The 66,380-nt window shown below is 32.2% G+C and overlaps 2 protein-coding genes across 4 annotated transcripts; one reads left to right on the forward strand and one right to left on the reverse strand.

Annotated features, from left to right (window-relative positions):
- The first annotated feature begins 223 nt into the window (after window positions 1–223).
- Window positions 224–37,802, forward strand: LOC139500967 (multifunctional procollagen lysine hydroxylase and glycosyltransferase LH3-like). 3 transcript variants are annotated; one of them, XM_071289900.1, is made up of 20 exons: window positions 224–759; window positions 3,238–3,326; window positions 8,367–8,503; window positions 9,840–9,954; window positions 11,102–11,153; window positions 11,581–11,693; window positions 18,616–18,679; window positions 20,153–20,250; window positions 21,777–21,878; window positions 22,512–22,643; window positions 23,328–23,449; window positions 24,148–24,249; window positions 25,715–25,840; window positions 26,411–26,546; window positions 28,233–28,346; window positions 28,880–28,948; window positions 30,774–30,878; window positions 31,452–31,598; window positions 32,314–32,442; window positions 33,990–37,802. In XM_071289900.1, exons 1-20 carry the CDS (start codon window positions 690–692, stop codon window positions 34,143–34,145), a joined length of 2,178 nt encoding a protein of 725 aa, XP_071146001.1. In that variant the 5' UTR covers window positions 224–689; the 3' UTR covers window positions 34,146–37,802. The 3 variants fall into 3 exon arrangements, with proteins under 3 accessions (XP_071146001.1, XP_071146003.1, XP_071146002.1); XM_071289902.1 differs by lacking the exons at window positions 224–759; window positions 3,238–3,326; window positions 8,367–8,503 and adding an exon at window positions 9,028–9,045; XM_071289901.1 differs by lacking the exons at window positions 224–759; window positions 3,238–3,326; window positions 8,367–8,503 and adding an exon at window positions 9,252–9,269.
- A 7,067-nt stretch (window positions 37,803–44,869) lies between these two features.
- On the reverse strand, window positions 44,870–59,927 carry LOC139500968 (thiamine pyrophosphokinase 1-like). The gene is made up of 8 exons (XM_071289903.1): window positions 59,816–59,927; window positions 59,191–59,238; window positions 53,452–53,529; window positions 52,181–52,323; window positions 48,305–48,394; window positions 46,717–46,863; window positions 45,819–45,930; window positions 44,870–45,071 (listed from the first exon to the last, which is right to left on the reverse strand). Exons 2-8 carry the CDS (start codon window positions 59,234–59,236, stop codon window positions 44,926–44,928), a joined length of 762 nt encoding a protein of 253 aa, XP_071146004.1. The 5' UTR covers window positions 59,237–59,238; window positions 59,816–59,927; the 3' UTR covers window positions 44,870–44,925.
- Window positions 59,928–66,380: the final 6,453 nt, after the last annotated feature.

A 66,380-nucleotide genomic window follows, 5' to 3' on the forward strand; every position in this document is an offset into this window, starting at 1 on the left:
TAATTTTGTAAAGTTTAATGAATCAAATTTCATTGGAATTTCTTTGTTTTGACCAAGGTATATATCGCTTAAAATTCTTGTACGTGACTTGATCCATGTTCTACAGAGAGTCAGACCCTACAGAGATTAAGCGCACGGTTAGAGGCCATGTAATTTTATCTCTATTACCTGAGACTACTATAATACACAATGTGTTATAGTAGTCTCAGCTATTACAAAAGATATTGATAAGATGGCCTGATAAGATGAAACCATAAACTACGTTGAAAAGCTCATATTCTTCCAACCATTAACTAACTTGTTAATATTTAACTTAAAAAATGTAAATTTTAACATTTGTTTACTATGATTTCTATCCACAATTTCAAAGAAAAAACTTATTATAAAATCCGAATCGTCACCGTTAACATTTTGCAATTAGTAAATGACTATCGGAAGGTTTCGGATCTTATCATTAAAGATTTTGAAAACTCTAGAAAACTCTAGAAACTTACGAACGGATATCAATCAAAACATTTGTTCTGCACAGTTTAGATGCGGAGATATCAGGTTTCAAATAGCAAGAGACTTTTCAAGAAGTGCGTGTGCTCTTTGCCACGTATTCCAAGTGACGTTCTCAGAGAAGCTGCATACTGAATTAATTTTAACATCAGACATCCGGTTGAAGAAGTAACACTAAAAGAGACAAAATGAACTTTTTAGTCTGCTTTTGTTTAATCGGACTTTTGTCTTCTGTTGTAATTAAATGTTCTGGTGTCGGTAAGCAAATTTTAATTATGTCGAATGTTGGATAATTTTATTAATGCATGAAATTTGTTTATTACTGGATCATACACTTTTGTAAATTATACATTTCCACATTAAACTGTTAAACAAGACCTGTCAAAAAGAAGCTTGATAAAAAAAATCTTTCTGTATTTATCCCCCTTTACATTTCTCCAGCTTTAGATTCATTTCCATTGAGAAGTGTTATTCAAGATTGCAATTTATTATTTAATTTATTGTCATCCTATTTTTAAGGCACAGTCAGACAATATTTATGAAATATACAAACGTTCAAATGAAAACCATGAACATTTTTATAAGGCAGTGGCTATTTGACCGGCACCTACAAAATAGAAAAAATGCTATTTTGCCGGCTCTGATTAAATTATACCTTACTGGAATTAAATTGATTGATTGATTGTTGTTTGCTTTACCCCGCATAATAGCATGTATATAATATAACTGATTTATAATGGCCCACAAATAAATTATTGTCTTGTCATTTAAAAAAAAATATCATATGAACATTGATGAACATGATGAAAAGTCAGCTCACAGACAGCCTCAGACAAACAGTATTGATATACCTGATTAGTAGTTATGTAACAGTGGTTTGATTCCGCCAGTGTACTTTATCTGGAGGATGAAAATCCCTAGTGTTTTTTATCCACCAACAAAAATTCACTAGGGTTTTTCATTCGGGTCCAGTGTGAAATATCCACCACTCTTGATAAGATTCTAAAATTCGTTTTTTGAAAGGGAAATATATAAAAAATGGGGCTTGTTATTTTTTAGGGGTACAAGTACACACCCGTGATATCGGGGGTCCGTGACTGAATTAAAGTATATAACTTTGCCTAAGCCTTATTTTAGTAATTAGTATTGTCATCTGATAAAGTCATGTCGATTATAAGATACAAAGTTTTCTCTGCTTTCAAATCTTTCTGTTTGAACCCGTCGACCTGGAACTTATCAATTATTGGTAATATTAATTATTTGGAAAACAAAAGGTCCTGGCTATCCAGGAATGGAGTATTTTTGGATCAACAGCATTGTCCTATATTAGTTATCTTAGAAAGTCTTGCTGATTGCTGAATAGAATTACAATAGGGAACAATTTGACAATGATTGAATTTAGTAGTGTCAGACCTTTGATTATGACCCGTGTATATAGCAAAATACTAAAAACACCGTTTGGTGGTGCGCCTGTCAAATGCGGAACGTACAGATAAGGTAATAGCTAACAGGTGAATATACTATTGGTATCGGTATCGGATTCCACCCGGAACTTGTTAATTATTGGCAATATTAATTATGTTGAAAACAAAAGGGTCTGGAGTGGTGTAATTTTTAATCTACACCATTGTCCTATATTAGTTATATATAGAGTTAAATTCTTTGATTTGTCGTTTTTACCCGATGACGGCTGACAAATTGAACCTCGTAAGTTTAGTATTATAGATTTGAATTAACTAAAACTTGCATAGCTTTGCATTCATCCATGAAATTTTCACTCAAATGTTTTGAACCAGGAATGATACCACTAGTGATTTTGAACCAGGAATTATTAAATTTGTAAATCTGTAACTGGAATGATATCGCACTTAAGTTACTTTGAGCCGGGATTAGTATTTAAGATTCATACATTGATGAAGTGTTTTAGTACTCACTTTGAACACATGATAACACATTATATATATCATGTATATAATGCTTTATTTACGAATTAAATTTTTATAATTTTTCTCTTTAAATCCATCAAATCATATGGTTTTAAATTTTTACTAATTGTAATATTCATATATACTGGATTGCCAAATTTTTTCTGTACATTTGCGTTTTGGTAGACTTCGATTAAAATCATGTCTTCTATGCCAATATCTATTAATCAAACTGGTTCCTTCAAAACTATTCTAATTTTAACCTATTAATTTATGTAAAAATTAAACTGGTCTAATATAAACAAAACAATGATATCAAGATCAATGCTTTCAATCTATTTACAACCAATATTCTTTAGTGAAAGACAGTTACCCGGAATGAAAACAGGGTGGAATGAAATTATGCTTACGGTACATTACCAGTAATACTTTTAAAACATATTTTGTAATTCAATTGGAACAGATTCAAAACATTTTTTTAATTTTAAGCCATATTTGGCTCAACTTTTCCAAAGTTTTGCCTTTATTGGCTTTAAATATATAACATTTTGTTTCATTCTACCTTTTTTAATTTGAACACAATTGATGAGTGTTATGTATTCATATGTGTTTGGTTAAACAAATTAAAAATCTGGTATTCTTTGATAAAGGTCATATGCTATTCTTTTATCATGTTTAAAAATGGTCTCATGCTTGCACTACTGACAAAAAGAATTTTCACCATATAACGCTACAATGTGTGCAAGTTGTACACAATATCATGTTAATGGATAGTTTCATTACTTTATCTACTATATGACTTTTTTTAAAGAGTTACTGGCAGTTACAATAGCTACTGATGAAACTGATGGCTTTACAAGATATGCTGAATCAGCAGACAGATATGGAATTAAACATAAGGTAATGAATGCACATGTATACACATTATTTAGTAAGAAAGAAGAACATCTAATTAACAAGACAACATCTTAAAAAGTTATTTAATTTTAAGGATGTGGTCCAACATCCTTGCATTCCATAAGTCTTTGAGGGAGATCAATTTTCATGATTTTGTCTTTGAACTATAACGAAAGAATATGGTACATGGAAATGATGTATCCATAAAAACACATGAAGAAAAACTTACTAAACATACTATACATGCTATAAGATAAACTTACTAAACATACTATACATGCTATAAGATAAACTTACTAAACATACTATACATGCTATAAGATAAACTTACTAAACATACTATACATGCTATAAGATAAACTTACTAAACATACTATACATGCTATAAGATAAACTTACTAAACATACTATACATGCTATAAGATAAACTTACTAAACATACTATACATGCTATAAGATAAACTTACTAAACATACTATACATGCTATAAGATAAACTTACTAAACATACTATACATGCTATAAGATAAACTTACTAAACATACTATACATGCTATAAGATGGTCTGTTAAAAAATGTATAAAGAGCAAATGTCTGAGCTGGAGATTTATACATTTTTAGTAGACATTTGAACATTCAATAATGTATTATTAAAAAGATTGGCCAATGTGTTCTCAATTCTCAAGCAGATTTCCAGGATTGTAGGTACAATCTGAGCCTTACTATACATTTTTTTTTAGTTTGACATGTCCCTCAGGCATTGTCAGGAAAAGTGGAAGTTCCGCATTACCATGATTACCCCACACAGGCATATAACTGGTCAACTTACATTTAGAAAACTGACATGAATGTAATACTACTTTTTAAGTATGCGTCATACATGAAAAGCATACATGTTTTTACAATGTATATGTCATAAGATGTAAAAAAAAAATTCCCTTCCATCATGTTCTTGTGCTAGATTAAAAATTAGAGGCAATCAATACATGAATTGGAGATCTCCAGATTTAATATTTTTGAATTTGTCACTTTTGAATGTTTGATTTTGGGTTCAATCTTTTTGTCTGCAAAAATGCCAAAAAGGCTCATTTTAAGACCTTGTAATTGATATATGAGCCAAAGACCTTTGACAAAGATGCAAATGTGTGTTAAATATCTTTTTTGGGTACCACCTTGCTTATATATGTATTGATTTGACCATAACCAGAATAGGCATTTTACAATGTAGGTTAAATGTCAAAATACATGTCAATTTTGACATATTTATGATGTAAGAGCAATCACAGGATTCCTTTCTGCCCTAAAGTGTCAGGATAATATTAGACTGTCTTTATATTCATGATATTAGGACAATATTAGGTCAAAAAGATTAAGTGGGCTGATAGATCCTGGTTTTTGAAAAAAAAACATGTTTTTAAATCAGAAAGATCAATGAAGATTGTAATCAAGTTTTCTAATATATTTATTAATCTTTACTAGAATCAAAAGAGCAGTTTTTATACGCCCGTCGTCTTTTAGACGGGACGTATTATGGTATACCGTTGTCTGTCCTTCCGTCCGTCCGTCGTCCACACTTCGGACAATAACTCAAAAACACTTTCACCAATTTCCATGAAACTTAAGTGAATTGTTTATATCTATTGACGTAAGCTCCCTTTCGTTTTTTTTTAATTTCAGATTTTAAGTTTTGGATTTATGGGGCTTTATTCATAAAAAAGGGGGGATTTTCAACACTTCGGACAATAACTCAAAAAGGCTTTCACCAATGTCCATGAAACTTTGGTGAATTGTTTATATCTATGGATGTAAGCTCCCTTTCAATTTTTATAAATTTCAGATTTTAAGTTTTGGATTTATGGGGCTTTTTTCATTAAAAAAAGGGGGATTTTCAACACTTCGGACAATAACTCAAAAAGGCTTTCACCAATGTCCATGAAACTTTGGTGAATTGTTTATATCTATTGATGTAAGCTCCCTTTCAATTTTTATAAATTTCAGATTTTAAGTTTTTGATTTATGGGGCTTTATTCATAAAAAAAGGGGGATTTTCAACACTTCGGACAATAACTCAAAAAGGCTTTCACCAATGTCCATGAAACTTTGGTGAATTGTTTATATCTATTGATGTAAGCTCCCTTTCAATTTTTACAAATTTCAGATTTTAAGTTTTGGATTTATGGGGCTTTATTCATAAAAAAAAGGGGGATTTTCAACACTTCGGACAATAACTCAAAAAGGCTTTCACCAATGTCCATGAAACTTTGGTGAATTGTTTATATCTATTTATGTACATGTAAGCTCCCTTTCAATTTTTATAAATTTCAGATTTTACATTTCCGTGTTATGAATTTTTATGCTTAAAAAAGGGGGGATTTTCCAATTTTTGGACTATAACTAACACTTTCACAAAATTTTATGTAACTTTGATAAATTGTTTATATCTATTGACATAAGCTCCCTTTGCATTTTTATAAATTTTAGATTTTACGTTTTCTTAAGTAATGAATTTTTATACTTAAAAAAGGGGGATTTTATGAAACTTTGGTGAATATATTAATGTAACATCCCTTTTGATTTGTATATATATTTCTAGTTGATCATATAAATTCATTTAAAGCATAAAAGACAAGTTAAAAGAGCAACGGGCGTATCATGCGCTAAAGCGCAGCCCTTTATTTTATTATTCTATATATATACCACAGTATCTGATATTTAATAAGAATGCCATAAGATTGTATTAGGCTGAAAAAACAATAATGGATAAGAAAAAGAAGGCAGATTTGCCCATTAATGTTCCACAAATGATATTATTATGATACTTATGTGATGGCAACAGGTTTCGTTCATGCAATATAATTTGATGAAAAGTGAAGTGAAAAATAATTTCCACAATTTTCCGACTGATTGTTTTAACATTTTCAGGTGACTTTTACAATTGGTCATAAACTAATGTTATGAACATTGTATTAATTCTGTATTACAATGCTAAATTGATTTAAATTGAATTATCTACGACTGATCAAAAGATGTTTGTCTTAATAAGGAGTATTTAATACATGTAAATATACCAGCTGTTGTTTTATACATAGTAATAAATGTGTTACAGTTTCTAAATTATTTGATAAAAGTAAAAATTTGTAGTTTTGTATAATACGTGTCGATGTAAATACATATAATATGGTTATTCACTTGATTGACTCAGATTTATTTGGTTACTTAATTTTTAAGAGCCTACTTAAATAGCAGATCATGTATTCCCTTAACCCTATTGTACTTTTATCATAGTAGTAATTTCCTTAGTCAAATATGCAAACTGTTTCATGACTGAAATTTTTGTTTGACATTCCATTCAAGTTTGTGTCCATCTTACACATTTTAAAGATCACTTGGTGCTAAAATAAAGTTTGAAAAAGTTTTAAAACATGCATATAAAAAAAGAAAATGTAGTAAGGTTGCCAACGAGACAAATATTCATAAAGACACAAGGACAAACATGACAAAGTCACAAAGATATGACCAATTACTAATCATCTTACAGCCTTTAACAATGAGCAAAGTACATTCCATTTAATAAGATATTAAAGGCCTAGGAAGACAAAATGTGAAACAATTCAAGGGAAAAAAACAACAGCTAACAACATGACATTGACTACAAAGACTGATATATTTTGAAAAAGAACTGTGGACGAATGACAGTCGTTCAAGTGTTTTTCTCTGATATTCTATTTTTTTCCTAGCATTATTGCATGTACATTTGTATCATGATTAAGGTTAGTTGTCTCATATCTTACTTGTCATTCCCTAAACTGTATCTCTCCTGCAATGAAGGGAGCCATTTTGTTTAAATTATGTTTCTGTTTGCCATAGTTTTGTTTTATCTTGTGACACTGTCTTATGATAACTGGCATGATGGTGTATTACCATATAGCCGACCGTGCAAGGGCTGTATTAGAGCCAGTCAAGGTCTTTAAAAACTTCCATTTGTTGTATTACCATATAATATTGTGTGTAAGATATCATCATGACCTTAATGTAACCTTGATCTTAAGTTTTACCCCAAGGTTAAACTATGTTCCTTTTTTTTGTGTTGGCATTTTCGTTTCTAGAATATAATTATTTCATACTTTGCATAAACTTTTGATATTTGGCACATGTGTGTAGCCCTTAAGCTGATGTGTCTTGTAAATGGAACATGACTTCAATGGACTTCAGACAAGTGTCAGAAAAAAAAAATGATTATTATATTACATGTATTACATTTGCACTAGCCCAAAACCATAAACAAATTTGCTTGCAATGGTAAAACCTCCTCAATGCAACGATTGGTTTACCTTTAGTGGACATGGACAAAACCATTAAATTGTGTTAAAGACTTTAAAAAAAATTAAACAGATCCCTACCAGGCCAATGATGCCCACCCCAAACCAACTTTTTTTCTCATTTACCTTCTAAGAAACATTTTATGCCTTCCCATAGGTTCCGACTGTGGGAGATATGATCCATCACCTTTTATTGTAAAACAGCTTATAAAATATTATTCCCACCTATCAATCTGATTCTGCATGACAAACCCACTAAGTTAGGAATATATTTTTTTCACTAGGAGTCATACCTTCTCCCTGTAAATTCTTGCTTGTTAAAAGAAAACTATTCTGATCTCCACCACTGAACCTTATACATTATAAACTGGGTTCATGCATCAACAAACATATACAAAAAATTCTATCCGCGAAAATAAACACCCCGTGAAATTTACCCGCTGTATGGTATCAGTATTTGTAGTTGCAATTTTAAATATGAGAATGTGTTTTTTACTGAATTTATTTCTATAAAAAGGGGGGGGGGGTAGTTTAGTCCTTTAATATAGCTTCACCTACTTAAGTCTGTGCTTGGTTACTGTATTATAATTATCTGATACAAAATTCAGTAAATGTAAATTGAAGAAATGATATAATTTTGCCTGTTGGACAACCAACTGCCCAATTGCCCACCAGAGACCATATTACTTAGATAGTAGTAGCTAACATTATTTTATTTTCTGTAGACATTTGGAATGGGACAGGAATGGAGAGGGGGAGATATTGCCAGGTTTTCTGGAGGAGGACACAAAGTTAACATTCTGAAAGAGAACCTATCACAGTATGAAGGAAGAACAGATCTGATTATAATGTTCACAGACAGGTATATATATATAGAACTCAATACAAGGACTAGGGTTCACCCTAATTATAATGTTCACAGACAGGTATAGAACTCAATACAGGGACTAGGGTTCACCCTAATTATAATGTTCACAGACAGGTATAGAACTCAATACAGGGACTAGGGTTCACTAATTATAATGTTCACAGACAGGTATAGAACTCAATACAGGGACTAGGGTTCACTAATTATAATGTTCACAGACAGGTATAGAACTCAATACAGGGACTAGGGTTCACCCTAATTATAATGTTCACAGACAGGTATATAAATCAATACAGGGACTAGGGTTCACCCTAATTATAATGTTCACAGACAGGTATAGAACTCAATACTATAATGTTCACAGACAGGTATAGAACTCAATACAGGGACTAGGGTTCACCCTAATCATAATGTTCACAGACAGGTATAGAACTCAATACAGGGACTAGGGTTCACCCTAATCATAATGTTCACAGACAGGTATAGAACTCAATACAGGGACTAGGGTTCACCCTAATCATAATGTTCACAGACAGGTATAGAACTCAATACAGGGACTAGGGTTCACCCTAATTATAATGTTCACAGACAGGTATAGAACTCAATACAGGGACTAGGGTTCACCCTAATTATAATGTTCACAGACAGGTATAGAACTCAATACAGGGACTAGGGTTCACCCTAATTATAATGTTCACAGACAGGTATAGAACTCAATACAGGGACTAGGGTTCACCCTAATTATAATGTTCACAGACAGGTATAGAACTCAATACAGGGACTAGGGTTCACAGACAGGTATAGAACTCAATACAGGGACTAGGGTTCACTAATCATAAATTCATAATGTTCGCAGACAGGTATAGAACTCAGTACAGGGACTAGGGTTCACAGACAGGTATAGAACTGTATACAAGGACTAGGGTTCACCCAGCATTTAGGATGTGGGGTATCACTTTGTCCAACTCTCTGTCAAATTCTACATCACTAAAGCTTTGTCTATTTTCGATGACATTTATATGTAGCATGTGTAGCTTTTATACTTCCAGAAATACAGACAATTAAAAATTGGTATAAAATGTGTAAAATGTATCTTAAAAAGCAGCTAAAAATAAGCATTTTCACTTCCAATTACTATTTCTTGAAAATCTGTCCATATATTGAAAGTAATAACTGCTGTCAGTATGTCTTTTGAAATGAACAATTATGTTATAGAATATCTTTAAGATTTTAATAATTTGCATATTAAATAAAATTCTATAAGGCATGTAAGGGTAAATGTTTGTTTTTGTATTTGATGTTTAACGCTCAAAATTTATATATTTCACAGCTATGATGTGGTATTCACTGCAGGACCAGATGAAATACTGGAAAAGTTTAAGAAATTTGATTCCAATGTGATATTTTCTGCTGAAGGATTCTGCTGGCCAGATGCAAACTTAAAAGTATGATTTTAACAAAGTCTTATGGTCTATATTAAATTTAATGTACTTTCCCTATATGTAAGGTTTTAAAAGTAAACTATATAAACACAGTTTATCGCTATTTTGTGCATTTTTCCTTTGATCTATTTTTGTGATAATTTTCATATCATGCTTCTCGCTTGAGATGGAAAAATTATTGCTAGAAACTAAGGAGGCCACGTGGCGTTGCTAACGAAATTGACATGAAATTGACAATGTCATCATAGGTAAAATAGCGATAAACAGATTATCATTGGTCATCTCAACTCGATTGCTTTTCTCACTTTCGCTGTACCAGCTCAAGCGAGAAAATCAATCTCGTTGAGATGATCAACGATAATCTATAATTACAGCTGCTTATAACATGTATAACATCATGAACATGTATAAAAAGTTTGTGTATTGATTTTTTTTTAAATTTTTTTTGCTTTTGTGGTAATAAATTCTGTTGTTTGATTTCTGTCTCATTGATATTTAAATCAAATATATATAATAGAAATATAAATATTTGTGGGATGAACAAAAGAAGGTTTGGTATTCATGAGTCAATGATACAGCAACCCAAAGAGACAAAATATTAAAAGGCATCTAAAAATGATTTTCAAACATGCAGTGGTCTATACAATATATTGAGTGTAAAAATATCTGTCAGTCTGAAAAGTTAATTTTCATATCTGATTGCTGATTCATCATTGGTTGTCTTAAAACATATCTTAATAATCTGAATAATCAGTCTCCCCTGTAATCGACATACCACTTTCCAGGGCCTGATTATTGTTTAAATGATAAAACAGGAAGGTTAACAACTGAATTATGGGGTTTATGTTTGGATGTTTTTTGCCATAAAATTTGCCAGGGGTAAACTATTCTGGGACCTCAAACATCCTTCTTCATATCTCAGTCAGAAGACTTTTTAAAGGTGTTTAAAAGAACACACAATGACATTAATTTGTTCAGAAAAAGCACTTATTTTATCTGGTTTTAGTATTTTTTGGTTAGATAAAGATTGTTTGGATAGATAAATAGATATGGAAAGATTGAGTCTTGAACCCTTTTTAAATTCTTCAATTTAGTATTTGATCTTTTCAAGCATCTTCAGATCTGTAAGGTTTTTTTTATCTTTTTACAGGAACAATACCCAGAAGTAAAACCTCATGAATGTAGATTCTTGAATAGTGGTGGTATGTATAGTGTGACTCTTATTTAAATGTCTAAATAACAAATTCATAGAACAGCAATTTATTTGACAAATTCCCCATTCCCATTCTCAATTATATCTCAAAAATGTTGCTAGAATGCCTCGGAAAAGACAACATTTGAAAAACAGTTACATGAATTATTTTTTCATTTTAATTTTCAGTTACAGTTACATTTAAAAATTTCAAAAAGTTGTATAAAAAAAGTTATGAATATATGTGACATACACGGATGTTTTGATGGAGAGTTGTCTCATTGGCACTCACACCACATCTTCCTATATCTATGGAGTGCATTTACTGTTCTATGACCCTAAATATTGTTTATTTTTAACATTTAATGTTGCATGAGTGCAACACATCTAAATATTGCACACTAACTGTAAGTTATGATCTTCTTGAAATATTGCAGGTTTCATGGGTTATGCTAAAGACATTGTCGAGATGGTAAATTATAAAACTATTAATGACATGGATGATGATCAGCTGTATTATACCAAGATGTTCCTGGATAAAACCACAAGAGTAAGTTTTTCTTAGACCCTTACTGATGATAAACCCTTCTGTCTGTCTGTCTGTCTGTCTGTCTGTCTGTCTGTCTGTCTATTTGTCATTCTGGCAAATCATTTTTTCACACTGTTTTTCTTTGTGCTTGAAGATATTGATTTGATATTTAGTATATTATTTAATCATGACAGTTTACAGATCAAGTTCAAATTTTGTTCCAGTCTTAACAATTTTTGTGCAGAGTTATGGTCCTTGAACTTAGAAAATTTACACAAATAATCAGTTTTCATCATTATTTTTTGTTATGTTTGGAGATATTGATTAGATATTTGGTATATAGTTTTATCATGAAAAGTTACAGGTCAAGTTTGAATTTTTCCAGATTATTTTGTGCCGCGTTATGGTCTAAGGAAAATTCACTCAAATAATCAATTTTCCATTTTTTTCTCATCAAATATGCACCAGTTTTAAGTATTAAGTAAGTAGTTCAAGTGGAAGAATCTAATTGTGTAACTATAAATGACATAAGCTTTGACAAATGTTACTGTAATGGTATGATTAGCATGATTAGGCATTGCATAAATTGGATTTGAACCAAAAGAGAATTAAATTAAAAGAATAAATAATGCAAGATACAGGGTTTCTCTGGGTCAATTATTTTTTTCGCCACCTCTTTCGTCAAAACAATATATTTTTCGCCAAGTAACATAAATATATTTTTCGTTTAAAATTTACCTTTTTTTTACAACCCCCCACCCCCCTCTCCCTTAAATAAGATGATTTTGCCCCATTGTGCCTATGATTATTCTCTCAAACTTGTTTTAGAGTCTACATTTTTATGAATAAACACTAAACTTTTACTTTATAACAACAGGATTTTTTTAACTTAAAAGGGGAAAATATTTATTGTATTTTAAACAACTTTTCTAAATGAGGGGGCCACTATACTTTTATTAAGAAAAAAGATGTAAGTCCTGGAATATAACAAAATTAATGGACATGTTTTGATCATACAATACCAGTATAGTTCGTAGGGAAAGTTTCTTTGAAAGAAAAATACTGATGTGCCCTTTTGTACTAAGAAGTGGTTTTTACAACAAAAGAAAAGCTTTTATCACATGAAATTGATCCTGCATTTCATGTGTATTCATTACATTGAAGGGTAACTCTCATTCCAGGGATTGTTCCCAACCTTTTTGATAGATTTCTTCATAACGACAGTTTTCTTTTCTTGACCATCCTTAATGAAAAAGTTGAGACGTAAAACTATGCTTGAAACATGTGTGTCACTCAAACGACTTTAAAGTAGTCTCCCTAGTCAATTACCTATATTAAAGTCAAAGGATAATTAAAAAGTTTGAAATCAGAGATTTTTCTTGCTTTTGAACATTTTTCGTCACAACAACAGCTTTCTTTTCTAAACTATCTTTAATAGGAGAGGAGACGTTAAAAGTTTGCTTCAAACATGTTCATGGCAAAGTGGTAAATAAATTCTGTATGTGACATTTAAATAAATAGCGATAAAATGCAATCAGCTGATTATTGATTTTCTGTCCAAATCTTAATGAGGTCAAGGTGAATTCCGAGTATTGTCTGATCATGTAAAGTCCGAGAAACTCGAAAAAAAAAGTAAATAAACAAGATGGAGGAAGATAAATCGTTATATTTATTGTTTTCGCCAAATTCTTTTGCATATGACGAATTTTTATCGCCACAATTATTATTTTTTTGCAAATTGCGAAAATGGCGACCACCAGCGGAAACCCTGGCAAGATATACCATTATACCATTGTAAAGAAAAAAATATATAAAATAGTGCAACAAGTGAACCTGCACTTCTCTTGTAAGTCTCACCACTTCTATCAATCAGTTTCAATAAGACAAATCACTTCTCCCTTTGATTTTGGGCTAGTATGAGACTTGAAGAAACATAAAATATATATGTAAGAAACTATGTAAAAAAAAACAATTTAATAAAAAAAAAAAAAAAAAAAGTATTGTAAATTCAGAAGTTATTGTAATGTTTTTATCATTGCTAAAAATGAAAAAATGAAACAGGGTTATAATCACAATAATTTTACCTGGCATTTTGAAATGTTTTATATGAATAAAACTGGCTTTTTCTCAATATCACAAAAATTAGAAATGCATTTAAGTCTGAAATGACATAATTGCAATAATAAATGCATGCAATCATTTCTGAATTTACAGTACTAAGTAATTCACAACAACCCAATGAACCATGATTTACAAAACAAAAATGTTGGGCTGCTATATTTTTATACCCCTCTCAACAGAGTCAAGGGTGAATAGAAATCCTCATGTCTGTTAAATATCTGTAATCATACACTACAAAACCCTTTGTTGATGTGGGAGTGTTATGGAGACATCTGAGGGCCTGTATATGTACATGTGGTATTGTATAAGTGACTGTCAATTCATCATCTCACGACGACAGTGTTCCTAACAACGTTTACTGTTATCATTATTACTAGTACGTCTGAGAGTCTTTGACCAGTACCACATAATCATAGTTGGCAGGGGTCCCAACTAACCTACCAAAAACAGCCTTTGTAAAGACTACTTCATACCAAAATAATAAAGAAACCCAAAACAACATAATATTCACTGAGCCAACCATGCGAGGGCTTAATAGCCAGTCAAGGACGTAAAACACTCACCATTACCAAGTCTTATTTTGATTGTTAGTGAAATGAAAAAATTTTGATTGTTAGTGAAATGAAAAATGATGTTTTCCACTTATAAATGTAAAATGCCTTTTTTATGCCCCACCTACGATAGTAGAGGGGCATTATGTTTTCTGGTCTGTGCCTCCGTTCGTCTGTCCGTTCGTCCGTCTGTGCGTCTGTACGCTTCAGGTTAAAGTTTTTGGTCGAGGTAGTTTTTGATGAAGTTAAAGTTACATCAACTTGAAACTTAGTACACATGTTCCCTATGATATGATCTTTCTAATTTTAATGCCAAATTATACTTTTGACCCCAATTTCATGGTCCACTGAACATAGAAAATGATAGTGCAAAGTTCAGGTTAAAGTTTTTGGTCAAGGTAGTTTTTGATGAAGTTAAAGTTACATCAACTTGAAACTTAGTACACATGTTCCCTATGATATGATCTTTCTAATTTTAATGCCAAATTATACTTTTGAACCAAATTTCATGGTCCACTGAACATAGAAAATGATAGTGCAAAGTTCAGGTTAAAGTTTTTGGTCAAGGTACCCGTACAGAAATTGCTAACAAAAGCACATAAGTTTCACATGTGAAGCACATGAGATGCAAGTAAGAATTGTATGCAAATCAGGTTGCTCATATGTGCAGTTTGGTAGTTCATATGTGCCCACAAAAATCTAACATAATGCTCACATGTGCAATTCAAACCTCAGGTGAGCTTTTATCATCCATGTTAGTTTTATGGTTAGTTTTGTATTTTGAAAAGTTTTTCCATTCTTCTAACCATTCAGAACTAACCTACATCATTGCTCATATGAGCTTTTTCAAAATGACATGCCCAGTCATGTACTTCCTGTAAATTCAAATTCATGAAAAGCATGCAATAAATGGAGGTAGATGGATATGGAAAATGTTAAGTCCTATATTGTGCTATTTGAAGAAAGGTATTGTTGAAATGTGATAAAACCAGTGTGGCTGTGGTTAATTATTTGTAAGTTATCATTTCTATTTCATATTTCATTATTTTCATCATTGTGTCAGATTTTTTTTAATCAAAGACATTCATTGTGTACTAAACTTGCAAGTCCCTCTATTAGTTTTTATACGACCGCAAAATTTGAAAAATTTTTCGTCGTATATTGCTATCACGTTGGCGTCGTCGTCGTCGTCGTCCGAATACTTTTAGTTTTCGCACTCTAACTTTGGTAAAAGTGAATAGAAATCAATGAAATTTTAACACAAGGTTTATGACCACAAAAGGAAGGTTGGGATTGATTTTGGGAGTTTTGGTCCCAACATTTTAGGAATTAGGGGCCAAAAAGGGCCCAAATAAGCATTTTCTTGGTTTTCGCACTATAACTTTAGTTTAAGTGAATAGAAATCTATGAAATTTTGATACAAGGTTTATGACCACAAAAGGAAGGTTGGGATTGATTTTGGGAGTTTTGGTTCCAACAGTTTAGGAATTACGGGCCAAAAAAGGGCCCAAATAAGCATTATTCTTGGTTTTCGCACAATTACTTTGGTATAAGAAAATAGAAATCAATGAAATTTTAACACAAGGTTTATGACCACTAAAGGAAGGTTGGGATTGATTTTTGGAGTTGAGGTCACAACAGTTTATGAATTAGGGGCCAAAAAGGGGCCCAACCAAATAAGCATTATTTTTTGTTTTTGCACCATAACTTTAGTATAAGTAAATAGAAATCTATGAAATTTAAACACAAGGTTTATGACCATAAAGGGAAGGTTGGGTTTGATTTTGGGAGTTTTGGTCCCAACATTTTAGGAATTAGGGGCCAAAAAGGGCCCAAATAAGCATTTTCTTGGTTTTCGCACTATAACATTAGTTTAAGTTAATAGAAATCTATGAAATTTTGACACAAGGTTTATGACCACAAAAGAACGGTTGGGATTGATTTTTGGAGTTTTTGTTTCAACAGTTTTGGAATTAGGGGCCAAAAAAGGGCCCAAATAAGCATTATTCTTGGTTTTCGCACAATAACTTTAGTTTAAGTAAATAGAAATCAATGAAATTTAAACACAATGTTAATGACTACAAAAGGAAGGTTGGTATTGATTTTGGGAGTTTAGGTATTAACAGTTTAGGAATTAGGGGCCAAAAAGGGACCCAAATAAGCATTATTCTTGGTTTTCGCACCATAACGTTAAATAGAAATCTATGAAATTTAAACACAAGGTTTATGACCATAAAAGGAAGGTTGGTATTGATTTTGGGAGTTTTGGTTCCAACATAATAAGGGGCTCAAAATTGAATAATTGGGGTTCTTTGATATGCCGAATCTAACTGTCATGACTGTGTATGTAGATTCTTAACTTTTGGTCCCGTTTTCAAATTGGTCTACATTAAGGTCCAAAGGGTCCAAAATTAAACTTAGTCTGATTTGGGTTCTTTGATATGCTGAATCTAAAAATGTACTTAGATTCTTGATTATTGGCCCAGTTTTCAAGTTGGTCCAAATCGGGGTCCAAAATTAAACTTTGTTTGATTTCATCAAAAATTGAATAAATGGGGTTCTTTGATATACCAAATCTAACTGTGTATGTAGATTCTTCATTTTTGGTCCTGTTTTCAAATTGGTCTACACTAAAGTCCAAAGGGTCCAAAATTAAACTTAGTCTGATTTTAACAAAAATTGAAATCTTGGGGTTCTTTGATATGCTGAATCCAAAAATGTACTTAGATCTTTTATTATGGGCCCAGTTTTCAAGTTGGTCCAAATCAGGATCTAAAATTATTATATTAAGTATTGTGCAATAGCAAGTCTTTTCAATTGCACAGTATTGCGCAATGGCAAGAAATATCTAATTGCACAATATTGTGAAATAGCAATTTTTTTTTAATTAGAGTTATCTTTCTTTGTCCAGAATAGTAAGCAAGAAATATCTAATTGCAAAATATTGTGCAATAGCAAGATTTTTTTTTAATTGGAGTTATCTTTCTTTGTCCAGAATCAACTTAAATCTTTGTTATATACAATATACAATGTATATTCACTTTTTACTACCAACTGATAAATTAAAATAATCTTTACCATTCAGTGATAACAAGCAGTTTTTTTACATCTTAATATTTTATGATGTATTTAAATGAGTAGTTATTGTTGCAAATTCCATTAGAAATTTTAATTGAGATTAGTTTTGGAATAAGGGAAAGGGGGATGTGATTAAAAAAATTGGGTTCAATTTTTCTCATTTGAAATTTCATAAATAAAAAAGAAAATTTCTTCAAACATTTTTTTGAGAGGATTAATATTCAACAGCATAGTGAATTGCTCTAAGAGAAAACAAAAATTTTAAGTTCATTAGAACACATTCATTCTGTGTCAGAAACCTATGCTGTGTCAACTATTTAACCACAATCCAAATTTAGAGCTGAATCCAGCTTGAATGTTGTGTCCATACTTGCCCCAACCGTTCAGGGTTCAACCTCTGCGGTCGTATAAAGCTACGCCCTGCGGAGCATCTGGTTTAATGTAATGTTATGTTTTTAGTCATGATCATGATTATTGTTTAAATAAAAAAAAAAAAAAATGATATGAAAATCATAATTAACTGACAACTCTTTTAACATGATGTATTAGTTATTTTATTTTCAACTGAATTATTTAAGATTTTCATTTAAATTTGAAAAATATTCTTTTTTTAAAGCAGCCATTTTGTTTTGGTCAACTATAATATTCACGTGTGCAAAATGTGAGCAACTGCTCATATGAGCAATCTAATAAAATGCACATGTGAAACAAAAGCTCATATGAGCAGTTGCACGTGAGGCTTTTAACATGCAAATTAGGTTAGTTTCATATGTGCAATTTTTTTGCTCACAAAATGCTCACCTAATTTGCATGTTAAAAAACTCGTGTCCAATCATGTTAGTTTCTAACGTGAGCATCTTATGTGCAACTTATGTGCAACATGTTAGCACTTTTTGGTAAGGGTAGTTTTTGATGAAGTTAAAGTTACATCAACTTGAAACTTAGTACACATGTTCCCTATGATATGATCTTTCTAATTTTAATTCCAAATTAAAGTTTTGACCTCAATTTCACGGTCCACTGAACATAGAAAATGATAGTGGGAGTGGGGCATCCGTGTACTATGGACACATTCTTGTTTATAATTGAAATTTACTCCCAGTTGCTGTGTTTGCATGTATCTATGATCACAAGATCTGTCTTTGTAATATCAGCTTTTGTACATATTAACCATATCACATTGTTTTTATCAGGAGAAATGGAGGATGAAGTTGGACACAAAATCTGAAATATTCCAGAATCTGAATGGTGCTTTGGGTAAGTATTAACCCTTTCGCTGATGAGTCCCGGTTTACCGGGATTCACGCTTCAGACAACTGACGATGAGTCCCGTTTTACCGGGATCGGAATACATCTTTTATGTTTCCTGCTCAAAACAGTGCAAACATGAGTTATCTTTCTTTGATAAATACCCGGATGAAAGTGTAAACATGGCGCTTCCGTTTGTTGAAAACCGTGTCAAAATCAGACGAAATTTACGGAATTTACGAGAATTTGAAATGAGGGAACGTTTTTTTTAAAAGAATATGGAAGAATTGAAGCCAAACAAGTATACTCTTTTGACGTAAAATGTCGTTTTATGTACAAAACACTTGGAATGGACATCGTTCAGTGTGAGGAATTTGTACAGCCTCATAAAAATTTTCAAAATTTTGCCGTTTTGGGTTTAAAAATTACGATTTGGGGTCTAAAAGCAGAATTTTGAGAGTTTCACCTAGATAATGCCGAAAATTTGAAAATTTGAATATTTTATGAAGAAAAAATTATCAAAACATGAACAAAACTGTAAACATGGTGTTAGTGAATGAAATAAATACACAAATAACTACAAACAAGTTTTTATTGACATTTATTATGAAGATCTCCCACTTGAGTAATAGTAGCCAGGGAAGCCATCGTCTCAGAGTAGCTTCTCTCTGGGCAGCAATCGGTGAAAGGGTTAATGTTAAAGAAATAAGTTTTGAATTTTTATGCCCCACCTACGATAGTAGAGGGGCATTATGTTTTCTGGTCTGTGCGTCCGTTCGTTCGTCCGTTCGTTCATCCGTCCGTCCGTCTGTCCCGCTCCAGGTTAAAGTTTTTGGTCAAGGTAGTTTTTGATGAAGTTGAAGTCCAATCAACTTCAAACTTTGTACACATGTTCCCTATGATATGATCTTTCTAATTTTAATGCCAAATTAGAGTTTTTACCCCAATTTCACGGTCCACTGAACATGGAAAATGATAGTGCGAGTGGGGCATTCGTGTACTGAGGACACATTCTTGTTTTTTTAAGTGACAACATTAACCTGCTCCTAAACTACTTCCAGTATTCAGTAAATCTAAGAAATTTGAATTATTACATTGTTTGTGATAAAATACCTTATTTCAAAGTAATATAAAAACCGATAATTTCTCATTTGAACTTAATCCAATAATTTCATGCCTCTGATGTCTTTAACAACAATCGGACATGGTAAAAATTTTAATAGTTTATTCTTTGATGGATGAAAAGATTCCAGCCTATTCTTTTTTATTAGAATTGGATATTTATAGAATTAAACAACTAAATTAAAAATTCAAACAAACTTTTCAAAAATTTATACAGAAACAAAAAGGATTGCAAATAATCATCAGGATAATGATAACAGGCTTTGGACATGCAATGTAGATCAATGTATCATATTAAATGATTAATGATTATCTAATTCCTAAAATTATAATCAGTTATTTATTCCACTGTATTTTTAGGTGATACCACTCTGAAGTCGAAAGGGGACCACAGTTATTTGTACAACATGAAAACAGGAACATCACCCCTTATCATCCATGGGAATGGTCCAATCAAGGTATGTAGAGCACTTTTGCAAAAGCCTATTAAATAAAAATTTATAAGATTTTAGTTTTGGCCTATTAACATGATTAACATAATGAGAAAAAGGATTTCAGTTTCTTTTTAATGCTATTTATGCAATTATCAGGTGTCTAGAAATAACTAACTAACATGTGCTATGTGGAAAAAGGTTTTGAATAATTCTAGTGCAGTGTTAAGGGGAGATAACTTTCTAACTTAAACATGACTTGGAATATTATTATATTATCAAAGTTTAATGAAGAACGAAATATGTGAAAATGTTTTATTTTATATTTATTATATTAAACTAAGTAACTGTGAATTAAGAATGTTTTTCCAACTGAAGTTACCCTCATATATGGTAAGTAAAATATACTATACTAAAAGTGCTTTACTGATAATGATAATCAAGAAACATCAGAAATTCTGAAGTAAGATGTATTTAATAATAAAAAAAATTATTCATAAAAGATTTTAGTTTTATGAATTGAAAAAGTTCATTTGGCAAAATGTTTGGCAAAGATCATGTAGATGTAATGCATTTTGCAGACAGTATAGTGTATATTTTTTTCAGATTTTTTTTCTAATGGTATTAGGTTGAATTAATATTTGTTGTTAAAACTTTTAAGCAATAAATACTCATACTTATATTTTACTATTGCTTTATTTTATGACCCATTTGTCTTGTCTGTGGAAAGAATGATATTTCCATAGCTTGGAAATATGTTTTTAATATTTTTCCTACTTTTTAGAGACTCTAAAAAAATAGAGGGTTATTTTTACTAGTAATTTACTTAATATTTTTTTCTTAGAAAAAAAAAATGGTTTACCCTTTTGCATAAATGGAAGGTTTTGAATCTTTTCTTTTATTTGTTTCCTATTATTGAGGAAACTTGAGGGTCTAAATAATGCATACCTGAAACAAGGTATCTAGAAAGAAAGAAAGTAAAACATTTCAAAAGAAAATAAATAGAAATGTTGGAATAAAAGAAGGTTGAAGGAATAGAACCTGGTTGAGGAAGAGCAAGCTAAAGGGCTCTCATTTCAAAAGTGTTCATCTTACAACAGCAAATTTTAAAGAGAGGGAGTAAAAACAAGAATGATAGTATTGAGTGATATAGGATGTGACTGCCAGCATAGAATCAGAGACTAAACTGGTCAAATTTTCTACAAAGCACCTTATGGCAGAATGGAAATACAAACATTTGACAAAATAAAAAAAAGTGTTTTTAACAAACATTTCATGATAGAAATATTTATTGCGTAACTTACATTATTGTAAAATCGAATAAATTATAAACACCTGCATGACAATTTTCAAGCTTTCACATACAGTTTATATAGAGTAAAATAAAACAATAACAAGTTGTGCCACCATGGCCTACATTCATTTATGAAGCCAATTTTGTCATGGTTTGAGTCTGTTAAATGTCACCTTTTATCGATTTACAGACGCTCTTATATTTTAATTTGTTTTCCATATTAAATTTGTTGTGAAACCTAAGAATGTTGATTTTGCAGTCGGAGTTTAATAGAATAGCCAATTATCTTGTTGATGGGTGGACTACCAGTGCTGGATGTTTGTCATGCAAAAGAAAAACTATCAGTTTGGAAGGATTAAAGGTAGAAAAATTTTATAATATTTAAAAACAGTCGATGTTTGTTGCACAAGATGCATATTTTAACACTGGATAATGTCTCTTCAGTCATACTCCATGCTATATTTGTCAATTCAAAGCTTATAACAAGCAAGACAATCTCTGAAGAGCTAATATACCTGAAAAGATATAAAATAATAGCCAATCTGGAAAAGGAATCAGAGCTATGCATAAGGGAGATATAGATATAACCATGATAAACACATTGTATTGTCAACCTTGTATGTGAAAGTAGAATTAATGTTTTACATTTCAATCCATTTGCATTGTCTAATGTTTACCTAGATGATTAAGTATGATATAATGAAACAAGTCTTGATACATGAGGGTTTTCATCTTTGTCTTTTTCTTGGGAGATTAAGCCTCATATTTTTATAAAACTCTGAATCTTATTTATTGTAATTTGATGATTATTTTATCTTATGTTTCTTTAGCCTTTGGTATTTCATTTGATACGTAATTATCTCAGGTAAAATGTGTTCTACAGACATAATTTTCACCATTGTTGGTCATCAAAGCTGTTGACAAACCGCAAGTTTTACATGCCATTTTAATAATTATACAAACAAATTGACTGGCCTATTTACATGTATTACAGGAAGATGAGTACCCTGATGTCCAGTTATCTATCTTTATTGATCAACCTACTCCATTCTTACCTGAGGCATTGGAAGATGTGGTAAACCAGGATTATCCAAAGAAGAGAATTAATCTATTCCTTCAGAATCAGGTAAAAAAATCAACAATCCAAAGCAGAGAGAGCAACAATCGATTCATTCAAAGATTAATTAATGAAAACTATGAAAGATCACTGTGAAAAATAATGAGTAGGAATATTTTCGGGGTACCTAGTTTAAATGAGTTATTGCTGTTGAGTGATCATTTTAAGTCTGTTTGTGTTTGGACAAAACTAGCGTAATAGAGAGAAATCGTAAAGAGAAAAACTTGTCACCGATAGAAAAGAAATCGTAAACAGAAAAACTTGTCACCGATAGAAGAGAAATCGTAAACAGAAAAACTTGTCACTGATAGAAGAGAAATCGTAAACAGAAAAACTTGTCACCGATAGAAGATCAATCCTAATAAATAAGAGATTATAGCCATGGATTATATTCTTTAGATTTAAGAAGATGTGGTATGAGTGCCAATGAGACAACTCTTCATCCAAGTCACAATTTGTAAAGGTAAACCATTATAGGTCAAAGTGCAGTCTCTCAACACGGAGCCTTGGCTCACACAGAACGTACTATCGTAGAAAGTGGCTGTTGTTGAATAGTTATACAGGAGAACTTGTTTTTCATGTGTGATGGTAAAATTTCATTGTTCATATTTCTAAATGTCAAATTAATCTATTTACATCATATTTAGGTTTAAAATGGTGAATCAAAGTGAAAAATCCTAATTCTATTTATAGGCTGTGTACCACAAGAAAGATGTTGCGACATTCTTAGAAGTCTATGGTGATAAGTATAAATCTGTGACGGTAGTTAATCCCGAGGACAACATGAATACCATAGCTGGCAGGAACTGGGCTCTGTAAGTGATCAAGTCATATATTCTACTACTAATTAGAGTTAAAGCATGTATGTTAACTTTCAATTTGTTTATATGATAGTACCAATATTATTGCTGAATTTGTTAAAACCACACAATTAAATAATCATTAAAACAACTACAGGTCACTGTACTACCTTCATCAAATAGCAAAAATCCATACCCTATATGGTAAGCTATAAAAGGCACAGGTATGACAATGTATGTGAAACAATTAATAAAAGAAGACTTTAATGACATAAAAGTGGAAACCGTTCTGAGAGAGTGCAACTAAAGACACCCCTTTACTGTAGACTCCTAGTTTAAGACAAGCAAATAACTGTGGTAAATCGAGAGGAAACCAATTACCTCCAAGAAGTTCAGCTCTGCATTTTTTGTCAAGAAAAATGGATGATTGAAGAATAAATCAAATGTTTTGTCAAACATGAATAGATCTACAGTATTTTAAAAAGAAATAACCACATTAGGTAGATTACCAAAAGGATAAATATGTTAGAGCTAAAACAAATTTGCTTCATAAGAAATGAGACTCTGTAATGGTTGATGAATATGTATTTTTGTCTTTAGGGAGATGTGTTTGAAGACCAAGTGCCACTGTTCCTTTGTGTCAATACTTGTTTAAGATATATATGTGATGTGTGACTTTGCATGGTTAATGAATTATGTTTTTTTGTCTTTAGGGAGATGTGTTTGAAGACCAAGTGTCAGTATTTGTTTTCTGTGGATGGTCATGCTCATATTACAGAACCTAGTCTGTTAAAGAGCCTGATAGAACAGAATAGGTAAATATGTTTTGAAAATTAATTTCTTAGTGCAATCTTTTATTGAAATTGCCATGTTTTGTATTTGGATAGACACATTACTTGTACCTTATACCTGGTTTCATCTATTAAAATAATTACATAGTAATGATGATGAGTGATTGGTGTATCACCTGTTACATATATATGGTACAATTTGGGCTATACTACTTTTGTTGCTTCTGTCTTAGACATTATGTAAAATCAAGCATTCGTAATCCTGAGTATCTCAGAAACAATCGCTTACCTTTAAATACAAGGCATCAATGATAATAAATCATTTTCTTTTTAACTAAAATATTATAGGATTAAACACATTTTTTCTAGAGGTTATTGATGTGTAAACCGGGGCGATTAACTCGCAAACTGAATAAAAGTCTGAAGGACTTTTATGTTGAGTTTGTGAGTAAGAGCCCCAGTTTACACATCAATAACCTCTAGAAAAAATGTGTTTAATCCTTATAATTTTTCAGCCAAACATTTTTTGTTGTTGATGGCTATTATATATATTTACCAATTAAAAGCAAAATGGCAAGTCGTAACTAAGGAGTACGCCGCCATCTTGACTTTCTAAAAACCATAAATGTCCGATAAATACAACGGAATCTTAAATGAAATAGCACCTACCTCAAAAACTTCATTTTAATTAAATTTTATCCGAATTTGAAGCGTACACGTAACGAAATAATCTTTCTCTTGAAAATTTCCATTTGCATGACGTCATGTTTTGCCATGACGTAAATTCGCCAAATCCCGTATGAAATTTCGCGGAATTTTATTAAATTTAAGTTTTGTACATTTTCGAAGCTTTAGTGCAATAAATTTAATTCTTTTTTTGTTATATATATGCACTAGAATAGTCACAACTGTTATGCAATTGTTTTTTAATCTCAATTTGCTGAAAATCCCGGGATCACTGCAAGCTTGTGTATCGCGCATGAATAGATTTCAAAAGTAGTTTCGGAAACATGGTTTATCGAAGTGTAAACTTAGAGAAAAATTCTAATTGACCAATCCAATTCAAGTATTTATAGATATGCAAATCATATAAGAATTATTCAAAGTCAAAAACTACAATGTATGAACATTGTAGGAAGTTATACAAAATAAAAGATGTAGAGATATTTATAGTTTATAACTTAAATAGTACTTTTATATCAATACTTATAGAAAAGGAACAGTTTGGATTATTCATTGTTCTTAATGAAACTTATATTGATAAAACCACCATATTTTTATGGCCCTGCCACTAAGTGGTCGGGGACATATAGTTTTACCCTTGTTTCTTTTAATTTTGTTGTTGTTGATCTTTTTGGTGTTGACACTACAGTTTAAACATACATTGTTACAAGACACAATTACATTATATAAATGACATTAATATTATATGACAAAGAAATAATAAGAATTTAAGGGTTTGTTTGACAATGATTGTTATATATTTCAGAACTGTGATAGCACCAATGGTTTGCAGACCACAACAGTATTGGTCTAATTTCTGGGGATCTGTTAGTGACATTGGTTATTATGCCAGATCAGCTGATTACATGGACATAGTTGCATATAAAAAAGAGTAAGATAAATTATCAGTTGGAGAAACTGCAGTTTATTTTAATGTTTAATTTTAAAGTAGTTTGTATTGATGGTTATTGTAGAGGCACATATCCCCATAAAATGAATAAATTGAATAACAAATTCAATTAAAGTTCGAAGTGTATAAAATAGTGATGTCCATATAATGTGGTTAATCTAATTTTTGTGGGGACCAATTTTTGTGATGGAGGAAAAAAATCATTTAAACGGAAACCAAAATGTGATTCCAAAACTAATTTTGCTTAAAACCCTTCAGAAAATGTGTATTTCGTTGAAAACTTTTAAAAATTATTTATAATATCCACAAAGTTTAACACACCAAACACAGTTATAACAATGAATCCAGGATATACTGGCAAATTTTGTAAAATGTTTTAAAGAGTACTTATAAGAACAATTGGTGATTGACTTTCCCTATCCTGGATTTGAGCTATTTAATTTACGTTTTATGATGATTCCAGGTAAATATTTTATAGATAAATGAATAATTCATGGTATAGATTTGGACAATCAAGTTTAAGATTATGATTTTATTATCTGTTAATTTCAGGGGCTTGTGGAATGTTCCTTACATGAACAGTGTTTATTTAGTCCATGGATCTCTGATGGGAAAACTAAAAGATGCTTTTACCAGACAAACTGTTAGAGATGCAGACATGCATTTTGCGGAAAATCTTAGGGAAAAGGTAAAAACATGAATGGTTAATTTTCAGGTAGTTTGAAGTAAAAAAAAATGTACTCCTATATATGAGGCTTGGGATTTATAAATAAATCATGCAATATTAGTATGTCATATGAAAATGAAGTATGTGGTACTGAAAAGCTTTAGATAGTCTGCCTTATTAACTTTTTATCAACCTATGAAATAACAGTGATAATCCGATTTCATTTACGCACACAGTCACATGATGTTGCCAGAAGACATGGTTGAGACTAACAACATAAAGTATAGTTTATTTTACCTTAACCATACATCAAAAAAAACATCAATTAATCAGATAAAATAGTGATCAAATCATTAGATTGGAAAATTCTAATATTAGTTCAAATCATTCTATCATGTCTATAGCTAGTTGCCAAATTGGGTCTTCAGAAAAAAATAGCCACATGCCTAGAAAAAAGTAAAAACACAAAAATACTGAACTCCGAGGAAAATTCAAAAAGGAAAATCAAAAATCAAAAGGCAAAATCAAAAGTCCAAACACATCAAACAAATGGATAACAACTGTCATATTCCTGACTTGGTACAGGCATTTTCTAATGTAGAAAATGGTGGATTGAACCTGGTTTTATAGCTAGCTAAACCTCTCACTTGTATGACAGTCGCGTCTAATTCCATTACATTGTCAACGATGCATGAACAAAACAAACATACTCAAAGAGTAAAAATGTCAAAAATAGGGGTACAACAGTCAATATTGTGTTATCTAAATATGAAAATGTCAATTTATAGTGTAAAACCTTCATGTTGAAATGGTCATTATTTTAAAAATCTGCTATTTTATAAATAATTTTATGCATTTTATTGGGTATTTAGGAGATAACTGTATTGTATTTTAAGCTTGGTCTTTGTTCAACGTAGATTTTACTGTCCCAAATTGAGTTTACCTAGCGACGAGGAGCAGAGATAGGTAAACGGATATTTGCTACAGTAAAATCAAGTTTTACAAAGGCCAAGCTTAAACTACAATACAGTTATCTCCATTTTAATGCCACATATTAAAATAAAAGTCATTTAATAAATATTTTGGCTAAAAATGGAATGAATGAAAAAGTCTGCGAAACTATTGCATGTCTTTAGCATCTAAACAATGTGACCTCATATGTATACTCTTAAAATCAAACATGAATACTAAACATATTTTTACTTTTTGTACGCTTCAAAATGGTTTCAATATAGACAAAAAGAAGATTTTGAGGCTCAAAATGTGACTATCTTGGGTTTTTTTGAGAAATTACATACCCCAAAAAAAATGGGAATTCAAAATGGTGGCTTTCTTAGTTACTGACTGGTAGAACGTGTAATCTAACCCCTCAAAATATTTGTCAACCTCAAATGAAAATTATCGCTACAAACTAATTGCATTAGAATTTTATATATTTTGAAATGAGCTGGTAATTCTATTGATTTACAGGGTAATTCTTTTTATTTACAGGGTAATTCTATGTAATTTAAATGGTATTTCTATGCATTTTAAAATGTATTTCTTTGATTTTTTTTCCAGATATTTCTATGTACATGATGTGTTTTATCTAGTATTTTTTATGTATTTCATACAGTATTTCTAGTATTTTATTGGATATTTCTAAGTACATGATTGTTTTATTGGGTATTTTTATGTATTTTATATAGTATTTCTATGTATTTTCAGGGTATTTTTATGTATGTGACAAATACAAAATATTTTGGTCATTTGGTGAACTTTGATGAATACCCTACAAGACATTTACATAATGACATGTATGAGATTTTACGCAATCCTTATGTAAGTATGATTAATATCCAATATTCCTATGTCCTAGGCTAGATTCTACATTGCTCATGCAAAATGTTGTCCATGATACTAATAAGAGCCATCCCTTATGGTCTCTAAAAGCAATTAACTTCTATGACCATAAGTTATAGCATTTACAAGAAAAAGTACTGAAAAAGTGAGACTAAATTAAATATGACCAACATAATCAATTGATGATTTATTCTCAGACCTTTCTTGACATGGAATCGAATGTAAAACCTAGAAACTTAACAGTGAACCAGTTTATGATTTTACTAGCAAGTTTAGGGATGGTATAATGGTTACTTGATAAACCAGTTTTTCATTTAATTTCCATCCATTGATTGTGAGGCTGTATAAAATGTTATGTAGGTACTCATTCTATAAATATTGGCCTATTTGTGATAATAATCACCTGATAATTACTTAACAGAAGTGATTTTAAAATTCTTCCCCCTCCACAATTTTTTTTGGTACAAAATGATGTGTGTTAATTGTAATAATTGTTTTATGTAATATTTCAGGACTGGGAAAAGAAGTACATACATGCCAATTATTCTTCTAGTTTAGCAGAGAATGCTGATATTGCACAGGTAAAATAAAACTGGTCAATTAAGGATTTTTTTCTATTGCACAGTACTAAATATATAATTTGTTTGAAATGTGAATCTTTTTGTAGGAGGATAAGCAGACAGTATATATTTATTTTCGGGTTTGTCAACTTTATAGTTTGTTTTTACTTTGACTTTTTCAGTATATTGATAAACTTAATTTTTATCACTATTTTTTCAACTTCACCTTTGGTCATCAGTTGAACCATGGAAGTAATATTTAGAAGGAATAACAACGACTAATTAGCATGTATTTATAGCATGCTGAGCTCTGTACTAAAGTCATACAATTTCATCCAATTATAGTCTCAGCGGTAAGACCCCTTTGGTTACTATCTGCGTTACCGCGGTTGTAAAATGGCATCTGGAATTTCTTATCAGTCACGTGGTTTTATCGAGTCCGGTAATTATAAAGTACCTGTGTGAAATCCGAGGTTTATTAATAAGAAGGTGGCGCTGTATCATATAAAACCTCTGCCTTCAGATGAAGTCGTATGATGTAAAAAACTTGAAAAACGGACGAGAATTGTTCAAACTACGGCAGTTTAACATGGAAAATTGTATTTAATTTAGCATATTTTTGCTTTTTACCTTTTGTTTTAAACTGTTCTAAAAGTATTTTCCGGTTAAAAGCGGATCCCGAGTTAAACAGATAAATACCGTTGAATCGATCAGGTTTCGCATGATGTTAAACAAAATAGTGTAGGCAAATGTAGGCATAGATTTTTTTACTGTTGAAATGTGCAAAGTTAATCGAGATTGAATAAAAGAATATTTACTTTCAAGTATTCTAAATTTATGTATATGTCATAAATGTCATTGATTGCATTATTGAAACTGGACAACTAAAATGGGGATAATATTTTTGTAAATATATATTATTGTGGAATGCTTGTATTAATATAATTAGCTATACAGCAAAAATTATAACAAACCGACGAAATGGGCTTGAATCTATCTGTCTTACGGTAAATTCATTTTTACACAAATTAGTTTATGTATCAAGACCTTAAATTGAAGGATAGAACCGTTTAGAATTGTGAATATTTTAATTGACTATAAATACAAGAAGGATTTAGATTTTTCGTATTAAATAAAGGGGGTCCAAATGTATTTTTTTTACAATCATCTTCTTAACTTACGGAAATGTTTTCTTAACTGTCTGTAAATATTAAAATTGAAATGACACAATCTTGTTCTATGTGATAGCTGTCGGTTTAAACTATTATGATCAAACTAACCAAAAAAAGGCAAAAATTGGACTAAAATAAAAATTGAACGAATGACTCTTTCGGCAGCGTACATCAACGGAATGTAACGAATGAACTATTCGGGTTACTTCGCACGTATAAACGACAAAATCTTATCTGTTCGTAGTTCTACGTGAACACGAAAATGACTGATAAGTGTCAGTGATTTGATCAATCACATGCGGAGAATCAACTTCCATGCCAGATATTGAACCAATTAACAAGTTATTGAAAGATGGGCGGTAACGCAGATGAAACCTTTGAAGTGACGACGTTGTTATTCCTTCTAAATATTACTTCCATGGTTGAACAATGATGAATTTTAACATGTGATTTATTTTAAATTTGAAAAAAACTTTGTTGATTCAAATGACTTCTTTATCTTAGATTTTCTTGAATGCCATATTAGCAAATTGAGTTTAAAACCAATGTGAGTAAAAATTGATAGGTAAATGAGTGTTTTGTTTAAGATTGTTTTAGATTATAAAACAAGATTTTTTTTATTTAAGTTTTTCTTAATGATAATATTTTCCTGACTAATTTTTTTTCTATTTCAGCCATGTCCCGATGTTTTCTGGTTCCCAATTGTAACTGAAACTTTCTGTGATCATTTAATTGAGGAGATGGAACATTTTGGACAATGGTCTGGTGGTAAAAATGAGGTAATTATTGACCAGTGTTCAGTTTGTTGTTTGGCTTCTGTTTTGTTGGCTCTATAAATGATTTGACAAGCAACCAAGCTCAACTCAATATTTAGGATTGTTTCACTGGTTTAAACCACTTAGCGATGACATTAAGGTGAATTAGAGAATTCATTGGCAATTAATACCGCCACAACTTACAGTGCATCATTTGAAATGTGAGACGTTATTTTGTGATGTCCCATCAATATTCCAACAACATGCTAATTTAAATTAAAAAAAATTCTAATACTGCTTGTATTCTTTATGTGATGAAATTCAGGACAAAGACAGTATACATAAAATGTTTATCACATTCTGTTTTTACCCTCATTACAAACCTGTCTGGTGACATAAAATACACAATGTTCTTAAATGATTTAATGTCTGCAAGCCTATTGTTTGCTTGATAAGACAAATATTTCCAGATTCCGTAGGTCTTTTGTTTTAGACAGGTTCCACAGTATTGTTTGCTTGATAAGACAAATATTTCCAGATTGCGTAGGTCTTTTGTTTAAACAGACAGGTTCCACAGTGTATAATATCTGTTTTCAGGATTCCAGACTTGCCGGTGGCTATGAGAATGTACCTACAGTCGACATACACATGAACCAGATTGGGAATGAGGAAAACTGGTTACATTTCCTAAGGAAATATGTATTGCCATTGCAGCAGAAAGTGTTTACAGGATACTTCCATGATGTAAGGCTATACATTATTCTTAATTATTACCTCCCCTGTTTTTGTCAGATAAAGTAAGGGCAATACAATACAGAGGTTAATGATATAAGTTTAAAAGAAAAGATAAATATTATTGAATGTTGTTTCTAACGGAAGAAATATAACAGTATGTTTTTTCAAAGTAAGAAGAATAGTAAATGATACATCCTACTCAAGTTTAGGTAAAAATAACTAATGATTAGATTCCAGTCCAGAGATTGATTCACTGCGAGACTAAATTGTGGTGTATTTGACCAGACGACCCAAGACTTACAGCAGAGTATTTATTTAAGAATTGAATGCTTCTTATTGTAACTTCATTGGGGTGTAAAATCGTTGACTGAAGTACATTTTGTATGAAGTGCAGAAGCGATTCATTCTAAAAATGTGTGCACGGTCAACGCTTTTACAACCCTATGAAGTTACAAAAAGAAGCATTCAATACTTATAATTACATTTTTTTAGCTAGGGCTTTACCTGTGCCAGAAGATTTATATTTGCTATCTTCTTGTCCCTGATTGTGACCTACCTTCAAGGTCAAATTTCAAAGATGAGAAATATCAGTGGAATTGTATGAATCCCAAATTTACAGAAAATAAGCTTCTTCTAAAAGTTTTTGCATTTTACAGTATACGAATTTGTTGTTCTATAATTATATGATGTCACATGATTAATCAGTCTTTTATGTAATTTGTAGCCACCAAACTCCATAATGAACTTTGTTGTACGATACAGACCTGATGAACAGCCATTGTTACGACCACATCATGACTCATCAACTTTTACAATAAATATTGGATTAAACAACCCAGGTGTAGATTATACAGTAAGTATTGTTTATATCCTTGGAAAATTGTGAACAGCAACAACGAAAAACATAGAGAAAAGATGTAGGCTTTACATCAATGAGAAAGCAACCAAACAATAAAATTAACAAAAGTTAAAATCTAGATTGCAACAGGGCAAAAGACAGTTGTGACATAATGTAAAGCTCTAAATCATTCCAAGTCTATCAAAGGTCTTATTATCAACACCCAACACACAATTTGATTGTTTTTTTTCAAATTAGCTAATCTTCCAGTTTGTTCTATAAGCAATTAAACTTTTCACATCACTGTCAGAGTGACAGCAAACCAGATTTCCTACATGAAATGATATTTTGGAATCTGGACCCCCATATGGGACCAAGTAAATAAATAAATAAATTGGTGCATCTTTCAGAAATAATAAGGCCAAAATTAATATAAGTATCAGCTTTCAAAACTTATAAGTCTACAACTAAATAGTGATAAAAGGTAAAATCGTGAAAATCGAAAAAATGAGAAAATCCTAAAGAAAATTGGGGTTAAAAATTAGAAAATAAAAAATTAAGTCTACTGACTTAAAAACTAGTACTGAAAAAATACTAGTACTGTAGAGTCTTGTATAGTCCAAGTTTTTCTCTCCAAAATTGGACCTTCCAGAGGGGGTACCGACTATAGAGTACAATAAGCAAGAAATAAAAGAAAAAGTTAAATTTCGCAGGCGTGGTGGTTTGTTTACATTCAGCCATCTTTTTTATTGATATTGTAGAGGGCGCTCTCATCATTTTTCTAGCTAATAATTTTAACTCGTCCATATTAATAAGTTATTTCTATTCGATATAAAAAAAAGTGATAAATATAAAAACTAAACCTTTCATTACAAATTTCTCCTTACTTTTCAATGCATTGGTTGAAATAAACTGGTATCTGCTTGATTGAAACAATACAAACATAGTAAAAAAGACAACCCTAAACCAGCTTAGAATTTGTAAACTACAAAACGTAATCGGTAATTGATCATTCCGTTTTGGTGTTTCATACTGACTAATATGGTTTGTATTAGCATAAGACCCTTCAAACATTAATGTGATAGTTATATCAAAGACTGATTTACAAAAAGATGGAACTGTTTTACTTTCAAAGTCGTATTATAGTGATATCTGTCATGTAAGGATTTCGACTTAACTTCTTATTTTACACATGTTTTTTAAACTTCCTGTTTAAAAATACACAAGTTTCTAAATTGTTTTTTAAGTGAATTAAACTTATTTTCGCAATCATGAAGCGTTCTAGAATAATTTTCAAGCAATTTCAGCTTTTGTTTGATGATGGAAAACAGGTTTTCCCAAGAAAATACCACAAACGATCGCACTGGATTTGAAATTACCGAAGTTTTATTACACCTTTTCAAACAGTTACAAAAAGTTTTTTACCGAAAATTTCGTGGGGAGAAGGGGTGCGGACTATGTACCAGTGCAAACTATACAAGCCTTTCTACGGTAAACACCTATTATGTTTGGGGATTTCTTAATTAACAGAATTTTATATGAAACAATATTTAATATTTTAGGGTGGTGGATGTAGATTCATCCGGTACAACTGTAGTGTTACTGGTACAAGAAAAGGATGGATGCTGATGCACCCTGGGAGATTAACCCATTATCACGAGGGTTTGAAAACTTTATCGGGAACCAGATATATAATGATCTCCTTTGTAGATCCATAAATATTCGTCACTGATGAAGATTTTGGTGCTTTTTATTTTTTATAACATTTATCTGTTGATCGTTTGTTGTATACATGCAGTATGTAATGAGATTTTGAATGTGCCATCAGATTGTTTTGTGCTTCAAAACTGGGAAATTTTCCACAAAGGATATTAATTTTGTAGTTTTTGCATTCACATCATACAAGGGTAAATATCCCCTCACTAAGTGTATTTGGAAAGCATAACTATTGATATGCAGTACAAATTCATCTTTGATGGATGAATAAATATTCATGCAGTAGTCTGTCAAATCATAGATAAAAGTTGTACCTCTTACTGTTTTGGTGATATAAATAAATCATGATAATGATTCTTGGTAAATGGTGTTAAATAGATAAATTACTCTTTACATTTTGTTAACTTTGGACCAAGAAGATAAATTTACAAATCAGCAATTGTAACAAGGCAGTTCTTCACTTAAAAATCTGAATTATAAAGATAATATCAATGTTATTATGTGGTGCCTTGGCTATTTGTAAATATAAAGCTACGAACTGTCTGTATTTGTTAGGTTTGTTTGCACATAACCAGCATACTCAACTTTACTGCCTTTGGGTTTGTAGTACCTAAAGAAAGTTTTGTAATGAAATGTTTTATGATAGTGTTTGACTATTTGATAGTTTTAGGATTGTATTCATATACAGTGTACTGAACTTGATTTTACATTTTAAACTCTGTTTGTAATATTGAATATCTGTTCTTAAAAAGGCCTTGTTGTACAAAGTTCAAATATTGGTTTATTAAAGGTTAAATTCAGGTTGAAAAAAATGTTTTTGCAAAGAGAAAATTAATATGCTATATTTTTTTTTAATGCAAATTGGTAGTAATTTACATTTTTCTCATGTTTTTAAGCCATTATTTAAAAAAAAAAAACCTGTTGATTTTTATTTTGTCACAATTTTACATATATGAAGGTCACAAATTAAAGCTAAAACGTTTTCAAACTATTCAGCTCAACAAGTGCAAACTTAAGGTCTGTTGTGATAAATTTATGAAATGTGATAATGATGTGATGTTTCAAGATTGAAATTTATTGGTTGAAAAGATGAAGTTTGAAATGTAAATTTTTACTAAATCATGTGGTTTAGATAATTGGTTATGTGTGTGATTATATATGGGAGGTTTTATATGATAGGTTAACACAAAATTGTTTACGTCTTTCATATTGTTGTTGTATATTGTAAATTATGTAGGTTGATTAACTGTCCAAGATAGTATGAATATTTTCTAGGGGTAGGCAATTAGGGAGAAGCAATTTTTCGGAGGTTGGTTTGGATATTTTTACTTTTATTTCTATCCTGTTACAATTCCTCCTATATTACAGGTATTATATTGAATATTGTTTTACCAATCAAGTTTCTATATAGAAACATATGTCTAATTGTTGAGTTGACAAAATGTTGTATTGTTAAATTTGGTTATATGCTGTCCTGTAGCTAAATTTTAATTTTGTAAACTAAATAACTGCTTTGAAATTAAGGTCAAAATGCCTTCTGGGACGGTTGAAGCATGCAATTTAAGAACAAGGTTGGCCATACATCCTTTAGGGTCAAGGTTATCATATGCTCTTAATGAACACTTAGTTTTAATGCTCATGAAAATGTTATTAATGATAGCTCTTTTAAACAATTTCTTCAAAAATATCCTTTGACTTGTTAAAAAAAACCTGATCATGAGAATTCCACCAAATTATTTGTAGATACCTGTATATAACAAATGTATATGAAGTTGATAGTATATATTTGGATACATTTTCTGTTGAAGTAACCAAGGTATTATTATGATATTAGTACAATTTGAAAACTATACTCTGTGCTTATGACACTTATATGGGTCTGGATTAGTTTACAGAATATAGAAAAATATGCAAAATATTAAAAGAAATAAAAGAATAATTGACCATAAGAATAGAGAATAATGGTCTAAAAATTTAAGAATAATAGAAAGATAAATCATAGAAAAAAGAATAATTGTGTGCTTGAATATTAAAAAAAAAAAAAGAAAAAAAAAACTGAAAAATTAAAGAATGGAGAAAAAGACCCCCCTCCCTCCCCATCCAGACCCTTCAATACTTGATTTACAATATATTATTTATTGTATGCGACTTCAGTAATCAGCACTTTCTTAAATAGACTATTATCAAAATATCAACTTTGTTTCCAATTTAATATTTTTTTTGGCCGAGGGAAACAACTCCTAATTAGGACAAACTAGTCCCTGCTTATTCCAAGCAATGGTAGAAGCATAGTTTATTGCTTTAGATATGACAATCATTTTAACTTTGCAAGTGAACCATACATTTAAAAGATATATGCATGCATGATGGTGGTTGTGGTATGAAAATGCATAATAGCTTATACATTTGTAGTACAATAATCAAGCTCTTTCCATAAGGTTTGCTTTGATGTTGAAATATTATTACAGATTTAAACTTTGGCCTTGAAAATTTTCTAAAAAACATTTTTTCAATCATGTCAAATCTTATCAGGTGTTGGCTGTACATGTAATTAGGCCATGTAGAAAAAGGTTATCAAAACTATGTTTCATTATATTACATGCTTGTTTATTGTATCATATGTGGTTATCAAGTACATGTTGTTTTATATTATATCGCAATTAAATGGAGTAAATTTTGCAATTTCTAGTCACACATATTTGAATAAATTGTTTCTATTATATTTTATAGATTTATTGAATCACAAAATTAAATATTTAATTTTCATGTTAAGATTAAGTGAGCAGCTTAAATTGAGCCATGGATGGAGTAAACAGGTTTTTTGAATGTTTTTTTATGCAATTTTTGTTGTTGTCTAAAATCTGATTATTTGAATACTGACCTTATATTTCAATGATAATATAATTACAAGATATGATTTTTTTTTTAGATACATGCAGAAATAAGGCAAACATTGCCTATTGATTATGCAATTACGGATCAAAATGTTTTGTGATTACCAAATCCCTCAAAACAGTATTTTCTGATGTGTATTACTTTTACTTTTGAAAAGTTTATTGATTTTATAAGAAATCTGAAATCCAATCTACTTTGATACATAGTTTTACGGGTGGTCTACACGAGTAAAAAAAAATCAAGAATTTAAAGTGTTTGTTGCTGTATCGATTACAGATTTTATAATAAAAAAAAGTCCATGCCTAAATATTATTATTCAACCATAATAAGCGGTTGATATGTTGGTGAAAAACAATATGAAAAATTTTATATTTTTATTTTTTTATATGATAAAGATGTTGGTTTTTTTAATAGAACAGCACAAAATCTAAACATTACTGAATTCTGTGCTGACCTTTTAATGGTTTTGAAAAGAATATTTATTCTTAGAAATGCCAATAGATTAGTAGTTTTTTGTGAGCCAAGCCTTTGATATTGAAGAAGGTTTCACATCTTATCAGTTTTAGCCATTAAAGATAATTTGTTGACATTGTAGATTTGTTGATTATGGGAAATAAGATAATTTGTTAACACTGTAGATTTGTTGATTATGGGAAATAATATTATTTTATTAGTTAAGGATCTACATCTATGAATCTCATTGTTTCATAATACAAGGTTGATCTTTGATGACATTTTTACAATAAAAGCTGCCTCGAGAAGAATTCTAGTTGTATTACTGCTTTCGATTGGAAAAATAAATTTATAAAAATGAATGGAAATCCTTGCATTTAAAAAAGAGTTGTGGGATTTGCCAATGAGAGAACAAAACAATGACACTAAAAAAACCTACCAAACACCAACACTATTTCCTGCATATTTAGTTTCCAGTGAAACCTGATAGACAACTTTTGAGTTCAATGCATTTCCGTAAAAAAATTTGGTTTTAGTGAACGTCATTTGTGTGTTTAGAGGCATCATCACTTCCCATATTATGTTGAGCGAGTGGTTGGAAAACTATGATGCTTTACTGCAGGAATTATTCGCCAAATTGAATTCTTTTAATTGACAATCAGCACTGCTGTCATTAGGGAATTGTGATTAAGTACCAACAGATCAAACATTATTTCTAGTTTATCCTGCACAATGAATATCACTGAGACACTTGATGAACGTTCATAGTGCAGGGATACATGCGATCCCCTCTTTAAGGTTAATGACGTCATAAAGGCGCGCATAATGACGATATTTTTTCAGGTGAAGGACAAACTTGATAGTGGTCTATTGGGAAACCATTGACTTCTTCGCTAAATCAACAAGATAATTTTAACCAAACTGTACAGAAATGATTTAAAAGTAGTCCTCTTCAATCAAATCTTGAGATGAACTTGGCAACTTGAAAAAATTACACATAGTTCTGAACTTCTGAAATCACATTTTGATAATCTGTGAAACCACATGGCCAATTTTAACCAAAATTGAATCCTAATTTTCTTCTGATGGAATAAGGACACATAGTTGAGGCAATCTTTGATTGTCTAAATTTACTATCAACTAGAAAAACAGCAGTTTAGAGACTACTTGAAATGTTTATGGTGATACACATGTTGGGTTTTTGTTTCTCAAACTGTTTTTATGCACTGATATCATAATATTGACAGTTTTGATTAGTTTGTAAGTTCTACCATGGGAGTTTAAATGTCCAATTAGTAGCTTCTGTCTTGGTGTTAAATACATGGAGGAAATAACTCAAGAGAAGAAGACAACCTAGAACACTGATGATTTTTTTTGTGATGCTTATTTTTTGTAGTATTTCTATTTTTTGAAAGGTGGGTGTCAAGTTCTGTCTCCTTGTGGTATGGGTGCTCAAAGAATGGAGGAAATAACTTATAGAAGACAATTTAGAACTCTCTGATGATTTAAAACATTTCTTCAGTGGTGCAAGTTTGTAGTATTATTTTTTTTGAGTGGCGAGATTAGAACAACTCTAAATTCCTAGATCTGACCACAAAAGGATTAAAATCAGGTCAGGCTATAAAACATTGATAGTACAAGACTCCTGCAAGTTTGTTTGTGCCTCATGCTAATAAAAAGAAGATGTGGTATGATTGCCAATGAGACAACTCTCCACAAGAGACCAAAATGACACAGAAATTAACTACTATAGGTCACCGTACAGCCTTCAACAATGAGCAAAGCCCAACTGCATAGTCAGCTGTAAAAGGCCCCTAAATGACAATGTTAAACAAGAAACTAACGGCCTAATATATGTACAAAAAATTAACTAAAAACATATATGTAACACATAAACAAACGACAACCACTGAATAGTTTCTTTGGAAAAGACATACTTCCTTAAATCTAACCTAGTCAGGTGACAGTAATAAGCTGACAAGGTCTTATCAATTTTCCTTCAAAACAGGATTAACTTTATAGATGTGTTGAGTATAGATATCAGCATGAATTGGATTCAAAATTTATATTTCTATGTTCAGGTCTTGCAAGCAATTATTTGGTAAAAAGAACTATCAGTTGTCAGTTCAATAGATATTTATAGGTTAAATATGATGGGACTATATATTATCGATGCCAAATTAATTGCAGATCAAAATAACAACCAAGTAAGTTTTTATTATAAAAATCATAAAACACTTAACAAAAACTGTGCCCTTTACTAGGACAACAATGCATTTAACGGTATCACTGTGGCAAATTCAAACTTATTTGTAACAAAAGAGAAATGAACAGATTTCTACAGTTATGATCAGTTATGGTTGTAAACACAAATGTAGCAACATTAAAAGTTAGGAAAATCAAATTTATGATACATATAATATAAAAAAACAAGAATGTGTCCTCATTACACGAATGCCCCACTCGCACTATCATTTTCTATGTTCAGTGGACTGTGAAATTGGGGTCAAAACTCTTATTTGGCATCAAAATTAGAATGATCATATCATAGGAACCTGTGAACTAAGTTTCAAGTTTCAAAATCTACCTTTACCAAAAACTTAAACGGACGTACAGACCAGAAAACATAATGCCCATCTACTATCGTAGGTGGGGCATAAAAAAGACCTGATCCATCTGTTGATAGTAGTAAACATTTCTGATTAATGTACTTATATAACATTCTTGACTCGGATTGAAATGTAAAGTTTTAAGGACTTTTCACTATATATTCAAATAAGGTTTGATGAGGTTTTCAATGTTTCAAAATTTCAAATTTGACAGAAGTTTTGCATATTTTCATAAGGAGCCCAGTTATTTTATAGATGCATTAAATAATAGTATGTGTTTACATCTTATTCAATATAACTGTAATGTGAAAAGTAAAGAAATCTTCCAAAATGCTCATATTATTGCCATTTCTTTGACAATTAACAAAAATAATTAAAAATTCTTATTATTATAATATCTAACAATAAAACACACTAAAACTTGTCAAATCTTTTGACAATAAAACAAATAACAAATTTTGTAAATTCTTCAAAGAAATATTGTAAAAAATAAACAATAACAAAAAAATACAAAAATGACTATTTTCCAACAAATATTTATAAACAATTGACCAGTCCTTTCCTTTACTAAACAAATTTACATCCTTTTATTACTTAGTGTAATCTTAAAAAATCCTTCCATACAAACAACATTTAGACATCTCTTGATTTGTACACATTTCTTTCAATGACTGCATTATACACTCATACACATGTATTGTGAAATTATGAACAAAAACATCCATAACTTTCATCAAAAAAACTTTATAAAGCATTTAACACTGTGGTTTTACAAAGGTAAAAATAAAATAAAATGCATTATCTACTCTTTTTTATTTGTAAAAATCAAAAATACTTGTACCTTTTGACTTTTCTGTTTTGACTAAACTTCTATCACCAAAAGAAAGTGTAAACCCAATTTCTTACAAAGCATCATTAGCATGAATTCAAATTTAAGTTCATAAAAATCTGTTGAAAACTAACTTTTAAATAGAAAAAATCAAACTAGTTGCAATAAAATTAGTTGTCTTGTTTGAAACTTGGTTAAGGAGACTTGAGCACTTAAATGTAGTAAGACCATACAGATGAATTCCTAGGAACCACAAGTAATGTCTATGAGAACATCACCACAGGAGAGATTAAAAATTTCAATATCCTCAATAAAAATATGATCTCCACTTCGTTTCAACATGTCATATGTACTTCCATTTTCATATCCCTTTTTCATTTTTTCCAGTATTTTAAGCGGAGTTAAAATCTGATCTGTCATCTCCGTTGACTTCACTAATAGACTTCCTTTTACCAGTTGTTCCGGTTCAAGGTCGGTCATACAACCTTCATAACAGACATAGACTTTGTTGTCATTAGACTTGAAGATTTCTGTCAGAAGAGCCTCTCTTTGGGGATCACAGTAAAGATGTAAAGGTTCAACGTCGCCATGCAGAGTGAATGTTTCAATGAAGTCTTCTTGTTCTTCGGGATAATATTGTAAATTCTTCAAAGAAATATTGTAAAAAAATTAAAGAACCTTAGTGAGCACGCTCACATACCCCACGTCCCCACATTGTCATTGGAGAAATTAAATAAGTATAAGAAAAAAAAAATTGTATAAGGAAAAATATTGAATAATAATTTCCTGTCAATATACATAGTATGTCCTTATTATCTACAAAATTTCATGAAATTCTGTTGTGTGTTTTCAGAGGAGTTGAGATGACAAACTGTTGCAGAAGTACATTGAAGCAAATAAGTTCAAAGGGGCATAACTCCTAGAAAAAAAATTGAACCGTAATTTCCTGTTGATATGCACAACTACATAGTATGTCCTTATTATCTACAAAGTTTCATGAAATTCTGTTGTGTGGTTTGAGAGGAGTTGCGATGACAAATTGTTGCAGTAGTACATTAAAGTAAATAAGTTCAAAGGGGCGTAACTCCTAGAAAAAAAATTGAATCGCAATTTCCCGTCGATATGCACAACTACATAGTATGTCCTTATTATCTGAAAAGGTTTCGTGAAATTCTGTTGTGTGGTTTGAGAGGAGTTGCGATGACAAACTGTTGCAGTAGTACATTAAAGTAAATAAGTTCAAAGGGGGTTTAAATTCCAGTCTAAATTTTCTCTAAAAAAATATTTATCATAATTTTTCAAGATTATTGAGGAAAACATCAAACGTGAGTAGAAATAGCCTGTTAAGGTAGATGGGGTGTTTAAATTATAATCCATAGATCTTTTTAATAATTTGCCAAAACATAGTTTACATCATGCTTTTCAAAAAAAATAATTAAAAAGAATGGGTCATACGGCTAATTTTCATGCTACATGTTGCTCAAAATTGATAGATTTTGTATAGATTATGCATGGAAAACCCAATTTTCTGCCATAAAATGAAAACAACACCATAGAATTTTGAGAAATGTGAGAACATAGGTTTAGTAGTATGCTTTCAGATAAGAAAAAGACTGGACCTGTTTTCTTGCTACATAATAAAATAGGTAAATTCCTAACACATTCTATTGTAAAAGTACCTTTATCTGAATTTTCTGCCCTTACATTTGAGTTGCCTCCCCTTATGTGGCAATGTTGGAAAATTGAATCAAATAAAAGATTTCTGTTTTTTGTAAAATACAAATATAACTATGATAAAAAAAAATGTCATTTTCTATATCTAAATGAAAATTCTTACACATGAATTACCTACTACTCTCAAAATTTGCACCTTCGATTATAGATCTAGACCAATATTATATTGGTGATTTTGCATGCTTATATTGGTGATTTTCAGTCTGTTCAAAGTTTTGAAAATCACCAATATAAGCATGCAAAATCACCAATATAATATTGGTCTAGATCTATAATCGAAGGTGCAAATTTTGAGAGTAGTAGGTAATTCATGTGTAAGAATTTTCATTTAGATATAGAAAATGACATTTTTTTTTTTTTTTTATCATAGTGATTTTCAGTCTGTTCAAAGTTTACCGACCGTGCAAGGGCTGTATAGCCAGTCAAGGTCGTTAAAAACTTCCATTTGTTGTTCAAAGTTTTGATTTTTCTACCCTGTATACCACATTGCCTCACATTCTCATTAAGAAAAAATTCACACACCTAATTAAATGGGCATTTAAAAAGTCCGAATGTGATTATATATGTTCAAACTCTTTTAGGTCATTTTTTAGTAGCAATAAACAAAAAAAACTATGTCAATTGGACATGCTTTGATACTATATATGCCCTTGAATTTTTACTTGATAACATTTTTGTTCGCTTTGGAGATTCCTTATATCGTCAGATTATCGGAATTCCAATGGGGACTAACTGTGCACCACTTATTGCGGACCTGTTTTTGTATTGCTATGAGTTACAATTTATGACAAAAATAAGCAAAGACCCATCGAAACAACATCTGATAAACAAATTTAATAATACTTTTAGATATTTGGATGATATTTTGGCTCTCAATAATGACGACTTCAGTATGTATATTAAAGAAATTTATCCTGTTGAACATACTTTAAATAAAGCTAATACTAACAATGACCACTGCCCTTTCCTCGATCTTGATATCTATATCACTAATGGAAAGCTGAATACTAAAATTTATGATAAAAGAGATGATTTTTCATTTCCTATCGTTAATTATCCATTTTTAGATGGTGACATTCCCTTGTCACCATCTTACGGTGTTTATATATCTCAACTTGTACGATTCACTCGTGTACTTAACAATGTTTTAGATTTTACCGAAAGAAATGTATGTATTACTGAAAAATTATTACACCAGGGTTTTCGATATCACAAACTAGTCAAAACATTTACTAAATTTTATCATCGGTATAAGGACATCATTCGTAAATATAGCTCAACATGCAGACTTCTTATACGTTCAGGTATTTCACATCCAATTTTTTATGGAAATATTCTTTATAAAGCACAAAGGTGTCAGTATTCACCCCAAAAACTAACAAAACCTTTGAATAGACTTATTAAGAAGGGATATAGTTACAATACTGTTGTCAGGTCATTAAAGATTGCATATTTTGGCGTTAATATTGATTCACTTATAGGGTCTTTGCATCGGAACTAAACACATTTATTCAAAAACCAACTGTTGGCATGACACGGGTTATGTTCTTTTCATATATGTTATGATGGTATGATACTAAACCCCTAACGGGAAGGATTGTGCCTGATGTTCATATGATGAAATCATAATCTTTCAGTCAGTTTAATTGAAGTCTGGGGCTGGCATATCAGTTAACTGCTAGTAGTCTGTTGTTATTTATGTATTATTGTCATTTTGTTTATTTTCTTTGGTTACATCTTCTGACATCAGACTCGGACTTCTCTTGAAGGGAATTTTAATGTGCGTATTGTTATGCGTTTACTTTTCTACATTGGCTAGAGGTATAGGGGAGGGTTGAGATCTCACAAACACGTTTAACCCCGCCGCATTTTTGCGCCTGTCCCAAGTCAGGAGCCTCTGGCCTTTGTTAGTCTTGTATTATTTTAATTTTAGTTTCTTGTGTACAATTTGGAAATTAGTATGGCGTTCATTATCACTGAACTAGTATATATTTGTTTAGGGGCCAGCTGAAGGACGCCTCCGGGTGTGGGAATTTCTCGCTACATTGAAGACCTGTTGGTGACCTTCTGCTGTTGTTTTTTTCTATGGTCGGGTTGTTGTCTCTTTGGCACATTCCCCATTTCCATTCTCAATTTTATCAATATTTCTGGTATTTTAAAATCCCAAATGGTCCTTTTTGTTATTCTTAAGATTTTCTATATTTACAATAGTTTTCAAGATAAAACACTGAAAACTTTTTTCATAACAAAAAAAATATAGACTTAAACAACCCAACTTACCTTGTCAGGTATGATACCCATGGTCCATAAAAGTGCAGCATCTGTTTCCACAGTAACAACATCTGTACTTTCACTTTCCAAGGTATTTGATGTACTGATGAGGTCTCCAAATTTTAATCTTTGTTTATCTGCAAGTTATTTAACTTCATACTAAAATGCCGTATCTCTAAATCGTTTCTGATGTTACATTATATTTCATTTAGATATTTTTTAGAATAATGAATAATAAACATTTATTTCCCCTTGCCTGAGGAAGATACAGAGATTTGTTCACCTAAGAAAATTCATATTTCCTGACAGCATTGCCCAAAATGTGCTTTTTAAATTGTGTAGTCAACACAAAGGTGAATGCTGTTTCAGCTGTAATGGTTTAGACATCTGTTTATTGTAAAAGAACAGCCAGTTTACCTCTTAATCTATTTTATGCTTGATTTGGTTGTTGTCTCACTGAAATTTCAGTGTTTTTTTCATATTGGAACTCATAATGTTATTTCTAAAATTATTTTGTGTACATGTTTTAACAATATAAGGTCATAAATGTTTTATTCTTTTCACATACATGTTAAAACATAAAACAATGTATAAATGTTTTTTGTATTTTTTATTTTTCATGATGAAATTAATGCCCCCAAGAAAATTTAACTTCATATATATGTAATATCACCTCCAATTAATGGAAACCACGTAAATAAATCCCTACTTAAATTAATGTTTCTACAGTAAGAAGATAAAATTATTACAATAGATTTTGTTAATTAAAAGCTGCTTCTAACAATTGTGATCCATACTCATTTATTGTACAGGGGTTAAGAAACATACAGACTATTTTTATATATTATAATGTTTGATGGACTTTATGATGGTGATAAATATACCTAAATTCCACTTGAGACCTGTTGTGGTAACAGATTTACATGGCTCTCCTACAGGAATTAGTCCACACCATTCTCCACAAGCACGGGGGTCTACTGAGATGGTGTGATGGCCCTTAAAATAAATACTTTTTAAATAAATTTTATTTATCATAATCATTTGTTAACCTTCATTAAACCAGTTATGGTTCACATACCATTTTCCTACCCAAAATAAAATTGAGAATAGAAATGGGGAATATGTCAAAGAGACAACAACCCAACCAACGAGCAGATAACAGCCAAAGGCCACCATTTATTTAAAGAGGTACATAAATTCCAGAACATCATGTATTGCTACAAAGCTTTGAATAAATTGATTGAAATTGTGTACCTGTCCTAAGGCAGGAATCTGTTGTTCAGTGGTTATCATTTGTTGATGTAGTTCCTTAGTGTTTCTCATTTCTTATTTTTCATATAGATTCGAAAGTTGGTTATCTTGTTTGAATGGTTTAACCCTAGTTAGTCAATTTTAGGGCCCTTTACAGCTTGATGTTTGGTGTGGGCCAACTCGGAGTTGCAGACCGTATTTTGACCTATAATGGTTTACTTTTACAAGTTGTGACTTGGATGGAGAGGAGACCAGAAAAAAATGTTCGATTAAGCAGGGTGTCGGAATACTCAGTTTTTTTTCTGCAAGAATAGACATATTTTGGAACCATTAAAATGTGTCGGTTAAAGCAGGATGTTGGAATACTCAGGTGTTGGATTAGACAGGTTACACTGTACATGTATTATTCAGCAAATACCTGTTTTTCATGAAGTTAAAATTAAGGTAAGATATTCAGCAAGATGTGAAAATTGAGAGAGGCTGATTAAAATTATCTGAATTTTTGATGCTACTTTTATAAACTGTACTTACAGGTTGCAATAGAAATGCTACAGTATCTACTGATATAAGGATAATCTGAGCATCAGTTATCTTACTGGCTTCATATAGACTGTTTATGTTGGCAAACATATGGTCAAGTCTGTCACCAAATGATCCCAACACAATAACAACTTTTATCTGAAAACAAAAGTTTTACTTATGGATGTTGTGAGCTTGAAATCTGCTCCTAGCAAAGTACATTTGATTTTGATAAAAATTGACTAATGTTGATAATAGATGTTGTGAGCTTGAAATCTGCTCCTGAAAAAGTATGTTCGACTGTGATAAAAATTTACCAGAATTGAAGATCTCTAGCTTAACAATCAATAATCAAAGTGCTTGTAAGCACTGAATGGTGAAAATTGACTTAATTTATCAATGGGAAGAAAAATTTATATTGCATTGTATAAAGAATTGGTTGTAGTTATTTCAACAACAATTCTGAACAATGGGAGATAACTCCAATTTTTATATATGACTTTAACAATGACATCATTAATCTTTTGAGAACAGATATTCCTGCAACTTGCAAAAGTTATGTTATTTTCTTGACAGTTGTTGCATCATTTTGTGGCGTGAATATCTGAGCATATATTACAATAATAGATTTCTGGAAATGTTCATGGATAGGATGTATAGAATGTTATGATCAATGCATTATGTGTAGCAAAAGCCTTGGAAGATTTAGATATCAAGTCAGTTATATATGGTTTTCATTGCATTTCATGCAATCTTTACCCAAAAATTCCTATTATGGTCAATTGTTGAAAGTACAATAAACAGTCATATTGTTAATAGTGTGTCATGAAGAAGTCTTTTTAATGAAATTAAATAATCGTTTGACTTCACAAATCAGACCTCCAGGCTCCACTCTCCAGTACTTTGGTACTGATGATTTAAATTATAATCCTAATGAAATCTTCCTTTTTCGGGGTTTAAAAAAAAATTTACTGGAAAAGTTAAAGGAGTAGGTCCGGTAAGGGCCAGGTTTGGCCTCAAATTTCAAGTTCATCTGACGAAAGATTTTGGACACTTTTTAAACACTGAAATGTCTATATCAATTGATTCAATTATTTTTTGTGAAAGATTTATACTTATTCACTAATTAAAAACGCTCCGATTCTAGCTTAAATATGAAAAATCTATCAAATATGCCAAAAACTGTCACTTTTCAGATGGTTTTTGTCAAAAATGAAAGTGGCCGCATCCGTGTTCATCCTCGACCTTTATATATATGTTATGTTTTATCATTAAATACAACTTATATTTCAATATGAAGAATGAACACAAATGCGGCCACTTTCATTTCAGACGGAAACCGGGGACATATAGTTGGAACCCTTTTTAAAATGGCTGGATCCGCCCCTGTATTATTGTGAGAGGTTTTAATTACTGTGAATTTTGAGACTAGGTGAGTAACTCAATAATAAGAACTCCCATTGTGATATTGGATATATATAAGTGTATGCAGAACTTCCTGAAATTGCAAATATTAATCTCACATTTTTTCCTTTCTTAGAAAAATCTCAATAATAAATTCCTGCAATAATTTCTGGAATTTCCACTAATCAATATTTACCTCATTTTCATTAATCTTAGCAGATGCTACCTCCAAAGCTTTAGTGAAATCTGTAAAGTTCTGGTCTGGCGTTTTTACTATTTCTACATTCTATAAATACAAAATATAATTCAAAAATATTCTATGATTAAACAAGAATGAGTCCAAAGTACATGGATGCCCCATCCACACTATCATTTTCTATGTTCAGTGGACCGTGAAAATGGGGTAAAATCTCTAATTTGGCAAATATAAGAAAGATCATATCATAAGGAACATGTGCACTAAATTTCAAGTTGATTGCATTTCAACTTCACCAAAAACTACCTCGACCAAAATTTTAACCCGAAGCAGTACAGACGGACGAACGGATTAATAGACAAACGAACAAAGAGACGGACAAATAGACCAGAAAACATAATGCCCATAAATGTGGCATAAAAATCGTCAATCTGTTCAATCAGGACATATGCCATACCTTAGTGTTTGACCAGTCAACCCGTTCAATCAGGACAGATGCCATACCTTAGTGTTGGACCAGTCAACCCGTTAAATCAGGACAGATGCCATACCTTAGTGTTGGACCAGTCAACTGTTAAATTAGGACAGACGCCATACCTTAGTGTTGGACCAGTCAACCTGTTAAATACGGACAGACGCCATACCTTAGTGTTGGACCAGTCAACCAGTTAAATGAGGACAGACGCCATACCTTAGTGTTGGACCAGTCAACCCATTAAATCAGGATAGACGCCATACCTTAGTGTTGGACCAGTCAACCCTTTAAATCAGGATAGACGCCATACCTTAGTGTTGGACAAGTCAACCAGTTAAATGAGGACAGACGCCATACCTTAGTGTTTGATCATTTGACCATTGCAAGTTAAATGTGATTCCTCGCAATATACAACTGCATTTTGTAAATAAGCAACTCTAGTTCATCAAAAGTTTGTAATAAAGGTAGTGTTATAAAATATCCCACTCAAAGCTTTCAGTAAATTACAGAAGGTGTGAGTTCATTTTTCTAAACTGATTTTATGTTGAGAATATGTTAAAGCATTACCAATACTACCTCAAAGAACTTATCAATTAACAAAATCAAAACACCTCGAAACAGTATGGGTTTATGAAATATGTGTATTAATATTTTTGATGATGTATCAACACCAAATTACCTCCACCCCTGTCTGGTCTCAACTCTAATGATTTAACTTGCTCCCTATCTGTATAAACACCAAATTACCTCCACCCCTGTCTGGTCTCGACTCTAATGATTTAACTTGCTCCCTATCTGTATAAACACCAAATTACCTCCACCCCTGTCTGGTCTCGACTCTAATGATTTAACTTGCTCCCTATCTGTATAAACACCAAATTACCTCCACCCCTGTCTGGTCTCGACTCTAATGATTTAACTTGCTCCCTATCTGTATAAACACCAAATTACCTCCACCCCTGTCTGGTCTTGACTCTAATGATTTAACTTGCTCCCTATCTGTATAAACACCAAATTACCTCCACCCCTGTCTGATCTCGACTCTAATGATACAACTTGCTCCCTATCTGTATAAACACCAAATTACCTCCACCCCTGTCTGGTCTCGACTCTAATGATTTAACTTGCTCCCTATCTGTATAAACACCAAATTACCTCCACCCCTGCCTGGTCTCGACTCTAATGATTTAACTTGCTCCCTATCTGTATAAACACCAAATTACCTCCACCCCTGTCTGGTCTCGACTCTAATGATTTAACTTGCTCCCTATCTGTTTAAACACCAAATTACCTCCACCCCTGTCTGGTCTCGACTCTAATGATTTAACTTGCTCCCTATCTGTATAAACACCAAATTACCTCCACCCCTGTCTGGTATCGACTGTAATGATTTAACTTGCTCCCTATCTGTATAAACACCAAATTACCTCCACCCCTGTCTGGTCTCAACTCTAATGATTTAACTTGCTCCCTATCTGTATAAACACCAAATTACCTCCACCCCTGTCTGGTCTCGACTCTAATGATTTAACTTGCTCCCTATCTGTATAAACACCAAATTACCTCCACCCCTGTCTGGTCTCGACTCTAATGATTTAACTTGCTCCCTATCTGTATAAACACCAAATTACCTCCACCCCTGTCTGGTCTCGACTCTTAATGATTTAACTTGCTCCCTATCTGTATAAACACCAAATTACCTCCACCCCTGTCTGGTCTCGACTCTAATGATTTAACTTGCTCCCTATCTGTATAAACACCAAATTACCTCCACCCCTGTCTGGTCTCGACTCTTAATGATTTAACTTGCTCCCTATCTGTATAAACACCAAATTACCTCCACCCCTGTCTGGTCTCGACTCTAATGATTTAACTTGCTCCCTATCTGTATAAACACCAAATTACCTCCACCCCTGTCTGACTGGCACTGTCTGGTCTCGACTCTAATGATTTAACTTGCTCCCTATCTATATAAACACCAAATTACCTCCACCCCTGTCTGGTCTTGACTCTAATGATTTAACTTGCTCCCTATCTGTATAAACACCAAATTACCTCCACCCCTGTCTGGTCTCAACTCTAATGATTTAACTTGCTCCCTATCTGTATAAACACCAAATTACCTCCACCCCTCTCTGGTCTCGACTCTTAACGATTTAACTTGCTCCCTATCTGTATAAACACCAAATTACCTCCACCCCTGTCTGGTCTTGACTCTAATGATTTAACTTGCTCCCTATCTGTATAAACACCAAATTACCTCCACCCCTGTCTGGTCTCGACTCTAATGATTTAACTTGCTCCCTATCTATATAAACACCAAATTACCTCCACCCCTGTCTGGTCTTGACTCTAATGATTTAACTTGCTCCCTATCTGTATAAACACCAAATTACCTCCACCCCTGTCTGGTCTCAACTCTAATGATGTAACTTGCTCCCTATCTGTCATTATACACTCGTTCAATAACAAGGACTTATTTGGAAAAACTTCAGTCCAAATGTGCACTTGTCTACTGAAAATATGATTTCTATCAATAGTCAGCAACATTGTCTCATCTCATGTATATAATTCATATATTACACAAATTTGTTTATCATTTTTGTGTAGATTCTCATCTATTTATTCATGTTTTATTTATCTTCACAGATGCATATATTTATACACATATTTTTTTTCGCCAATTTTTTTATTCCATTTTCTTATGCCTACCCTGATTTAAAGGTTGACTGGTCCAACAGTAGGGTGTGGCGTCCGCATACTGATTTACTGGGTGGACTATTCTAACACTAGGGTAACACGTCCACGTCCAGCATCCAGATTTTATGGCTTGACCAGTGTATCACTTCTTATAATTGTTTACTTACTTGGATGGAGAGTTGTGTCATTGGCACCTGTACCACATCTCCTTATTTCTACATATTTTACATTACCGGTATAATGATTGGCCAGGTATAAAAGAAATATAAAGTTTTACAGCATTGCACTCACCTAAAGAATCATGAGAATTTCTGTAATTGCTTTAATTTCAGAGATATAAATCAAAAACTGCATTTTATCTCTATGTTTTATTTTAAGCCATGTTGGCCATCTTGGTTGGCAGGCAGAATCAACGGGAAGGTTTTTTTAAACTACTCTAGATACCTTAATGATGATTGTGGCCAATTTGGTTAAATTTGATACAGTAGTTTCAGAGGAGAAGATTTATGTAAAAGTTAACGACGATGCCAGAAACCAAGTGATGAGAACAGCACACTTAGCCTGAAGGCAAGGTGAGCTAAAAAGGTTTTGCTTTTGTCAGTTTAGAAGTTTTCACATGCAATAAAAGGTTCATAATAAACCATTAGTTTTATTATCCCTGGTTGATAATTAACCATTGCAAACATTAATAAATTTCAAACCTGTTCTTCATAGTAACTTTTGACTTCGGGTTGGATTGAGTCAAAGTCTCCTGTGATAAGATCTGGTAGATATTTCTCTCTATTATGTACATGTGTGTTGTATAAATGATTAGCCCCTCCATCTACTGCCACCTTCAGCAATGCTACAATAATTTACAATTTATACATAAAATTGAGAATGGAAATGGGGAATGTGTCAAAGAGACAACAACCCGACCATAGAACAGACAACAGCAGAAGGTCACCAATAGTTCTTCAATGCAGCGAAAAACTCCCCAACCCAGAGGCGTCCTTCAGCTGGCCCCTAAACAAATATCTATACTAGTTCAGTGATAATGGATATACATATATGTATATAGTCAAATTACTCAAAATAAGAAGTACCTGTGCCACAATGGATTCATTCATTTTTGTGGGTAACCCTTTTTCGTGGATTGACGAAATCTTGCATCTTTGTTGATATTTGATTGAATGGTTTTCTTCAAAGTCTGAATACACCCAAAGGCAAATATGTACCTTGTTGGAACATTTAAATTTGTGGTTTATCTACATGTACAAAAGAGATCAACGAAAATTGGTACCCTACGATTAATAATGAATCCACAGTAGTTAAGCTACTTAAAGTAGCATTTATCCAAATAAGAAGTACATAATAAAATTACTCAAAAGTGTTGAACCAAGTAATTAAGTCAGTGATATTGTTTGCCTTAAATTACCGGAGAATAAAGGTTTTTTCCCCTGGAGAAGAAAATGACTATAATTTTGTGCATATTTGAGGGTCTACTTATGTATCATAACTGACAATAAGGGGTCTTATTTCAAAGCAGGGTTTGATTCTTGAAAGGGGGTCTGCTAATTGAAGTTTCAGTGAACTTCATGGTTTATTCCAAATTTCCAAATTTGATAAAAATGACAAATATTTTCCAATAAAAAAGGGTAGAGGTAGTTTTGAATAAAGCTAACAATATCACTGTAAGTAATTTTTCACAGTGAATTAATATTTCACTGACTCTGCAGTACTACTTTGTAAATTCATACTATAAAGAGAGTTAATAAAAGTGTTTTAAATAGTTCAGCTGTCAGACTAATTAACCTGTTCCACAGTGATCACCAGTCTGATTAAAATGAAACCTCTCAGTGTTCCTGTTTTCTGATATGTTGGGAGATATATAACTTAATGATAGCAAGTGATAGGTTTGATTTTGATTAGACTGAATGATCACTGAACATCAAATATAAGAATGATTATTACTGAAAGAACTTGTGTGTACCTTTACTCCATAATACTGTAAACAGCTTCCTGTCAGTTGGAAGCGGCTGGTTCAGCAATACCAGAGCTAATTTATCATCTGGGAAAAAATAAAACAAAAGCAATCTATAAAACAATTTAATATTGTTTTTGGGATATCTACATTTTTCTTATAACAAAACACTATCGATCAAAACAAAATCAGCTCAGTTTCATATCTTCCAGATACTATCAAGATGAAAAACAGCAATAAGATCTCAGCTCCATGGTTATATTCATCAAGATAAAGAACAGCAATATAAGCAGTGAGTAAGCGAGTCTGTGACAGGGTCAATCAATGAGATTGTATGCCAGGCATCAGGAAAATTGACACAAGTTCATTTTTTTCAGTATTAAATTTGTTAAATATATATAATGCCTTGATGATAGATAATATTTTATATTTATTTTATTTCTAAGTTTTTTAAAGGCACATGGGAGATAATCCAAATTTAAAACAAAATTCATATCATAGATTTTTAGTGTTACTGATTTTGTTTCTCTGGAATCTCGCATATATGCATGTTTGTCTCTTCATGTTTTGGTAAATGCAGATTATTTGTGTCCATTTGCTGTAGTTGTATTTCTGTAGTTCAGTTTATTGATCATTAATAGGTTGATTGTGGTTTAAAATTTTCTTTAAGCAGTGCAACCATTTCTATTGCAAAATTTATCATTACCTGCAATGACAAATTTTCTTAAAATTGTTTCTCATAATAGCAAACCTTTGCATATATATGATATAAAAAAACTAGATGTGTCAAAGCGACACGAATGGCCCCGTCCCAAAAAGTTGAAAAATCTGCAATTTCAATAACACATGTGGACACAAACATGAAGGTAGTCTCACATTAATATGTTCATAATTATAAATTAACTGTTAACAAAACTCAGCTCAAAATGTGGAGGTCTATAGAAAAAAAGTCTGTATAACTGTGATTTTCAACAATTTTCAAAGTTGTAAATCCTTAATTTTGGCAAAAATCAATGGAGAGGAACAAAACTTAAACTTGATCTGTAACTCATCATGAGTAACTCACATACCAAAAATCAGCCCAATATCTGAAGGTGTTTAGAAAAAACTCCTTATAACTGTGTTTTTTTAACAATTTATCAAAGTCCAAAGCCCGTAATTTCAGCAAAAATTAGCGGAGCAAAACCAAAAATCAGCCCAATATCTGAAGCCGTTTAGAAAAAAATTCTGTATAATGGTTTGTTGCGGAATGACGGAATTTCGGTTTTTCGTAAAAGGGTAAAACTATATGGCACCTGTTAAGTAAGTATGAGGAAGACATGTTGACAATAACAAGATCTTTTATTAACCTTCTATACAGGAGAGTATCATAGTACATAACAATAATGTCCGGATCGTATCCGGTTAAGATATGTCAATATTACAGTATGTGACATCCCCCTTTTTCTAAAAGATGAAATGAAAATGAAATGATTTAATGAATAAATGAATTTGAGTATTACCCAGTAAAAATTAATACTGAATGATTTTGACTAGAAATTAATACCGACTTGGTTTTGACTAGAAATTAATACTGATTAGATTAATGTCTCTTTTCCAATTTAACTTTAAAGTCTATATATTGTCTTTTCTGATAACTAACTAAAACTAGCTAAACATGCTAAATGCTTTCTAAAATCTACTTGACAGTTCAACAAAATTATTTTACATAGTCATTTAATTTGGTTGGCACTTTGACTGTTCTTCCAGATCTTGTCACGGGTGACTTAGATGGTTCAATACTTTCATTTTCCTCGGACGCAACGGTTTCACTGCGGTCTAATGTTTGTGAAGTGTTACAGACAGTTGAAGTTTTGCAGACGGTTGAATTGTGATTGTTCTTGAAATGTTCATTATCAACTGTGTTTCCATTGTAAGTTGTTGGTCTTATATGCCTACGGTTTCTTCTGTAACACCTGCCATCTGATGTTTGTACTACATAGGAGCGAGGAGTGTGGTGTTTTTGAATTATTTTCCTTGCTTTCCATTTACCATCTGTGTACATTACAATAGAGTCTCCTTGTTTTAGCTGTTTCAAGTTTTTTGATCATTTATCTGTTGTTGACGTTTTGTGGCATCAATAGCGGTAATGAAGTAGGTAGTGATGTTTTTAATCTCCTATTTAGGAACAATTGTGCTGGTGAAAGATCAATGTCCAACGGTGTGTTTCGATAGTCTAATAGAGCTTTGTGTGGATCCTTCGATTTCATAATTAGCTTCTTGATGGTTTGAACACTTCTTTCTGCTTTTCCATTCGACTGAGCATAGTGTGGGCTGCTCGTGGTATGTTTAAATCCATATTCGGTAGCAAATCTTTTGAATTCTAATGAAGAAAACTGAGGACCATTGTCAGACACTAATTCGTCAATATATCCAAATCTTGACATTAGTCCTTTTAAGTTATCAATGGTGTCTTTGCTAGTTTCATTGTCTAGTTTCATAACTTCTTGCCACTTTGAGTAGTAGTCTACTACTAATAGATTACCGGTAAATGTTGTTTTTGGTATTCAAATAAGTCGGTAGCAACTTTTGACCAGGCTCTTTCAGGTATTTCAGGTATTAACATCGGTTCCTTTGCGTTTAGAGACTGATGTTGAGCGCAAAGTCCACATGCTTTAACTTTGTCCTCGATGTCTTGTCCCATGCCTATCCAGAATAGTACATCACATGCACGGCTTTTCACTTTACGATTCCAAGATGTGATTCGTGTACTTTGTCCAACATTTCATTTTGTAGCACTTTTGGTACAATAGTTTTCTTTGACTTGTACAATAGTCCATCGATGACTGAAAGTTCATCACGGTAAGTCCAATATGGCCTCAAAGAGTGTATAAGTTCAGATTTTTCATCTGGCCATCCATTTAATATGACATCTTGTAATTCCTGAAGGTGTTCATCATTTGCAGTTTCCTTCTGAAATTTAGCATACATTTCTGGAGCAATTGGCAAGTATGATATCAAATGAATGTCATTCACGTGTAAGTCAGGTACTAATACTTCCTTTGTTTCTTTTAGGAACGATCTACTGAGATGATCTGCTAGATACATCTCTTTGCCTGGTTTATAGTCAAATTTAAGATCATACTTTTATAATGCTATTAAAAGTCTCTGTAATCTAGGCGGTGTTTGGTGAAGCAGTTTCAGGAAGATTGATTGTAGTGGTTTATGGTCTGTCTCTATTTGAACTCGGCGACCATATACGTACTCATGGAATTTATTACATCCATAAACAATTGCAAGAGTTTCTTTCTTGATCTGCGGATATCGTTGTTGTGTTTGAGTAAGACCATGTGAGGCATACGCAACTGGTTTCTGATTTTGTATCAGTACAGCTCCAAGTTCTTTTGAACTAGCATCAACACTGAGTGTAAGCGGTTTGTTCGGATTGTAGTATTGCAGCAGAGGTGCATTTGTTGCCATTTCTTTCAACTTCTGAAAGCTAGTTTCTTGTTTTTCATTCCAGTGCCATGCTGTGTTTTTCTCTAAGAGTGTTCTTAACGGTGCACTGACTGTTGACATGTTTGGCATAAACTTGCCAGATACTGAATAAAATCCATGAAGGTTTGCAGATCCTTGACGCACTCCGGTTTTGACATTTTATTGACTGCACAGATTTTTTCTGGGTCTGGTTTCACGCCTTCACTTGTTAGACAGTTTCCAACGTATGTTACTTCCGGTTTGCTGATTTAGCATTTTCCGGCACTGAGTTTCAAGTTGAATTCTCGCGCTCTGTCTAGAACTTGTTTAAGACGCATATCATGTTCTTTTTGGTTTGATCCCCAAATAAGAATGTCGTCGATAATCGCTTCTGCTCCTTCTATGTCAGATACCATTTTAGACACAATTTTCTGGAATACTTCCGATGCTGAATTTATCCCAAAAGGTAAGCGAGCAAATCTATAACGTCTAAATGGTGTATTAAATGTGCATAGCTTTGAGCTAGGTTCGTCTAGTTGAATATGCCAAAATCCACTGGTGGCATCCAGTTTACTAAAGACTTTAGCGTTCGGCATTTGCGAGATAACTTCTTCTACGGTTTTTAACGGATAATGTTCACGTAAAATTGCCTTGTTCAGATCACGTGGATCAATGCATATTCGAATTTTGCCGTTTGGTTTAATAACAGTAACCATTGAGTTGACCCATTGTGTAGGTTCTTGCTGTTTGAAGATTACACCAATGTCCTCCATACGGTCAAGTTCAGCTTTGACTTTGTCTTTGATAGCTATGGGTATCTTACGCGGTGCGTGTACAACTGGTGCTACAGTTTTGTTGATACGTATCTTATGTGTTCCTGGTAGACATCCTAGGCCTGTGAATAAATCTCCATATTGGTGTTCCATATTTTCTGGTAAAAATTGTTTTGTCGCTTCTTGCAGATTGTTTGTATGAGTGATTGAATGTATGCGCTTTAGGAGTTTCATCGCTTCGCATGTTTTTGCACCTATTTAAAACAGATTGTACATTACGGTCTACAATGTGAAATTTCACAGCGTGATCTTGGCATTTATAACTACACCTAAGATTAATTACTCCAACAGTGTCAATGATGTGTCCTGAGTATGAACGGAGTGGTGATACTTGTTTAGTGATGATACAGATAGGATGCGAACAAATGGTTTTCAGTTTGTTTAGGGAAAGTACGTTGCACTTTGCACCTGTGTCTAGCTGAAAGTTAACTGGTACGTCATTGACGTTGATTGTTTCGGTCCATTCGTCTGTATTTAATTCTTGATTATCAATTGTTGCTACAAAAAGTTCATTGTCATCAGATTAACTGCATATGTCTAAAGTGTGCATTTTCTTTGATGATTTGTTTGATGACAGACAGACAGACGCAAAGTGGTTGTATTTATGGCATTTGTTGCACTGTTTCCTGAATGCAGGACATTTTCTACACTCACGTTTACCTCCACAGTTTTTACATTTGTTTGCAAAATTGGGTGATTGCCCCTTGTTATTTTGAGGTGGTCCCCTTTCTGGTGTGTATTGCTTGCCATACTTTTTACCGGATGATCTTGATCCTTGTTTGTTTAACATGTTAATTGTTTTATCTTCGCTTTCCATAGTTTTAAATTGAGCCTTTGAAAGTTCATAAGTTCTAGCGAAATTTATAGCCTCTTCTAACGAGAGTTCGGACCCTTCAGTAATACATTTCTCCCGAACTTTGTGGTCTTTAGTTCCAAAAACAATGGCATCACGTACCATTTCCTCCGGCGTCGCATATCCACAATCTTTTACCAATATTTTGAGGTCTGTGAGATATTCTTCGAAAGTGTCAATTTCTTTTTGTACACGGCTTAAATCGGGTTAAGATATGTCAATATTACTGTATGTGACAGCACCGACAACTTTGTTGCAGGGCCATAAAAAGATGGGGTAAACACTGGTATGTTTGCCAATGAGACAACTCTCCACAAAAGACAAAATGACACAAAAATTAACAGCTATCATGGCTATATATACAATGATATATATTACAATGAGCAAAGCCCATACTGCAGTCAGCTATTAAAGGCCTTGAAATCACAAATATACTTGATATATGGGTTGTCGAATTATTGGGCTGTCGAAGTAATGGGTTGACGTTATATTGAGTTGTCGGACTAATGGGTTGTCTGACCAATGGGCTGTCAGACTAATAGGATATCAGAATAATGGTGTGTAACCTATTGAACTTAACTTTCCTCAATATTTTATAATTCTCACCAGACTCTGATTTTAGATACTGTAAAGGATTCCACTGGTGTGTCATATCTGAAAAATTAAATAATATAAAAGATAAAAAAAAAGAACTGTTTTGTTTGATTGATACATTCAATGTTGTAATGACAATTATAATTACCCATCTTTGAACAGTAAACATGCACATGTATATTTTTGTAATTGGATAGGTTTTCAATAATTACAAGTAACAACCTAAACAAGAATTACAATTTAATGCCAGGTTAATAACAACAGTCTCTGCAGGCAATGGTAGAGTGAAATTTAATTAAATTTTCGCCTGCCTGCCAGGCCTAAATAATTTTAAAATGTTAGTGAAACCATGGCCATATAAGTTTCAATTCTTTCAAGTCTGCCGCTATATCAGTGCAAGAAATAAAAGAAAATTCTTTTTTACACCTCCATGTTCTATTTTTGAAGTGGTACGATCACCCATAAAATAATTTTCAACCCCATTGCAAGAAAACAATCATTTATCAAATAATCATATAAAGTGAAAGTAGCCATGTTGACAAAGTGAAAGTACATTAAATGTCAGAGCAACAATTGTATAGATTAATTTAAGGTAACAGATCATTTGTTATTATTGTATTCAATCTATTTATAATACTTTTGAGATGAAAAACTCCTTTAAAAGCTCAAAGCTAAAATGACTGCGCTTCTTTCCAGCACACTATTATCCCTGTTTCCCGCCAATAAAATTTCGGTGTTCCTAATTTAAGTCTGAAACTGTCCCTGTGTCGATTTTTTAGTTGTTTTTTCTCTTTATTTGCTCTAACATGGGCCGCTATTAAAATGATATACAAAAAAGTGTGAATTTAGGATGTAGGGGATAAAAGGTGGGGCAGTAAATTAAATGTGTTTGTGCTAATAAAATATTGTCTATTGTCTATTGTCTATTAAAAAAAAAGAGGGGTATGGAGAAACCTATCGAAAATGAGCACTCCGTACCCCGCTTTCCCTTTCTTTTTAAAATTAAACTTTTTGTAGTATATTATTTCACTTTTTATCCACAACAGAACTTAAGCACACATAAGAGTAACATGAAAAGGTCAAAGTGAATTAAACCATTATATTAAAAATTAAATATGATAATTCAGTATACTTAACATGGTAACAATAGTATCTGGATTTATAGTTTAGCACTTTTGTTTGGAGGTTAAATACAAAAAGATTGAGAAAAATTCAAGAGAGAGCACTAAAACTTAAGATTTATTTTATGAAGACTTCTCAGCAAGTTATGAAGATCTATTCTGCAAATCAAAGTTACCATCTCTCATGTGTCTCTAGAAGAATGCGATCTTTGGCTATTAGGCTATTGAAGATTTCAGTCAAATTTTCAATAAAGATTTCAATGTTTATCCGGCTCTTTACTTTGCTGCTTCTGCAAGTTCTGGTGTTTTGTGCTAACTAAAGTTGCTTATAAACTTATCTCTATGTACTTTTTATGTTGCAAACCATTTTACTTTAATTTGCGTTTGTGTTTTTATCTCATACTAAAGTGCATGCTTCAATGTAGGTAGTAACTTTTAAAATGCTTTTTAAAAAAGAACTTTTGTGTTGCCTGTTTTTATATTGATATGAACTTTTGCTTTCTATGTTTAATTGTATGTGCATTTGCATGATTTGATTTGCATGGGTTTTTTTGTTGTTGTATCGTTGTTCTGTCGGTTTTAAAAGCTATTCTGAGCTTATGTTAATACCGGCCTGTATTGCATATATACAGACTCTAGATATTATTAAAAGCTGTATGTCTTATATGTCTTAATTATAGACAGAAACTGAACACAGCTATCTATATGTACGTGTGTATACTGGTGAGTTTAATTAATAATCGCAGAAAGTATTTTCATATGCCCATATATATTTATATGTACGTGTGTGTAACCGGAGTGAAATGATTCTCCAACTACAAAATCATCTTTGTCTCCACCGGGACTCGACCACGGGAGCTCTGTGTTACAAGGCAGTGCGTATACTGGCGAGTTAAAGAAGTTTTTTCTTACCTCATCCGCTTACGACTGTCTAAGTATCTACCACATTTACTGCTGGAAGCAATACCCCAGTCAACAGACTAACAGTGGCCCAACGTTGGTAAATTGTCAGTCTGTTGGTCGACCGTTGGTGTTGGCAGCACAACATTGCCCCAATGTTGGCAAATTGTCGGTCCGTTGGTCGCACGTTGATGTTGGCTGCAAAACATTGGCCCAACGTTGGTAAATTGCCGTCACATATAAAGCCAGAAAAGACATTTGTACACCCAAGTTTCACTCCGATACAATTTCATTTTACCATGCCTATATATGTATATTGGTATAAAAGTTTGTCAAAGTTGATTAAAAGAATAACTCCCAATTTAGCGGAGATAATAATGTCATAACTTGTAATTCTGGCTGCAGACTGAGCGATCATTTAAGGGAAGCGGTGTCTCTTTTTATGATGCTGATGAGAGTGTTTGACGACTTTGACTGGCTATACAGCTCTCGCACGATCGTGATCGGTCATTCCTTTATTTTGGCGATATTGTTTTCTTTTTGTTGCTTTAATAGGAAATCAGTGAAGCATGATGGAAGCGGGCCCCCTCTTCTTCAGTAAGTCCCCCCCTCTTATTTTTGAGAAATCTTAGATCCGCCGCTTTGCTGTTATCCATGAAGAATTCTTTAATCTGTTGTCTGCTCTATGGTCGGATTGTTGTCGCTTTGGCACATTCCCAATTTCCTTTCTCAAATTTTTTTTTAAATTTATTTGAAAAAATCTATATATATTAAATAATTGATCTTTTGAATTTACGTTTTCTTAAAGATTTTCAATTTGACATATAAAAAGTAAAATTACAAAAATACTGAACTTGATCCGAGGAAAATGCAAAACGGAAAGTCCTTTATAATCAAATGGCAAAATCAAAATCTCAAACATATCAAATAAAATGGAGAATGGAAATTGGGAATGTGTCAAAGAGACAACAACCAGACCATGGAACAGACAACAGCAGAAGGTCACCAACAGGTCTTCAATGCAGCGAGAAATTCCCGCACCCGGAGGCGTCATTCAGCTGGCCCCTAAACAAATATATATACTAGTTCAGTGATAATGAACGCCATACTAAACTCCAAATTGTACAAAAGAAACTAAAATTAGAAATACTACAAGACTAGAAAAGGCCAGAGGCTCCTGACTTGGGACAGGCGCAAAAATGCAACGGGGTTTAACATGTTTATGAGATCTCAACCCTCCCCCTATACCTCTAGCCAATGCAGAAAAGTAAATGCATAATAATACGCACATTAAAATTCAGTATAAGAGAAGTCCGAGTCTAATGTCAGAAGATGTAACCAAAGAAACAATAATACATAAATAACAACAGACTACTATAGCAGTTAACTGACATGCATGCCAGCTCCATACTTCAATTAAACTGATTGAAAGATTATGTCTTCATCAGATGAATATCAGGCACAATCATTCCCGTTAGGGGTTTAGTATCATACCATCATAACATATATGAGAACAACATAATCCGTGTCATGTCAAAACTGGTTTTTAAATAAATGTGTTTAAGTTTCGATGCAAAGACCCTATAAGTGAATCAATATTAACGCCAAAATATGCAATCTTTAATGACCTGACAACAGTATCGTAACTATATTCCCTTTTAATTAGTCTATTTAAAGGTTTTGTTAGCTTCTAGTGTGAATATGTGGTTTATAAAGAATATTTGAACATCAAATGAATGGATTACTGCCATATTTCTGACTTGGTACATGCATTTTCGTGCGTAATAAATGGTGGATTAAACCTGGTTTTATAGCGCTAAACCTCTCACTTGTCTGACGACAGTCGCGTCAAATTTCATTATATTGACATGATATGATGCGTGAACAAAACAAACAGACACAATAGGTATAATGTCACAAATATTGATACAAAAGCAACACGTACAAACCCAACCAAAAACTGTGGGTGATCTCACGCAGGTGCTCCGGAAGGGCGAGCGGATCCTGTTTCACATGTTACACCGATCGTGTTCCTCATGTTATTACAAAGCCGGTAAATAGTCTTATTCGGTAGGTAATTTATTTCGTGTAAAGGGAACGGGATTGTAGTAACATTTTTAATAAGGAACATATCCGGCGATATCATCTGTATAATAGATATTCCATAACGGTCAACCAACTCGTTATATTGCGTCCGTAAAATTTAAATAGTGATGATTTCAACTTCGCCATTTGCAACTCTTTGTTTAAAAATGAAAAGGTAAAAATTGGGAAGCTGAAATCATCTCTTTTGTCGTAAAGTTTTGTTTTCAACCGACACTCAGTGTCAATTTTTAGATACAAGTCCTAATCAAATGCCAAAATCAAAAGCTCAAACACATCAAAAGATGGATAACAACTGTTATATTCCTTGGTACAGGCATTTTCTTATGTAGAAAGTTAACTCCTTTAATATTGTTTTATCTCTCTCTATATATATATACAAACAACTTATTTCGTTTTTGAAAAATTACACAATTGTAGAGGATTATCCTTATGATTGTTATGACATAATTGATTTATTGTTTCAGATCTCCATCATTTCTGATGTCAATAAAAAGATATGAGAAAACAGTGTTATACTCATTTATGATGGAGATGTCTCAACACTTTTGTGAACTATTGACGTAACATTACAACATGCCTGCATGTCGTGAGGTGCCCAGTACCAGATTACCAATACATTTGCATAAGACGGATGATCTCGACGCTGTTGTGGAAGTTGCATTACTTACAACTCACACAACAGTTCACTCGGCGGTCGTTGGTGCCACAGTCTCATCAAAAATGGAAAACATAAAACGTCCAACTGTTGCATCAGCTGGTTCCAGTGAAGATTGGACTTTGTCTCTCGATGGAAAGACTACATACAAGCAACTAAGGTCAGCGGCAAAGACCTTGTTATTCAGCTACTAGAATGCTGCGATGAAACTTTGCGACGAGACATTACAAAATCCCCCGTTGGCTCACTAGTTGATAAATCCGTACTGGCAGAGATCTATATTTTAATTAGATTGAGAAGAAAACTCTATGGTAGCAAGTGTGTCTCTCTATGGCATGACTCAGGATCGCGATGAGACAGTTCGTTCATTTGGAGCCAGACTCAGAGGCAAAGCCAGCGTTTGTAAATTCACATTACAATGTACAGGATGTAAACAAAATGTCGACTACACAGAAGCTATATCTTACGTGATGTACCAACTTTTGCTGTTAGTCGCAGGTGCAACAAAAATGAGAGAGAAAAATAATAAAAATATTCCTCTCGATACTATCTTTTGATTGTTATTAAGTAGCTTCTGTCCAAGTTTGGTAAATATCCAGGATGCTCCAATCGCACTTTTATTTTTTATGTTCAGTTGACAGTGAAATTGGGATCAAAGCTATAATTTGGCGTTAAAGGGGCACTAGCTGTCAAATTCATTGTAACCGATTTGACTCAAATTCTCATATATGGTTTATAACAATGTAAAACATTTATCCAAACTATCAAAAGTCTAAAATAAACAGTTTACAGAGCATGGGGTAGATAATATATAGGTTCGTTTCGTGTGTATTTTAGTCCAGACGCCATCTAATTAACTATCGATTTGACCTCAGATGACCATATAAGCGATGTAAACAGAAATAAAGATACGAATATATTCAACCAACACGTGCAATTGCATTTTTATAGGTCTGTTTGATTTTATTTTATAGATTAAAAATAGATGTTTCTCATTGTTTTTAACAATATAAGAATGATTTTATGTGCATAGAATTAGTAATCAAATGATTTACCGTAGTTTCACTTTCATTGTTGACATTCTTTCTCTTTAAATAACCAGTACACGCACAATGCATGCGTTGTCAATCTCTAGCTAGGGGTTAACTTGAAGTTCACATGAATACCGGTTAGAATGATGATGACGTTTTCACTTGCAAGTGAATCAGTCAAAAATTATGTTTAATCGCTTATTTCAACAAAATTAAAGGAAATTGATTGCTAAAAGCAAATTATTATTTCATTATTCCAATTTGATTAATGATTGATCTAAAAAAAAATCATACTTTATTTTTTTATATATATCGTAGCTAGTGCCCCTTTAATTAATAGGGAACAACTTCATCAAAAACTACATTGACCAAAAACTTTAACCTGAAGCGGAACAGACGGACGAACGCCCGGAAGTACGAACGGATCGACACAAAGGGACGCACAGACCAGAGAACACAATATAAAAAAGAAGATGTGGTATGGTTGCCAATGAGACAACTGTCCACAAGAGACCAAAATGACACAGACATTAACAACTATAGGTCACCGTAGGCCTTCAACAATAAGCAAAGCCCATATCGCATAGTCAGCTATAAAAGGCCGCGATATATGACAAAGTAAAACAATTCAAACGAGAAACCCAACGGCCTCATTTATATAAAAAATATGAACGAAAAACTTTTACCACAGGGTGACCTAATGGTTCCTAGCAGAAAAACTAAGTCCATTTATAAGAAAAATATGCAAAAAACGGATTTTCTTTTTTTTTAAAATTTAATTCTGGACACTATCTTATGATCTTAAACAAGCTTCTGTCCAAGGTTGGTACAAATCCAGGATATTTTAAGAAAGTTATAAAATTTGAAAAACTATAACCACACTAGAGTGAATATTTGTGGACGCCGCCGACGACGGAATGTAGGCTCGACAAAAAATGACTACAGTATAAATTCACGTTGAGAATGGAAATAAGGAATTTGTCAAACAGACAACAACCCGACCAAAGCAGAAAACAGCTATAGGCCACCAATGGGTCTCCAACACAGAGGGAAAATACCGCAAACGTTGTGAATGAAAATGGAGGTCACACTTAATTCAAAAACATATAAATGCTCTAAAATAAAAAAAGAAACAAGAATGTGTCCACAGTACACGGATGCCCCACTCGCATTATCATTTTTTTTATGTTCAGTGGACCGTGAAGTTTGGATATCATAGGGAACATGTGTAATAATTGTCAAGTTGATTGGACTTCAACTTCATAAAAAAAACTACCTTGACCAAAATCTTTAACCAAAAACTTTAACATGAAACTTGTACTATCATTTTCTATGTTCAGTGGACCGTGAAATTGGGATCAAAAATCTAATTGGCATTACAATTAGAAA

Source organism: Mytilus edulis, chromosome 13 (genome assembly GCF_963676685.1).
Source record: "Mytilus edulis chromosome 13, xbMytEdul2.2, whole genome shotgun sequence".
NCBI lineage: Eukaryota > Metazoa > Mollusca > Bivalvia > Mytilida > Mytilidae > Mytilus > Mytilus edulis.

Bases quoted from the DNA above. Each gene is read 5' to 3' on its own strand.
- LOC139500967 (XM_071289900.1), top strand. From the start codon at position 690: ATGAACTTTTTAGTCTGCTTTTGTTTAATCGGACTTTTGTCTTCTGTT. The intron at 3,327-8,366 runs GTAATGAATGCA...TATTTTCTGTAG, and splicing joins GATATGGAATTAAACATAAG to ACATTTGGAATGGGACAGGA. The intron at 22,644-23,327 runs GTAAAAAAATCA...TTCTATTTATAG, and splicing joins ATCTATTCCTTCAGAATCAG to GCTGTGTACCACAAGAAAGA.
- LOC139500968 (XM_071289903.1), bottom strand. From the start codon at position 59,236: ATGACACACCAGTGGAATCCTTTACAGTATCTAAAATCAGAGTCTG. The intron at 52,324-53,451 runs GTACACACAAGT...AAATTATTGTAG, and splicing joins TACAGTATTATGGAGTAAAG to CATTGCTGAAGGTGGCAGTA. The intron at 46,864-48,304 runs GTAAATATTGAT...TTTTGTTTTCAG, and splicing joins CTAAGATTAATGAAAATGAG to ATAAAAGTTGTTATTGTGTT.